Source organism: Pygocentrus nattereri, chromosome 18 (genome assembly GCF_015220715.1).
Source record: "Pygocentrus nattereri isolate fPygNat1 chromosome 18, fPygNat1.pri, whole genome shotgun sequence".
In the NCBI taxonomy this organism is placed as follows: Eukaryota; Metazoa; Chordata; class Actinopteri; order Characiformes; family Serrasalmidae; genus Pygocentrus; species Pygocentrus nattereri.
In genome coordinates, this window is record NC_051228.1 from 6385664 (window position 1) to 6456902 (window position 71239).

A 71239-nucleotide genomic window follows, 5' to 3' on the forward strand; every position below is an offset into this window, starting at 1 on the left:
ATTTTTTCAGAAGGTCTGGAGAATTTAAGCATTAAATAAATGAACAAAATGAGCAAGAGTGGTTTGATGTGAAGTGGTTCGTGGTAGAGAAACCAACTTTGATTTCTATACAGTGGTGATGATAGGAACCAGGGGTCACAACACAAATATAGCCATTTCATTTACTATCCAAAACCACCAGTGAACATCTTCTCAAAACTGTATTAAAATACCAGGCTGAGGATTTCATATGTATTGCTAATGATGGTAAAATACAGCATGATTCAAAAAGAATAATCAGATTTCAAAGTGGTTTATTTCACTTGTAAATAATTACAGAACAATGCAGTAAATTGTAAATGGTTTAAGTGAGCATAACGTTTATTATGTAATTTTACAAGCGCTCAATATGAACCTCCTCCAGCTGCACGGACAACATCAACACCACAGTCAAATTCATCCCTTACTGGATTGAGCACGTCGGGTGTCTCTGTGCACACGGCTGTTTCAATGCGATTTCGGAGATCATGCAGTGTTGTGGAACCAGCAACGAACACTCTGAGCTGTTGGAGGTTCCCTGCAGTTATGATGGTTTCACTCTTATTGAAGTGGAGGACACAGAACGCTTTCTGCTCAGGGGTCCCAAACTTTGGGGAACCATCTTCTGGTGGCAGTCAGAAACTCTATGACCCCCTATTGGATTGTGATTGGTTCCTCGGCACCTCACGGTTGTAAAAATATGGTGCTTTGAAATCGGATGAATCGTTGTGAATTGCCCTGTATGTCATAGATATGAAAAAGTCTAAAAAAAGAATTTTTGGGGGACTATTTTGCCTTGCAGCGCACTGCATGTATCCATTCACCATGAATGAATTTTAAAATGCATTTTAATCTTATCTCAAAGCTATCATAACACAACATCACACCTTTCTGCGAGGGCGCTTTTAGAGACTTCCCAGATGTCTGGTTCCTATCACCACCACTGTGAACAACTCTGAGTCTGTTAGTTTCAGAAACTTGCTGAGACAGAGTTGTTCACAGTGGTGGTGATAGGAACCAGATGTCTAAGGTGTTTATTGCCTCTGAAAGCTCCCTCACATGAAGACACAATGTCTCAGACATCACACCTTTCTGCGAGGGCGCTTTTAGAGACTTCCCAGATGTCTGGTTCCTATCACCACCACTGTGAACAACTCTGAGTCTGTTAGTTTCTTGCATTACATAACTTTAAAAAGTTTCTCAGGTGAAAAGCTCTTTAGGGAACCAAAACCGGTTCTTTTCTACAAAAGAACCCTTTCTGTTTAGAAGTGTTCCAAATGTTCAGGGAAAACTTTCACACATCAGCAGTGCAGAAGGTACTCTCCCTTTTCTGCTTGCAGCGTCTCCTCAAGTTAAGATGAAGCAGATGTTATTAAGGCCGTCTCTCCTGGTAGCTCCTGGGCCCTGGGGCAACCATGACGTGCCTCATCTCAGACAGGTATTGCACAAACCAAGCCCTGGCCGAATGTCTACATTTTAGCGTCAAGGGCACGTTTGTCTTGCATGTTTAACTGTGTGGGCGGCTTGTGGCTCCTGTAAATTGAAGACAGCTTTTCTCATGAATGTTATTGGCTGGTGTGAAAAGATTTATGTACTACAATAGAGTCATTTTAACAGCTTGGTTGAACATATTTGGCCCAATAACTGTGGTTGTAAATTCCATGAAAAATCGTTTATACAACCTGGTAATTTTGTTAGTTTTGTGCTATTTAAGTCCTATTTGCACAGGCATGAAGTGTTCCAAGTATAGAACAAAGCTCTTCTGTAGATCGCTCTGGATAATAGCCTCTGCCAAGTACCGTAAATGTAAATGTACTTCTTACTGGTTTTGCTAGTATACACCTTTCACTGCCTTCTATTCTTTTTGGGAGACTTGCTTTCAGTCTTAGTTCAAGTTCAGTCTTAGAAGTTGGATGCATTTTCTGTTTCTCACTATTTCACACAGTTTTGGGTACCTGACTTTATAGGTTACGCTTAACACAGACGAGGAAATCTCCAGAGTTACTATAGACTTCCCACCCTCAACCGACACACTGGAGCAGCGGACACTACCCCAGGACAGCAGGTCAGGATACGTTACGCTGTTATGCTGTAGAACTAAGGTGGGAAATAATAATATCAGTCAGTTTTTGTCTTTACTTTTTTAAGCTGTTCTAACTAGCCATTTAACATCAACAGCAAAAAATTCACAAATTAAAGGTGCAGTGTGTAAGATTTAGTGGCATCTAGTGGTGAGGTTGGAGATTGCAACCAACTGAATCCCCTACCAATGATGCTTCTTCTTTCTACTTCTTCTAACTATTGCTATAGCACCACCAAATTCAAGCTGAACTTCAACATAAAAACACGAAAGGCACTCTCTAGAGCCAGCATCTGATTTATCTGTTGTGGGCTACTGTAGAAACGTGCCGGTGGAAGAGGACCCACTTGCTACCCAAATATGAGGGGCTCATGCTAGGCTAATGAAAACACATTGATTCACAGCTACAGGTGATTATACACTAATGAAAACATGGTTTTGGAAACAATATTCCACTTCTATGAATAGATCACACTCTTACACATTGCACCTTTAAGCAGGTGCTATTTTTATTTTTCGTTTTTTGATTTGCAGTTTTAATCTTTTTAAATTATTGGAGAAACAAAATTGATTTGGTGGTTTTATTTAAGGGCCCATATGCTGCGTTTTTCTTGTATGTCTTTCCCCTGAGGCCCTAACATTTGCGTTTTCCAACCTTTCCTTATCCCTTAGAAATAACAATTAGAAGTAATGTTTCCCTTAGAAATGATGTTACTGTGTCTTTAACACTGATATATATGAATGAGCTCTGTTCTGATTGTCCTCATTCAGAAAATAGCCTGAAACACTCCGTATAACTTCAGATTGAATGGGTGGTGCTAAACTGCTATAAGCTGAATTGGCAGATATACGTTAATGCATTGATATCGGTGGCATCACAAAAACAATTCAATTTAAAACAGGATGTTTTTGCAAGGTAATTAGAATATATGGACTGTATAGACAAACGGTGTGTTTTGAAACTCGCTTACAAAAACGAGGAAAACTTTATATGGGCCCTTTAATGCAACAGTGACATCTATTCACAGTGATGGAGCTATAGTAGAAGATCATTTGAAATGATTTGTACTCGTGTTTTAACGGCAAAGATGTTTTAAATGGGGTCGTTTTTACCTTTTGCCATCCGAGACAAAGTACCAACGTTACATGCTGACCCTAGAATCTGTACATGACTGGGCTGGTAAGGCTCACGAGACGCAATGTGTGAGAATAGACTGGTTATCTTGCTCTTTTGCAGAAGCCTCCTGGAAACAGATTCAGCCATCACCAGCCACATCCAGTTTGTGTTTGGGGAGAATATGAGTGAGAGGGTTCTGGTAAGTATCACTTTATCCAAGCTGGATCTACGTCTTATGAGCTCTGCTGTAGTTCATTTTGTTGGCATTTGGCGATTGGATCCAAAGTAACTGGGCTTTCTCTCCCAGAGTCCACAGAAGAGTCTGTGCAGTGAGGACATGTCTGATACGGACTGCAGCTCTTCTGACTCAGATTCGTCCAGTTCAGAGGCCTCTAATACGAGTAAGTCATGTAAATAGATTGGGGGCCAATATTAACTTTCCCTGAGATCATCATGGTCTCCTTGTACGTCCAATGCAGATTAAATGTAGATTTCACAGATTGTCTTCTCATTTCTACATGATTAAGTCATTAAGATGTAAACAAAGTCATTCAAAGGGGTTTGACATGAAATGCTACGTTATTCGGAAACTTGCTGAGACAGAGTTCTTCACAGTGGTGGTAATAGGAACCAGATGTCTCAAGTGTTTAATGCTTCTGAAAGCTCCCTCACATGACGTTTTATTACATGAAACAGCTGCAAATACAATGTTTAGAACCCTGTTTTAATACAGTTTTGAGAAGATTTTGGCCTAAAATGCATTTTTCATGGAGGAGGGGTACATGCAAGATGATTTAAGGAAAAATAGTCCCCTCTAAAACCTTTTTTTTAAGATTTACTGCTGTTTTACTATCATCAACATTACATATCAAAACTCAGAAGACACATGTAGGTTCACTGGTGGTTGTCGATAGTAGATAAAATGGCTATATTTGCATTATAGACATTGCGACCCCTGCTTCCTATCACCACCACTGTATAGAAATCAGTGAAAGACTTTGCTCACATCTTAAACACTAATTTATGCAGAAATTTTGAGAAATCTGTGGATAGAACTAGCTACAGTAGCTCTGTTGGGCTTGAGAGGCTGACTGTTTTGTACCTTAAGTAAGCCTGAGTGTTTCTCCATAAAGTCATTCAACTGAATTCCACAGCTTTGTGACCTGCCTGGTGGCTGAATGTGTTAACTGAGGGATTTATCTCAGCTGTGTGATATTTAACTGCAAAAACCGGTCTGTTTGTAGTGACTGTCCGAAGTTCGCTGTGGGAGTCGGCTGCAGCTTACACTGCCGCATGCAAGAGGCGCTGCTTACTCAAGCGAGTCCGGGTCTTCACCGGAGAGGAGAATGAGAGCAACGTTGTCCAGGTCTGAAGAACGCCTTTATACTGTGTTTACATATTACCAGAGGTGGACGGAGTACACAAATCATGTACTTGAGTTAAAGTAGAGACCCCCAAGGTAAAATATCACTCCAGTAAAAGTAGAAGTTCCTCCCTTTAGACCTCCACTTGAGTAAAAGTACTAAAGTATTTTCCTTCAAATGTACTTAAGTATAAAGTAAAAGTACTAAAAGAGGAATTCTGGCTCTGATGTCCTGTTATCATTTTTATAACCAGACTGGCTTCATGAACTCATTTCAGGTGAAAGTCCTCCAGCGTCTCTCTTGGTAAACCAGTCTTTTAATAGAACGTCATTAATTAGTGACGCTGACGTCTATTAAAATGATCAGAAGCACAAAACACTGAAGGTAAACAGTTTCCATCAGGGAGAACCGAGTGGCTCTGAAATCACTTTTTACACACAAGCAAAGTTTCAGTTTCAGATTTATTTACAACTTAGTTCCAAGTTTAAGTTGAATAAAAACTGGCTTTAAACTCAGGATCACAGATGAGCTCCTTTACTATGTTGATCTGTAGGCGTCTGTTCATAAACATAAACCAGCCCAAACTCATTTACTATAAAATGAAATGGTGTTTGTATGAATTCAGAAAAAAAGAAATATGCCAGTCACGACTGCATATGTGTGCATATTTCTATATTGTGCTCTATTTACACAAAGTTAGGTTAGTTCATCATTTAGGTCGACGTATGTGCTCCCAACTTTTTATGCTGCTGCACTGATGTTGAACCGTGTGCTGCACTGGGTCGGTATGATGCTTTGTGCTTCTTTTGTTTTGACATGTTACATTTTATACACACAAAAACCAAAAGGAAAGTCAGATATTTGACTTTGAAATGAAGTGGAGTGACTTAAGTAAAGTACAGATGCACGAAAAAACTACTTAAGTACAGAAATGAAATACATTTACTTAGTTACTGTCCACCACTGCATATTACAACCAAACATATTCATGACACCTACAGATGGTGTTAAACTAGAGGAGAAAACAGTGTGAAGTGTCTTAGAAAGATGTTGGGCCACAACAAACCACCAGAACTGCTTCACGGTACATTAGTATAGACTGTTGGTGTTTTGATGATGGTGGTGGAGAGCACTAATGCAGAAATCTCCCCAAGCTCAGTTAAATTGAGATTTCGGGACTGTAAAACACAAGATTTCAAACCATTCACTGGCTCCTCCGGCCCTGAAGTTGGGGACATTATCTTCCTGGAAGGAACCTGAAAAGTGACTCTTTGTTGGATGTTTTGTTGTATAGCTTTTTAATCACTATTCCTCTTTTTCAGTATCACTAAAGTTAACTGTGACATTTATGATTCTATTTAGTTTTGGGGTTTGTTTACGTTTCTTTTTTCGGCCTTTTTGGTGTTTCGGCCAAAAGGCGATTTTTGGTGCCATTTTTGACTGAGAACTTAAATCTCGTGTACATATTGCAAATTTCTCCTTCTCTTTGTTTTAAATGATGAAAGTGTTTATTCTTTTAAGTGGTTGCAACTGTAACCACTGCAGTTTCCCTCTGGGATCAATAAAGGATTCTGATTCTGATTCTGAATTACATTTTGGTGCATCCTAATTTCTCAGTGTGAGGCTCAACGAAATCTTTTAAAAAATTCGTTTTCAGTTGACACGCTGTATTGTATTGACAAATTCATTGTTGAAAATATGAAATATTTCATTATAAATGGACTCGATTGTGAAAGATTTCTAGGAAATCTTGCTTCTATACGTTTTGCCTGTAGTGGAATGTGTTCTAAACTCCCTGAAAGCCAATATGAAGTGTGTGTTCTGAATGTTGTCTCTCTCTCTCTCTCTCTCTCTCTCGCAGCTGACGTGTAAGCTGTTTGTTTTGGAGAGGGGAACACAGTCGTGGAGTGAGAGGGGGAGAGGGGTGTTACGACTAAATGACTTGGAAACTGGAGCTAAAGGCTGCTTGCAGTCGAGAATGGGTAAGGCAGGAGAGACTCTGGGACCACCAGCCAAAAACTCTGTACTGGGTTCTGCTGTGTCTTGTGCAGTCTTGCCCTTCATATGTTTATCTGATATGATTTTAACTCTTACCACTTATCTGTAGTCTGCATGGTTAAGCCTATGGGCTGACTTTCCAAGAGAAACGTTCTTTGCTTTCAGTCGAAGTTAATGTAAAAATATTTTACTCCAAGCAATTTCAGAGCATTTCTATTGGTCCAATCATCACAACATTTTCACACAAGGTAATGGACAGTAGAAGAACACACTGTGCAGACCAGTCATTGCATGAATCTATTCAATTTCAACAAACCCTGCGCTGCTCGAGGAGGCATTTGGACATATGGTCCTCTGCAACATCTTTGGCAGTCATCCAAATTGCTTAAACCCATTTCTCTCTGCAGTACATGTGTTTTTGCTGGTAAAAACATTATATAACGTTACAGTTTTTGATTTTAAACAAGTTATTAGTATGCTGGTTAAATGATCACCGTTGATGAATTCTCGCTGCTCTCCTGCCATCGGACCGATTTGTCCGTCAGTCCATCCACAGCACCTGATTTTATTTAATGAAAGATTGACGATTTACTACACACTTTAAAAAATATGGTACTTCAAGAGTTCTTTTGTAAAGAAAATGCTTCTATATAGACCCTTGAACACTCAAAGAGCCGTTTCCATGTTGAAAGCTTCTTTCCATCGTGCAGCGGTTTGTCAGATTGATGGACAGTGTGCTATAGATGGTTCCTATAGAACCTTTTTGAAAAGGGTTCTTCTATTGTTACGGTGTCAGGCTACAGCACATTCTCCATCAATCTGAAGAACTTTTTCACGACGCAAAGAACCCCTTTAATCATGCAGAGGGTTCTTTGAGTGTTCATCGTTCTATATAGAAACATTTTCTTTACCTTTTTTTAAGAGTGTAGGTATTGGATGGTAAGTGTAAACACAGAGCTTGGATAGACTGTTTATTTGTGTGTGTTTTTAAGGAATGAACAATTTAGGGCTGTCACTATTCATTATATTTATCAAGCAGTCTAGCAGTTATTTAGATGATTATGAAAAAGATGATTATCTTTTTCTTCTAACACCAAACCATAAAAATAGGCTTAACTGGACCTTCAACACACATTAAAAGATAAACATAATGATAGCATGTTGTTTATTGGTGAATTCTTCAGTAAAGCATAACATAGATGTAGTTTCGTAAAATTTACATAGAAAAAGTCAAATCTTTTACATCATTCATATATATATCTTGTCTCTCCATTTTTGGCATTTTTCAGTTTTTGACATAACTTGAGAGTATCTGTTGCTCTTTACACTGTTTGTAAATTTTATGATGAATGGCCTAAAAGAAATGACCCAAAATGACATGGGAAAAAATTCTGGTTCCATTGACTTCCATTGAAAGTGAAGTATGTTTTTTCCTTCTACTGTAAAGTTACTATTTTGGAGATACAAGGTTTTCTTCCAACAGCAGCTATATATATATATTGTTGTGCTTTTATGAATGCTTAGTAAGATCCTCCTAGTGTGAGTTTCCTCTCTTTCAATGACACACACCAAAGTGATTTGTGCGCTAATGACACCCCCTTCCCTTGTGAGGAGATTTCAGGGTGCAAAGCACGACCATGTTGTTCCTTCAAACCTGAACTAATCACTAAGCTCACTCTTTGAGAATGTAATATTTAAATCAAATGTTTTTTAATTGAATCATCCATTTCAATCAAGTAATTGTGACAGCATTGCAACACTTGCTGCCCAGATTTACAGAACATTTTACAGATTTACAAATCATTTCTCAGACGAGTTAATGTAAGCTATTCTTACATTATTGTGTATTTGTATTGATTCTGTTAGTGTTTTTCCAAGCAAATAAATCCATTATTTAATTGCCTTTGCCCAGGACTGTATATCAAATTATGCAAAAGTTGTTGGTCTTAGCATCATATATTGATATATATATTGATGTAATTCTGTTTCTGTACAGTGATGAGGCACCAGGGAAGTCTGAAAGTGATCCTGAACACCAAGCTGTACCCACACACACACCTGCGGCGGCCGGCGCGGAGGAACCTGCAGGTGACAGCCACGGATTTGGAGAGCCACTCTGTGCGGGTGTTCCTGATCCAGGCCAGCGCGCGAGACATCGCTCGGTTGTACGTGGCCATCCACCACAGACTGGTGGCCCTACGCTGCAGCCCCTCCAGCCTGACCGGGGAGAGCGCGGTGTTCCGGGACAGAGAGGGACACCGCAGCAGTGAGGAGGACGAGGACGAAGATGAAGAGAAGGCTGAGGAGGACACAGACTTTTACACTCACACGATGTCTGGTAATGCTTTATGCGCTATACGTTTAAACAGGGATGCACCGATATGGAGCTGTGGGGCGATACTGATACCAATGTTGATACATAGATATTTGTAGGAGTTGGAACTACAACTTCTGGATTACAAATGCAATAAAGTTAATATAATGCGTATATTTTAACACTCAGCATCAAATGGTTCAATAAGTCCCTCATTAAATATCAATTTGAAACATTGGCCACTTCTAAACAGCCGTCATTGTCCTCGCCTATTTGGAATAAGAGTTTAATGTAGTGTGTAAACATTGTCAAAGCTTCAAAATGTGTCACCCCCCAGTCTATACAGTCCATATATGGAAACTAGACTGGAAAACCAGCCTGGTGTGAATTCATGAAAACCAGTGCATTTACACAAATCCCCCTATTCAGCCTACAGCAGTTTAGCTCCACCCATTCACACTGAAGATATAAGGAGTGTTTCAGCCCAGACTGTTTTTGGAATGAAGACCAATACAGGACAGCCAGTCATTTACAGCTATCAGTCTTAAAGGCATAGGAACCAAAACAGCCTATTTTAATCTCTTATTTAAGTCTGAGATTAAGAGAGATCAGAAAATGTTTATGTAAAAATGAATTACTCATCGCACATGATTGCGATCGCTTAGATCATGGGAAGTGGAAAATGGAACAAGCTTCTCAGGCCCAATCCCATTTCACCCCTCACACCTACCACTTAGGCCTTAGCCCTCTGTTTTGCGCATTCATATCTAGGGGGAAGGGTGTCCCAATTTTAGTTGAGATAGAGGGGTAGGGTGAAATGTTAGGGCTATATGGCCCTCGAAATGGAGTGTCATGAGAAAAAAGAAAAACCGGCACGATGGCTGCACCGGAGAACAAAGAAACCCACAAATGTGAGATTTTTTTCTGTTAAAAAAAATTCCAATAACGATCGTATTGTCTCAGTTTAGTGTCGTTTCAATGTATTATGGTTCTTTTCTTCATAACAAAAAATCACTAGTAGTATTTTGACGTCTCGGTAGGTAGTAGATAGCTAGATAAATTTCCCGTTCCACCTTAAATGGTGCAGCAGTTCTGAGGCCTAAAGTGCCAGAATGTAACTGCTGCTCCATTTAAGGTGGAAAATTCAAAGAAACTAGCGAATATGTAAATGTACCCGAAGCCCAGCAGTGAGGAGCCGAACCCTCCTCTGCTGGCACTGCAGACGGGCAGGGTCGCCTACAGAGCAGCGCTAGTAGCTGTTAATGAAGTGATGCTCTTTTTATTTGAGGGTCCCGTTTCATAGGGAAGATGTCAACCACTACAACATGTAAGTCAGTTCCAAATGACACAATGACACTCGAAAACGAGGGGTAGGGGTAAAAATAGGAAATGGGATTGGGCCTAAGAGTGAACTTTGGAGGTGTGCACTTTATGGTTAAATATGTTTTGTATTTTTTTTTTCCTGACACTGAAAAATGAATAACTTAATGGCTGTTTTGACTGGAAATGTAAATTAAATAAATTAAAGGTGATATCTAACCTTTGCATGTATTGTTACATTTCCAGGAACCCACTTTATGATTACTATTTTTATTATTTATTTGTATTTTTTCTGTTTTCAGGGACTTGTAATTGGAGGCACGGTCATTCCAGGTTCTGTTCATGAACACCCCACCGCCCTGGTGCCTCAGGACGACTCCCATCCTGCCTTTGCTCTCTGCCATTCCAGAGCATCGGTGAACCCTAACCCTCTGTGTTCAGTCACAGAGCTGAAGACCGGCACAGGGACTTAGAACAACACTGAGGCAGCTGTTGGAGAGCAGCCTGTAAAGTGTATCTGCAGTATTAACCCCAAAAATTTGCCAAAGAACAAAATGACTTCATATCATGCTGTGAGAACTTCTCTTTCTCCAGCTGGAGGGACAATAAAGGAGGGGCTTCAAGTGTCTTGAAAGTGATATTTTGTCTGTTGGATCTTAAGCTCACACTATGCTTTCACAATCTAAGAGACCATTTCAGAAAACTGTGAAGATGTTGGGAATATCTGTGTCATGAGATATCTATGCTACTGGGACGATTTTGAGGAATTCATATGGACTTTTTAAATGTTTTGTGTTTTTTTGGAAATACTTTAAGGAAAGGGTTTAATTGCCTACACATTCTTTTCTACAAAGCTGTGGCCTACTACAGTTTGAAAGGCCTACTACAGCTTGAGAGGCCTACTACAGTTTGAAAGGCCTACTACAGCTTGAGAGGCCTACTACAGCTTGAGAGGCCTACTACAGTTTGAAAGGCCTACTACAGCTTGAAAGGCCTACTACAGATTGAAAGGTCTACTACAGCTTGAGAGGCCTACTACAGCTTGAAAGGCCTACTACAGTTTGAAAGGCCTACTACAGCTTGAAAGGTCTACTACAGTTTGAAAGGTCTACTACAGCTTGAGAGGTCTACTACAGTTTGAAAGGCCTACTACAGCTTGAAAGGTCTACTACAGTTTGAAAGGCCTACTACAGCTTGAGAGGCCTACTACAGCTTGAGAGGTCTACTACAGCTTGAAAGGTCTACTACAGTTTGAAAGGCCTACTACAGCTTGAGAGGCCCACTACAGTTTGAAGATTATAGGTAATTTGCTACACCATTTATTTATACCATTACAGTACTTCACTCTTATAACAGTGGATTTCTGCTCTACCTCATGATCGTTATTGTACGATGTCAAGTCATCTGCACTGAATTTTGGTTTCAAGGGTCACAAGAAAAGTAATTGACTGGAATCAGTATTGACTTTTTGTCTTGTATGTCAAAGGAAGGTTGGAGAACGATTGTTTAACAAGTAAGTTCAGCTTGTCAGACCTGTCTCTTGTTTCCTCACATTACTGAGAATATTTTTTGGGGGTATATCTGCTAAAATAAAAAAAAACTGATGTTTGCCGCCAATAACTTTTAAGGGCTAAAACAAAATATTACTATATATTTTTATATCAATATTTTTTCTGAAATGCAATAAATAACTATAATACAAAGACCATGGCTCTTTATTTTTGTCTAAAACCTGCTTGGGTTTTTTTTTTGTTGTTGACCTCACTAGATTTAAACAGACTCTGTACTCTGTATACCATCAGGTGATATTGAGGCAATATTATTTGGACAATTTTAACCTCTAGCCTAATTGTATTTTAAGGCTTATTTCCAAGTACCTACATGGAAAATTATGCTATTTATAACTAATAGGTATGTATGACTCCATTGGCAAAGTTCAGTCATAGACGTTGGTTGCAGTTTCTGCTTCCCACAATCCAAACAATGCCAGATACATTCAGTGGTATTGAGGTCTGGACTCTGGGGTGGTCAGTCCATTATTCAGCTTCTTTGATTGATGTGTCCGTCTCCTTTTCTCAGTGAGGTTCTTCTTAAACAGCTACACATCCTTTCAGACCCACAGCACTGAGTGGTCTTCTCACAGTGGAGGGATGGACAGAAACTCCTGTGGATGTTTTCAGATCTGAAGCAGCTTGATCTTCTCCTCTCTCTCAGAGATGAAAGCTTTAAGTGCTGTTTATCTTATTTAACCTCCAGTTTTGGAAGCTCCCCTTTTCAAGTATTTTTCTTCAACTTTATGGCTTTACACAGTATTTGTCTGTATGAAAGATGACCACACCTACAAAAAAACACTCGCAATTAACCCAGGCTGACCTGAGTGCTGAAAATGAAAACCAAATTTAAAAAGATCTGCTCAAGCTCCAAAGCATGCAGTGGAGAGTTGGATAAATATATCACTAGGCCTTCAGTGGTGGCCTGACTCCTGTCTTGTCTTCCGAAGACTGAATACTTCCAGACTAAATGTATAACCCCTCATCATCTAGCAGCTCAGTGGGTTTGGCCTCCACACTGACTTGGCAACCAAAGAGTTCCTCTGTATGAAAATTCCTGATCTGCCCAATCCATTAACTAATCTGACCCAACAGAACACAGAGGATTCATACAGGCCTGGACCAGCACGAACAGGGAACGGACAGTACCTGGCATCCATTCACGCCAAGGCAGCTGCCATCAGTCCTGCCATAACAATCACTACTTTATATTTCAAATAGTTGTCAAAGCTGGGCTCTAAATACATTTCATTTACATGGGGATTATCATCTGGTTTCCAATGACCTTCAGTTCAAAACTATAGGTATAGGCCTGTTTACTACAGCCTTATTACAGATTTTACATGGTTTGAGTGCAGCCTCAGGAGGTTAGCGAGCAAATACTTTGTTAGTGTGCTGCTCAGCATGTAGCTTGTTTTCTGATGAGCAGGTTCAAAAGGACCGTTTCACTGAATTGGTTCAAACTGTGGTCCCACACTAAAACATTTAACCCTCCTGTTATGCTCAAATATACTGATATCCTTAGGGTCAGTATGAGCCCAGCAGTTTAAATCTCCAGGAAAAAGTCCTGGTGGGAATTCTGTAACCCCCTCACCCCACCACCCCCACCCCATGACCACACACACCCCACCCCCATGTGGCATCAACTCCTACTGTTCCTCGTACTACTACAGGTGTGGTTACATTAGCTCAGGGCCCTAAAGCAGAGCGAGGTCTTTCGGAGATTTTATAATTATAACATTATAGCAATCTGTGTCATTCAAAACAACCAAAACTAATGTGTGTAAAATGTTGATATTTCTTCTGTTTCACACAGCTAAAACTGGCTGAACACCGAAGTGTACAAAATGTGCACAGGATGTTGAAAACATACCATCATGTCCAGTCTATGTTTGCCCACTTGCCCCCATTAAATTAGTAAAACTCACTAAATATGAAGCAAAAATGAAAAGTCACGTGTGCCAGTCAGTTATTTAGAGACGTTAAACATTGAATGGGGTCAAATTAACCCCAAATATAACAGGAGGGTTTAAAAAGCAATGAAGTAACCTTAGACCTTAGATACTTACAAGGAATGTTTTATGATCTGTTTGAACCCAAGACTCTGATAGAGATAGTAGTAAAGCTAAATATATGCAAAATCATTTTTTAGGGTACTTTCTGTACAAAGGTGTCTGATTTTTTTTTCTTTTTTAAGGCGCCAGGTGGAAAGCAATGGCCATGCCTTCGTTACATTTTAAGATTATTTCATTCTGACAGCATTTCATCGTTAGAATGCCAATCCTAATATATTTAGAGGTGAAGCGATGTGAAAACAGTGTAACACAGGCTTTTGTTTTTCATTTCCCATGCCACTATGGAAAAGTACCATCATGTGTGGACTGCATTTCATGTTTTTCCACTGTTTTCAGTTTGGCTAACCATATACAAATGCTCTCCATACACACACAAAGCTGTGACTGCAGTGTTGGCCTCTTTCATGGGTCATTACATCAGCGTTTCTCAGCTCTGGTCCTGCACATTTCAGTGCTTCTCCTCAATAATGGGCTGTTATTTAGCTGAATACACTGTAAAAACGACGATTCTTTAAAGGTTCTTTAGTGAAGGGAATGGTTCTGCTTAGGACCATAAGTTCTATCTGCTTTGCATACTTTTTATAACCCCACAAACAGGGAAATTCCATCTCATTTAACCCATCCGTGAAACACCACATACACACTAATGAACACACACACACTAGGGGGCAGTGAGCACACTTGCCCAGAGCAGTGGGCAGCCCTATCCACAGCACCCGGGGAGCAGTTGGGGGTTAGGTGTTTTGCTCAAGGACACCTCAGTCATGGTCATGGACTGTCGGCACTGGGGATCGAACCGGCAACCTTCCGGTCACAAGGCCAGTTCCCTAACCTCCAGCCCATGACTGCCCCAGCTTGATGGAGAGTGTGTTGTATATGATTCTGTATAGAACCTTTCTGAAAATGGTACTATATAGCACCAAAAAGGGTTCTGCTATTGTTCCAATGTGAAGCTTGTGACAGTAAAAGTACCCTTTTTGGTGATATATGGAACCATTTGCAACACGTTCTCCATTAATGAATTATTAAGGATTATTTTACACATACAAATGGTTCTTTGAGCATTCATGGTTCTATATAGAACTACTACATACCCCTGAAGAACTGTATTCTTTAGGTGTGCACTGTTACAAACTTGTCACTGTAATGCTATATAGAACCATTTTCAAAAAGGTTCTAAATAGAACCATATGCAACACATTCTCCACCAACCTGAAGATTCATTTCACCATGCAAAGAACAATTTAGCAGTGTTCTTTGAGTGTTCTTGGTTCTATATAGAACTGTTTTTTTCTGAGTGTGTATAGAACCATTTCATGCTTAAATGGTTCTCTGTATGGTGAAATGAAGGACAATGTGTTGTATATGGTTCCATGTAGCACCAAAAAGGGTTCTTCTATTCTTATAAGCTGGACCTCTTATGCCAGCTTTTCAGAAAGGTTCCATCGAGAAACATACACAACACATTTGCCACCATTTAACCATGCCAAGAACCATTTAAGCATGAAATGGTTCTATATGGAGCCCATGGTTCTAAATAGAACCACTGTTTTTACTGAAGATGCCTTAAAGAATCATCGTTTTTGAGTGTGTATTGTTACAAGCATGACATCGTAACATTGGTGCCATATAGAACCTCCAAAGTCTCCATCGATCTGAAGATCCATGCTAAGAACCTTTTAAGCATGTGTTTATGGTTCTATATAGACCTATTGTCTTTGGTAAAGAGCCCTTGAAGAACCATTTTAAGAGTGTATATAGTACCATTTCGCATTTAAATGGTTCTTTACATGGTGAAATGGTTCTTCTGAATGATGGAAAACGTGCCATATATGGTTCTGGATAGCACCAAAAAAGGGTTCTTCTGTTGTTACATGCTTGACATCTTTTGACAAAGGTTCTATATAGGCTCTACATAGAACACATTGTTCGCCATTGTTTCACCGTGCAAAGAACCATGTAGGCATGAAATGGTTGTATATAGAACGTGTGGTCCTAAATAAAACCATTCCTTTTACTAAAAAACCCTGGAAGAACCACCTTGTGAAAGAGTGTATACAGAACCATTTCATGCCTAAATGGTTTTCTGATCATAGTATGAAGAAATGCTGTATACGGTTCTATGTAGCACCAAAAACGGGTTCTTCTACTCTTACAAGTTTGACATCTTATGACAGCTTTCCAGAAAGGTTCTATATAGGTTCTCTATACAACACATTCTCCATTGTCACCATGCAAAGAATCAATTCAGCATGAAATTGTTCTATTAAATTCATGGTTCTGAATCGAATATTTTCCTGTACTAAAGAACCCTTGAAGAACCATCATTTTAAGAGTGTAGAGCCTTATCCAGCACATTCTCGATCAATCCGCAGAACCATTTAACTATGCAAAGAACCATTCTCTTTACTAAAGAACCCTTGAAGAACCTTCTTTAAGATTGCAGAGCCATCTACGACACATTCTCCGTCAATCTGAAGAACCACTTCACCATGCAAAGAACCATTCAAGCATGAACTGGTTCTATATGGAAGTCAAGGCTCTAAAGCCCTTGAAGGTCCATCTACAGGACTGTAGCTGGACCAGAGCGGGGAACAGTGGACAGCGCAGGACGCACTGGGCCTCCATGACCAAGGCTGAGAAACAAGTGACCTTCAGTGAGACGTGCGCGCCCTCTAGCGGTCGCGTCTCGCCACCACAGCCAAGAACAAGTTTGTAACTTCCGTGTGGGTCAAAATCCGAGTCCCTGCGTGAACTGGACCACGGAGTCCACCTGGAGACCCTGACAGCGCGTGACTGTAGGCGCCCTCTCGCCCCCAGACATGGCAGATCTGGCCGTTTCTGTCGCCGTCCTGGCCGGAGTCGTGCTGCTCTGCGAGGCGGCGAGGAGGTCAGTGAAAGCCGTGTTCTCCAGAGGGGATTACAGCCTGTACCTGACCGAGGTCCTGTCCACTCTCCAGCTCTGCGCATGCTCGCAGGAGCTGAAGCTGCTGGGGGAAAGTGGGCGCATTCAGCCGCAGACCGGACTGACCCTCGTTTACCTGATCACCGTCGTCCACGTCTCAACTTTCCACGGCGCGCTCTGTAACCCCTCGGGCGCCCTCGAGCTGCTGTACCGGGGGTCTCTGCGCCCCTCAGCCTCCTCGGCGTTGATTGCGTGCCAGCTGAGCGCGGCGTGGCTCTCGCGCTACGCTGCGTCGTACCTTTGGTCGTTCGGACTGTCCGACCTCCACCTCGCTCACAAAGCGCAGGGATATCAGTGTTTCGACCCCATCAGCGCCGCCCTGCCCGCTGCTGCGGCCGTGGAGATGACCTGTGCGTTCGTCCTGCAAGCTGCGGTCATGAACATCGGCGCTTTCAGCGAGAACTTACGAGTCCACGTCATAGCTGCTGTGATTACGAGCCTGGCCTACGCAGGTATGAAGGAAGTTCTCCTCCTTCTGTTTGCCCTCACTGTCCACTTTACCAGCTCCACTGACCACACAGGAGCACTTTGTAGTTCAGCAGTTACAGGCTGTAGTCCATCTGTGGTTACCCTGTTCTTCAGTAGTCAGGACCCCCACAGAGCAGGTATTATTAGGGTGGTGGGTCATTTTCAGCGACACTGAGGTGTTTCAAAACGCCAGCAGTACTGCTGTGTCTGATCCACTCGCACCAGCACAACACACACTAACACCACCACCACCACATTAGTGCTACTGCAGTGCTGAGAGTGATCCACCCAAGAGTGGCGCCACACCTCTAAAAGTAACTAGTACCTCGGTACTTCTACTCAGTTACATGTATTTCACTAAAGTACTCGTGGATTTTTACTCTACTGAGTATTTTCAGATATTCCTCTTCTACTAAAGTGAGTAAAGGAGTCTTTTTCCAGTTTTTCGTGTACTGTTTGTTTTCTTGGTGGCAGTATTTGTACTGCTTGCTTACGTCTCTACGGACCCCTGCTGGTGACATCCCGTATGAATAAATAATGCGTGGCCACAACTTAGTAAGGCGTGGGAATGAGATGGCCGAGTCGTGCCCAGGAGTAGGAACGAGATCAAGGCTTACTAAGTCGTGGCCACGCATTAGGATCTCATTCCCACACTTTACTAAGTCGTGGCCATGACTTCAATTAAACATCTCATTCCCACGCCTTACTAAGTCGTGGCCACACGTTATTTTTATCTATACAGGATTTGTAGTTTAGACCAAAAAAAATCCCACAAAGAGAACAACAGAGTCGCACGATCGTTCACTATATGTATTCACTATTAACTCTACTGCATGAATTATTACTGGCACATGATCATTTTGGATTTATTTGGGAAATTCTTGCCAATGCACAATCATACCTTAGCACCATAAAACCTAAAAAAATAGAAACAGAACACCATAAAATGTCATTTTTCTCTGAGAACATCATTTTATTGAAACCAAGACCAAACAAATCCGGCTTATACTTAGTGGGTTCACTGCCCCCTAGTGTGTATGTGGTGTTTCACTGCACGAATGGGTTAAAATGCAGAGGTGAAATTTCCCCATTGTGGGACTAATAAGGGTCACTTCCTTTTTTAAGCATGAAATGGTACTATATGGAACTAATGGTTCTATTCTTTACTAAAGAACCCTTGAAGAACCTTCTGTAGGACTGTAGAGCCATCTACTACACATTCTCCGTCAGTCTGAAGAACCATTTCACCATGCAAAGAACCACTGAAGCATGAAATGGTACTATATGGAACTTATGGTTCTATTCTTTAATAAAGAACCCATGAAGAATCTTCTTTAGGACTGTAGAGCCATCTACAACACATTCTCTGTCAATCTGAAGAACCATTTCACCATGCAAAGAACCACTGAAGCATGAAATGGTACTATATGGAACTTATGGTTCTATTCTTTGCTAAAGAACCCTTGAAGAACCTTCCTTAGGATTATAGAGCCATCTACAACACATTCTCTGTCAATCTGAAGAACCATTTCACCATGCAAAGAACCACTGAAGCATGAAATGGTACTATATGGAACTTATGGTTCTATTCTTTGCTAAAGAACCCTTGAAGAACCTTCCTTAGGATTATAGAGCCATCTACAACACATTCTCCGTCAGTCTGAAGAACCATTTCACCATGCAAAGAACCATTCAAGCATGAAATGGTACTATATGGAACTTAAGGTTCTATTCTTTACTAAAGAACCCATGAAGAACCTTCTTTAGGACTGTAGAGCCATCTACAACACATTTTCTGTCAATCTGAAGAACCATTTCACCATGCAAAGAACCATTCAAGCATGAAATGGTACTATATGGAACTTACGGTTCTATTCTTTACTAAAGAACCCTTGAAGAACCTTCTTTAGGATTGTAGAGCCATCTATAACACATTCTCCGTCAGTCTGAAGAACCATTTCACCATGCAAAGAACCATTCAAGCTTACTTAGTGAAATGACCCAATATTAAGAAATACTGGAAATGAATACAATTTCAATTGGTATTTGGAACGTATGGCCATAACAATATAATAAGAATTCCTGGTCATGTGATGTCTTAAAGTATTTGTCCTTTCAAAGTAAAAGACCCTTTTCCACAAATGAGAAAGCTCAGATTATATTAGTGATTTTTAGTAAAATTGAGGTAAAGTAATTGTTGCCATAGGACCAACACTATGCAGTCGAGGGTGAGTTCCACTGCAGCGCTCAGTATTGAAGTAAATCTTCCACATGCTTCTTTTGTATTTCTATTTCTACTCACTTGTTATGGGGAAGATACTTTTCCTTGTGTAAGTATTTTATGCAAGTATAATTTTTCACTTGAGTATTGATTTAGGCTCCTCTACTCACCTCTGTCAGGATCATGAACCGTGTCAATGTCAGTTTTGCTGCTGCAGCCTCAGAAGGCAGTGTTTGTTAGTTAAGTTAAGTGATACTTTTTTGATCCCACAACCGGGGAAATTCCACCTCTGCATTTAACCCATCCATGAAGTGAAACACCATATACACACTAGTGAACACACACACTAGGGGGTAGTGAGCACACTTGCCCAGAGCGGTGGGCAGCCCTATCCACGGCGCCCGGGGAGCAGTTGGGGGTTAGGTGTCTTGCTCAAGGACACTTCAGTCATGAACTGTCGGCCCTGGGGATTGAACCGGCAACCTTCCGGTCACAGGGCCAGATCCCTAACCTCCAGCCCACGACTGCCCCAAAAGTGTCTCTGAAGAACAGCGGGCTGTTTTCATACCCAGTTCCACACGGCAGATTTATTTATGACGCTGTACCTCTTTTGTTTGGCTCGGATGGTGGACAGCAAAGACTAAAGTGGTCTAAATTACACACGTGGGTGTTTATTGGTCAGACATTTTTCGGGGATGCCAGCGCTGTGTTGCTCTCACATTCAACACCATGAAAACAGAAAACAGAGACGCTTATCATCTTTAAAAATTAAGGCCAAAAATATCCTCCATGGGCCAAAAATTAAAAAATGAAGTGACCCTTATTAGTCCCACAATGGGGAAATTTCACCTCTGCATTTTAACCCATTCGTGCAGTGAAACACCACATACACACCACTAGGGGGCAGTGAACACACTTGCCAGGAGTGGTGGGAAGCTCTATTTGCAGCAGGGTTAGGTGCCTTGCTCAGTCATGTGCTGTAGGCTCAGGGGATCGAACTGGTGAACTTCCGGTTACAAGGCTGGTTCCCTACCCTCCAGCCCATGACTGCCCCAAGGAGAGGGCTTCCCCGATGGGGAATTGAACCTGTGCTGTGGCGTGCCAAATCCTAACCACATATCAAAACCAAACTAAAGGAAAAGTTTCACAGGTCTGCACCAACCAAGGCGGCTCTGAAAGCACCTCCCAGCTGAAATGGAGCTTCTGGTTGGCTCAGTTTTACTGTCTCTTTGTGCTGGTCAGTGCTTCATGATGTTTAGGGAAAGCGGAAGTTTTCTTGTGCGTGTCCTGAACACAAAAAGTGGCGGGATGTCACCCCAGTATTTTGAAATATGGTCAAATGCCCACCCGCCACCGTGGTTCCGGCAGCTCTGGATCCTCTACCCAAATAAGACCTGCTCTGTCGGGGTCCTGACCACTGAAGAACAGGGTAAAAGGGGGTTACAAAGTATCAGAGAAACAGATGGACCACAGTCTGTAAGTGTAGAACTACAAAGTGCAGCTATACAGTAAGTGGAGCTGATAAAGAGGGCAGACACAGAGGTTTACTTAATGAAGTGGCTGGTTGGTGTATATAGGAAAGTGCATTGAGGCTTAGCTTGTTCTCTCTTCTTTTTTCCAGGTGGTAGCATTACTGGGGCAGTTATGAACCCAGCTCTGGCATTTTCACTACAGTTTCCCTGCTCTGGGCACAGTTTCCTGGAGTATGCATTTGTCTTCTGGATGGGGCCCATTTTAGGTAAGACCGTGTTACTTTGTTTCCAATCCAGTATATTGGATTAATGAATTAGGCCAGTGCTGTTTTGCTATTAAAGGGCCCATATGACAGAAAAACAAACATTCCTTGCTTCTTTTTTTTTTAAATAAAAGTCTTTGATATACTACATAAAGTTTCAAAACATGCCATTCACTCCCCAATCCATACAGTCCATTTATGAAAAGCTGTCTGTTTTGAATTCAGTGTATTTTTTGACTGATGTCACAGAAACCACAATAAATATATTCATTTATTTGGGCTACAGCAGTTCAGCGATGGCCAGTCGTGCTTACGTTATAAGGATTGATTCAGCCTGGACTGCTTTTTGAATAAAGCACAATACAGGGCAGCCAATCAAAACAGAGCTCATTTACATACATCACTCTTAAAGACACAGTAACAAATCAGCCTTTTTAATTCTACAGAATAAAGAGAAGTTGGAAAATGGCCATGTAAAAATGAATTATGACTCTTTTTGGTACATAAAGCCACTGAAACATGGATGCCATGAAAAATGTAAGATATGAACCTTTTAAGGTGAAATGTTTCCTAGGATTTAACACCATATTTGTTGATTTTTTTTTTTGTAAATGTATGCTCATTTCAGATTTGAACAACACATTCCAAAAAAGTTTGGATATAAACATGTTTTACATTCCCTTTCCATTTAGCAGCACTTGATAATTGTTTGAGGACTGACAACACAAACTGATTGAGTTTTGAAAGCGTAATTATTTGCTATTGTTGCATCTTCAACTGCACAGCTGTACGGGTGCTTCACTGTTGTATTTTGCACTGTATAATGCACCAGGTTTTCAGTGAGAGACAGGTCTGAACTGCAGGCAGGTCGTTTAACACCTGCACCCTCTGATTACACCTGTTAATACGTGGAGAATTTTTCTTGGTCCTTGAAAAAGATGTTGTCTAAAGGCAGGATGTCTTTTAGCATTAATGGTGCCTTTACAAAAGTGCAAGTGCCCACTAATGCACCCTCATACCATGACAGACTCTGGCTCTTCAACAACTTGGACGGTCCTTTTCTTCTTTGGTCGGAGAACATGACATCCATTGCTTTCATAAACAACCTGAGAGTGGACACACATATCCACTGTGCATCAGTTCATTTCAGATTAGCTTGAGCCCAAAGAAGTCGGCAGCGTTTCTGGACATATGGCTTCTGCTCTGCATAGTACAGTCTTAACATGCATTTGTGGATGCAGTGACGGATGGTGTTCACTGATAACTTTTTTTTTTGGTAGTATTTTGGAACCCATGGGGTGATATCCATCACAGTAGCAGCTGACTTCTTGAACCAGTACTGTCTGAGAGATTGAAAGTCATCGACGTTCAGTTGTAGGTTTTGGTAGAGATGGACTGATCAGTGTTTTTGGAGCTGATGCCGACTGCCTTTCAGCACAATCGGCTGATAGGGTGTAGCTTAAATGCCTTTATAGGGGAAGAAGCAAAACAAATACACCACTGCCTTCAGTGCTCCTTCAGAAGCTCAGCCCCTGAAATCTGAAATTCACTGAAGCTCTTTACCAAATGCTGCACCTTTAATCCAGCAAAGAAAACCTTGTATCTCCAATATGTAACTTTACAGGAGAAGGAAAAAACATACTTTACTTTTAATGTACGTCAATGGAACCAGACGTTTTTCCCAAGTCATTCTGTTTCTTTTGGTCCATTCTTCATGAAATTTACACACAATGTAAAGTGCAACAAGTATTTTCAAATTATGCCAATAACTGAAAAATGATAAAATAGAGAGAGACGTTTTTTTCCGACGGCCGCACATACTGGCGTCTCAGGCAGGAGTAACCGTTGAAATAAGCGCCCGGCACAGCTAACAGGACAAAATGGTCCTTCTGTGTCACAAATGGGTTTTTAAATGTACTGAAAAGGCCAAAAGGGCTGAAATATGATCACTTTTGTTAGTTCTGTGTCCTATTTTCATTTTTAGTCTGTACCAAAGCCTTAGGTCGTGAAGCCAGTGCGGTGTAAGCTAAGCTTAGATTAGCGCTCGGATGCTAACATGCTAATAGAAGCAAATCTTCGTCAAATTACGGCTCTACACATTCATACAGCGAGTTTACAGTGACCAATGAGCCAAATACGGAATATTCTTCAGGAAAAATGTTTTTCATCTGTGAAAAAGACGACGAGGCTGATGTTTGCTTCCTATTCACCAGCTTGTGTTCCGATTCAAGCGGCAGTTCCACTCTGGTACCTCAAAACCAGCAATATGGCTGATGTGTTTCAGATCAATGATAAGTGATTGGCTCTGGGTAGAGAAATACTGACCGATGGCACATTTGGGCTGAAAATCAGCCGATACTGACACACAGACGATCAGTCTTTCCATCTCTAGCTTTCAGCTTTGCCTTTTACGTATAGAGATGTGTCCAGATTAGCCGAATCGTTCGACTCTACAGGGTGAAATCCCTAAAATAATTTGCAATAATTATCTAGTTTTTCCAGAAACGTTCTTAGGATGTTGTATCATATTGCCAGCCCAAAGTGGTCTTGACCCATCCTTGCTTGCAAAGAACTCTCCTGGATTCTGCTTTTATTGCATCACCTGTTTAAAATGTTTTTAGGAATTCAACTGATCTTCTATTAAACTGCCTTTTATGGATTATGTTGCAGATATCAGTGTTAGAATAAGTGTATATTAACCAAAAAAAGAACTTGGTAAATATGAAACATCTTTTCAGAATTGAGGCTTAAATTATTACCATGTGGTCATTGAGGCACGGGCACACGTTTCTGTCCATCAAAGTCACTAATATCCCCATATGCAGTTGCCAGTGGGTGACTTTTTTTGCAATGTTCAAAACGTGTACTGCACTAGTTTTATATCTCTGCACTTCAGTTGTGCATAACATATCAACCCATGTTTGTATGTTCCCCTCTAGGTACAGCCAGTGCAGTAGCAGTCTTTGAGAAGTTAATTCCTTCACTATTGAAGGGACGTACTAACGGGAAGAAAGTCAAGTAAAGAAGGGGCTAAGAAGAAAAGCCAGGAACTTCTACCTCGGTGTTGAAATGCATCCTCAGTCATTTTGTCTTAATCTGCGCACAAATATTTTAATCGATCATTCAGCCACAGGTTCATTTCCAGGGTTCTTGTTCTACATAATGTGAAGCAGCATTTAAAACTGCCTAATTTTTTAACACTAATCTGTTGTGGGTGTCTGTGCATGAGAGACACTGGATATCTACAGTGGACTGAAGTATTAAGATTAATATACTTTTATTTTAATAACTGTTGCATCATCTTGAGGTTTTAGGCTGCCTGTTGAAAGCCTGGAGCAATGCTTGAGTGGGGAAGCCTCTTCCCCAAAATCATTACTGGGCCTTAATGTAATATCGTTAATTCTGTCTGACATTAAAGTGAATGATGGTGTAAGTAGGGCTGGGCAGTGTAGCCAAAATATATCACAATACTTGAGGTAATTTTCATGATACAATTAGTAACATGACTTCTGTTTCAGATTTCAGAGCCTTTTTACGTCTTCAGAGAGGGCCTAATGGTTTCTGTGAAATAAATGAATTCTGTCATTTTCAATTTTTATTATTTAATATAATTATCATGTTTGTTTAATCCCTGAAAGTATTGCAGCACTACTCATTTCATTGATGTCTGGTTGGAAACAGATGGGTTAAATTCTTAAAACGCGCAACTGAAAACTGTCCAATCAGGATTTGTTTCTCTGGGGTATCTAAGTAGATACAGCCAAACGAGCTCTCCCATTGGTTAGGACTTCAGGAGCTGAACCGAAAGCCTAAGTAAGAGTTAGGAAGAAAGAGTGGAATCACCCAATCACATTTTGTTGTCAGATGGGTGGGATTCATTTTGGGAGGAACAAAACTTCACTCTAGGCCTTTTTGAAGTTCTAGATATGTAACCATCAGTGGTACCTGTGGTAGCCTGAACAATGTGTTTGTCGGTTATTAATGCAAACAGCAGCTCTTTGTCAGGAGTCTTTACTGAAAAAACTGCAGCTTGCTAGGTGAAATATATTAATAAGTTTGTTACAAGCTTCATATAAAACACAGAATGTGCACATATAGTCTAGAACCAGAAAAGGTTTGTGAATTGCCCGTAGCTTAACACCAACATACTAAGAAGAGTCCCATAGGTGTGCTAGCAGAAATAAGCATTATTGTAGAGGTGTTTTTTTCTCGTTTTTGACCACAATTTGATATTTGTGGATCAAACTGATAGCCCAGTTCTAATACTTAGGGTTTGCCACTGGTAGTGCCAAAAAAAAACCATGTACAATGATTTTTGCACATATTATGCCAAAGTGAACCAATTAAACTGATCTAATTATGATCACTTTATAGTGAAGCACAACAAAACATATTTCCCACTCCTAAGTTTAAGTTCAACTCATAAAATTGGTCAGTTTTGAAACGTGAGAGACAGAAAACCCGCCAGCCTGTGTGCTAAGAACGAGAATTAATACCAAGCAAAATAACTACGTTTGGTCCAAGTGTGATCTGAAGAAAGGACAACGCAGGATCCTTCAAATGAATTTGGAAAAAACCTGGTTAAAGTCTGAATGATGAACTCTGGAGTGCATCTTCCATCTCCCTTTAAAACGACCATAACTGTCTGAAAAACCTTTGTACAGGATTTCACAACATTCATCTGCTTGCATTTAAAATTATTAGTGGACCAATAAATAAGAAATTACAAGATGCTGCCCAAGACTCTGTCTTTTCATCTAGTTTTCTAAAGTCAGAAGACTTAGGATTCACTTCTAACAATTAAAATGCTGAACTATGCTGCAAAACTTGGCATAACTTTGGTAAAAAGTAAAATAAAACAGCAGACGCCGTCACAAAGAAATAACAGATTTGTCCGTTGCACAGGAAGGAGTGTTCCAGCCACAGCTCTCAGCAGTTTCACCCTATAATTATTCCAGACATCTCGGGGGGGAAAGTTGAGTTGGGTTTCCTGGGCAGGCTGACATCAGTGGTTTAAGATTTTATCCTTCAAATCATGCAGTGGAAAAACACCACAGACTCTCTCCACCCTTGGACTGCTGGGTTTCAAGTCAACTTAGGCATTCGGCTGAAGAAAGTATCTGTAAATATTTAAGATATTGTGCTATTAAACAAAAGATGTTTGACTCGCCTGAGCGAAGTTGACCACCTTCCAGGAAGAGGGATGCTGAAGATGGGTTTAGCCGTTTTAGATACAGTACAGTCAGAAGCTACATTCATTTATTTAATTTCCAGTCAACACTGTCATTAAGTATAAATGATACATGTTTCAGAAGATTAGATAATCCACTTCTGTACTGAAGGCACAGGAATTTCCAAAACTGGAGTCAAGAAAATGATTAAAGGCTACAGAGAAAAATATGATTCCTAACAACCACCTGGAATACCTGGTTGACACCAATACTGTGAGTGGCAAGTTGGGCCCACGAGGTGCTTCATGTCTAAAAATAAGAAACCCAGCAAATCAAACCAAGGAGCTGCTGGTGTTCTCAGAACAATGGATTGACCACCCCAGAGTCTAGACCTCAATATCACTGAATGTGTTTAGGATTATTTGGATTGTGAGAAGCAAAAAATGCCAAACCAACTTCTAGGACTGAACTGTGGAGGTTTGGACAAATATCCCTGCAGATGCTTTGAAACTGAAAGTGAGTCTCCTGAAAAGAACAGAAGCTGTAAAAAAGGTAGAGTGACACACTGAACACTGGACAATGTGATGTTCTACACTCTAACAAAACATGGTTCTTCAAAGGTTCTTTTGTACGGAAAATGGTCCTGTATAGAACCATGAACATTCAAAAAGCATGATTAAAGGGTTCTTTGCATCATCAATTTATTCTTTAGATTGATGGAGAATGTTCTGTAGATTGTTCTGAACAGAAAGGGTTCTATATAGCACCAAAAATGGTTCTTCTGTTGCCACAATATTGCACCTGTAACAATAGAAGAACCATTTTGGTGCTATATAGAAACTTTTCAAAAAGGTTCTACATAGAACCATTTTCTTTACACATTTCCACCAGAGAGGCCTCCAAATCCCCAATCCTGCATGGTGTAAATACGGTACTGGGCGGTGTCTGACTGCAATTTATGGTCAAGCACTTAATAGAAATGATTGTATTAATAGGCTATTATCTGATCACTTATTCAAAAAGATGTGGGCAGGTTCAAGCACAATGATACTAGCGCTGCGTCCCAATTTGTACTTCATACTAACACTAACTAGTGTTTGAGTATGTAGCATGTAGTATAGTCACAAGTGTCAAAGTAGAGTATACTCAAAAATCCACAGTGCTTACTTGGAACCAGTCGATCTTCGATTATAGTAATGATGGACACTACTGTCCCACAGTCCAATGGGAAACAGAAAAGGAGGAACTTCTCGTGTCTGGAAAACTCTGAAAAAAAAGGGAACAGCGACGCGAGAGCAGCTGCGGTGGTAGCGGGACCAGAAACGGTGTTTAAATGTAGTTCATCCCAAATTTGTAAAATAGTCTGTAAAAAAACCGAATGTGTTTTACTTACTAATGTTTTCTTTTGTAAGCCTTTCTGTAAGAAATTTGTGAACGCACATTCGTTAGCTAGCCTTCAAAGTCTAGCTTGCTATGATGCGCGTTGTCATAGCAACAGGTCACGATTACCTTTTAGTAAGAATGGCGTAGTATGTTAATATTTTGTGTACTAACCAGTCGAGCTCATACTATTAAGATCACTACACAGTCTATACTGTATAGGATTAGTGTGTAGTACACAATTGGGACGCAGCCTAGTTATCTCTACCTCAATCTCCTGTGAAATGACAGCCCCCATCCTCCCCACAATACCAACAGGAAGCAGCAAGAGACAAAGCAGGGCTTCTTTTCCAGCGCTGGCTAGGGGGGGGGGGGGGGGGGGGGGGCTGATGAGTTCAGCTGTCCGGAAGAGGGCATGACAGTACCTGATCACTGGCACAACACGGACTGGGTAAAAACTAGGACACTTCTCTGTGTGACACTGGCACCAGCACCACCAACGCTATTCAAAAAACACACAGACAAGCCCAAAAAAGATATTCCCTCTCCCAAATAACAGAAGCAGCACATATATACATTTTATTTATTACATTATCAAAACGCACAAATTAGTCAGAACTGATCTTTGTCAGTAGAAAAGAAGTCAATACAAAAGTTACATATAAATCACAATATGACCGCCTCATCACTTCTGCCGGGGGGCATGGGGTGAGGGGGGGATAGGGGATGGGGGGGGGGATAGGGAATGGGGGGGCGGCGGTTAGCCATCAAGTGTGCAACAGTTTAGTCTAGTGACATTCACAGGACCCAGTGCTTTGGCTTCTGTTAAAATTCAGCATGTCCCCCGCTACCCCGTTCCAGCTCCTTTTCAAGTGTTTCTGGCGAGAGAAAACAAGGGGCTCTCTGTTCCATCTGTAGAAGAGGGACAGAGCCCCCACAGCTGATTAGAAACTGGCCTCATGAAGGCTGTGGCATCGCTGACGGCATGCTCATTCGGAATGACCATAATTGTACAATTTGGTAAGGAAACGGTGAATTTTTGTCGTTTGGGCTCTCCACTCTGGCCCACTGGATTCGGAATGAGAGTGAATGAGGGTAAAGTGTAAGATATGAACTTAAATTTGAGCAGAAATCATGTAGGAATCACATCCTTTCTTATACCCCCCCCCCCACCCCACCCCCCACCCCCGGGGACCATTACGAAAATTAAAGGGTTAATAGACTTATACACACACCGACCGGCCACCTGTTTCTCTGCATACTTAGCCACGTTTCACCCTGGTCTTCAGTGGTCAGGACCCAAACAGGACCCCCACAGAACCATTACAGAGCAGGTAATATTTGGGTGGTGGATCATTCTCAGCAGTGACACTGATGTGGTGGCGGTGTGTTGTGCTGGTATAAGTGGATCAGACACAGCAGTGCTGCACACCTCAGTATCACTGCTGGACTGAGAATAGTCCACCAACCAAAAATATCCAGCCAACAGCGTCCTGTGACCACTGATGAAGGACTTGAGGATGACCAACACAAACTGTGCAGCAGCAGATGAGCTGTCGTCTCTGACTTTACACCTACCATGTATAAAATCGACCATTAACCAGAAGCCGATGTTGGCTTCTATATCTTTTTCGTTCCCCCTTAAACCAGACAGAAGTTGTTCATGTGCCAGAAGGCAACTGCAGCACCTTTGAAGGTGAAACAGAAAATTTGAAGCTGCCGGATAAGAAGCCAATCTCAGCTTCATCCACTCTTAAAGCTCTATAAAAAAATATTTCTTATTTTTCATTTTTGTTTTCTTTCCTTGTTCTGTTGTAACACTGGTTGAATTAACTGTAAACCAAACAATGAATAATCACTCAGATTCCAAATCAATCAGGAGTAACAAACAAAAAAAAAAAAACTGTCCAGTTACTTTTGGTCCCTTGAAATGGGAGAACTTGCTCAATATTTACATAAATAAATATCCCCAAATTAAAAATGTGGTTCTTCACTTTAACCTCAGTCTTAACCGCAGTCCAATTAAATGGTGTGCACAAGACACTCCAGACAAATGCTAAAGCTTACCAATGGTCAACATCAGCATCATCAAATTGCCCAGAAATTCCAAGAGCCTCTGAATTGGTCTTCAACTCATCTGTGAAAGGAAAATGTTAAAGAGGCTCATGAATAAAATGGAAAAGAAGGACTTTAAACAATTTTCAATAATACTGTGGTACAGATGATCACATTCAGCAATCTTTATTACTGTGCAAAAGTCAGAGACCCTGCTTCATTCATCTCATACATTCCAGTTAAAATGGCCTTTAAGCACACGTTTCAATTGTTAGGAGATCAGATACAAGATAATAAGTAAGGAGAAAGTCGAGGGAAAATAAGTGTCTAACACTGGAGGGTCAAAATATTGTACTCAAAAGCTACAGACAAAACGGGACTCCTAACAACCACCTGAAACACCTGGTAGACACCAAAACTGCCCCCTTCAGATAAACAGCACTTCAAGCTTTCATCTGTGAGACAGAGGAGAAAAATCAAGCTGCTTCAGATCTGAAAACATCCACAGGTGTTTCTGTCCATCCTTCCACTGTGAGAAGACCACTCACCGCTACGGGTCTGAAAGGACGTGTTCAAGAAGCTCTAACTGAGAAAAGGAGAGACACACCAAACAAAGAGGCTGCTGAAGTTCTCAGAACATTGGACTGACCACCTAACAACTGTTATCTTTCCCAGTCGTATGTTTACGTCACAACAAACAATGTTAGTTGGGTGCATTTCCATTGGTTGGTTGGAGGCAAATGCATGTAAATTAAAGAAGGCAGAAAAAGCATTAACTGAAACATGTCAGGTCTTTTATGAAAACAACAGAGGTTTTAACTTCAGACTTGCTTTCGTAAAGCCTTTAGAGGGCAGCTGTGGGCAATGTTTGTTTATTTGAGCCCGAGCCGTTTCTGTCGTCAGTTGGAAGCTTCTAAATATTGACAGCTAAGAAAAAAAAGATAGATCATCAGCCAGTTTAGTCACTTTATATGCATATTTAAATAGCTGAATACAATGAATAACAAAAGCCAAATTGTTAATTGAAATTATTTATATGGCAATTTCTTGTGAGCTAAAATTTAATAATTGTGACAGGCCTAACCACTAAGACTACGGCGTGGAACAATATCCCTGCAGATTTCTTTGAAGAACTGAAAGCACGTCTCCTAAAAAATGGAAGGTGTAATAAAGATAAAGCGTGGACACACTAAATACTGAAAAAATGAGCTGTAGGGGCTTTTGTACACACACACACACACACACACACACACACACACACACACACTTTCTAAGCTGCTTCCTCCTCAGGGCAGCGGGCGGGTGCTGGAGCCTATACCAGCGGTCATCGGGCGGAAGGCAGGAAACACCCTGGAGAGGTTGCCAGTGCAATGCAGGGCAGACAGACATACACACAATCACACACACTCTGACACCAGTGTAGCATCTCCAATTGGCCTAACCACACGTTTTCGGACTATGGGAGGAAACCCACGCCGACACAGGGAGAACATGCGAACTCCACACAGAGAGGAACCTAGTCGCCCAGCCGGGGAATCAAACCCAGGCCCTCCTTGCTGTGAGGTGACAGATATGACAGATATGGATATGAAATATATGAATGGGGGTCTCTGACTTTTGCACAACACTAAACAATAAAAAACAAAATATCTTGACAGCAATGCAACTGAAGCCAAAGACTCTAAGAATCCAAATATGGCCAACACTCAGCTAAATAGTATGACACACACCAAATCTGAGACTAATCGCTGGGCGGGTGTAAGAACACTGACGCTGCCATGTGATCTGCCCGATCAGACGGAAACATCAATTACACAAACGTGCATGGCTCCCTTCTGTAAACACATACTGAACACTTCTTACCATTTATTGCAGCTGCCGTGTCCTCGGTCCTGACTCCAGCCATGCAGTGCTGAGGGCCTGCGGACTGAGCCAGCATCCCCTCCAGCCTCTCCAGTGTAGCTTGGCCCTCCACGGTCAGCTGGGACATGCCCTCCTCAAAGGAGTAATACGTGGGCAGATCGATCTGGCCTTGCTCTATGGGCCAGAAGCGTGACAGCAAGATCGGACACATTTATGTTAGGTTTTTCCCTCATTGGTCACTGAAAGATGAGCATCTTTACACTCATCACTCAAAGCCTTACCTGCCTCCTCCACATCATACTCATCCCCGTCAAAATCAGAGTCGGAGTCATCGGGATCAGGATGAAGAGCTTGACATTCAGACATGGCTGTAAACATCGTCTCCACTGCAGCGCAGATAAAAACCAAGCACATTTCAGACCTTTCATTTACAGCATCTTACAAACTTCAGTTTCTTAAAAAGTTGGTACGGTATGAGAAATGCCAATAAAAACAGTGACCTTTAAATAAATTTTGATATTTAAATATCTGCTCATTCTGAAACGGATGCCTACAAAGTTGGGGCAGGGGTCATTTTAGACTATGAATTTTAGACTTTGAACTGTGAAATGTTCAAAAACATCTTAGGTAAGGCAATCATGCTTGGATATGAAAGGAGCATTCAGGAAAGGAAGAGTCCTTTATGAGCAAGGATGGGTTGAGATACACCACTTTGCCAGAAAACACATCATCAAATAGTCCAACTGAAGAGCATTTCTCCAAATTTTAGATATTTCACCAACAAGGCATAATATCAGAAAAAGATTCAGAGAACCCACACAAATCTCTGTGCATATAGGGCAAGGCTGAAGACCACAACTGAATCCCCAAGACCTTTGACTCTTTGGACGGTACCACATTAAAAACTGACATGCTTCTGGGACGGATATTATTACATGGGCTCAGGAACTTTCACGAACTTTCACTGTCAATATACACTGCATCCAAAAATGCAAGACTTGACTATGGGTGGAAGTCATAGAAACAATCCAGAAACACCGCCGACTTCTCTGGGCCGAAGCTCATCTGGAATGGAAGTATTGTGGTGTGATGGGTCAACATTTCAGATTGTTTACGGAAATAACTGACAACAAAAAAGGACCATCCAGATTGTTACCTGTGTAAAGTTCAAAGGCCAGTGTGTGGGGGTGCATTAGTGCCAGTGGCATGGGTAACTTCCCCACTATTAACACTGAAATATATACATACACATTTTGGTGCAACATTTGCTTCTACAGGAACGTCCATCCTTATTCCAACAGGACAACGACAAGCCAAATTATGCAACAACATGGCTGCGAAATCAGAGTACACGTGCTAGACTGGCCTGCTTGTCTCCCATTGAAAAGGTGGTGCACTACAAACCCCAAAAATACAGCAAAGAAGGCCCTGCACGGTTTCACAGCTGAAGACTTGTATTAAATTCTACTTTCAAAGCTGGATTAGTTTGTGTCCTCAGTACCCAAACGATTCATATTAGCTGATAAAAGGGAGGTGATGTAACACAACGGTCAACAACCTATCCAAACTTTTTGGAACATCTGCAGGCATCACGTTCAGAATAAGCACGTATTTACCCAAAAACAGAAAGTTCATAAGGTGAAACGTCAAACATTGTGTGTTGTACTGTTTTCAGTTTCTCCACATACGTTTTTAGAACTAAGGTTTGTAAAAAAAGTACTTGATGTGAAGTCGACAGAACACTCACAAGAGCCTTTATCATTTGGAACAAATCGGATCTCTGAGACAAGGCCCACGGATTCGTCATCGTCGTCGTCATCATCATCATCATCATCACTACTACTGCTGTCGTCATCCTCGACCTTTTGCCCCTCATTCCTGGAATCTTCTTAAAACAAAACAGATCAAGTCATGCTCATAAACCTCTACCTTTCATTAACATTTGACACACAGCGAAGGATGGATACTCCATGGATTAGATTTCTAGAGCTCAAACGCCTGGACAGAGATTAAACCCAGCCTTTGACTAAACCTCTCGGTAAATGAGACCTTCTACTTCAAACCCTTTCATTCAATAACTAGGCATAATCCTAGATATTACCAACCAACTCATAACATTTTACTCTCAGAGGGGAATAAAGGAAAAAGTTCTTTTTAGCTCTACATTTTCTCAGGAACACCAAAGCACTCCAACTCAATGGAAAGGAAATGCTTAGATCCCTGTCGCCTTTGAGGTGGGTGAACCATGCCAAACGGTCTGTTGCCAAAGCACGGCCTACTTAAGAAAGGCTAGGCTTTTCAAATGCCACTCCCCAAAAGAGAGGCAAGACAAGCATCTGGGCACAAAACACTGTTTTCCCACGCGACAGCTGGCTTTGTCTATTAGAACACAGGAAAGGCCGAAATCTTCTACTAAATCTGTCAGATTAAAGAGTGAAGCGTGGGGAAGGAAAGCTGCCTTCAACAATACCGCACACCAAGCCTGGCAGTGTGTTTCTGAAAGGACGCCAACCTATTATCCTTTCATGCTCTCGTTTCAAAATTAAAGGGGGGATTCCACTCATTTTTTTAACTTTTGCATAATTTAGTCTCGGAGATCAAAGTCAGTGAGTGTGTTTAGATCTTAAGCGGTTCACTGCAGAGAAACCATGTCCGATTTCTTTACAGTGGTGTTGATGTGAAAATAATATATATTTTATAGCAAAACTTTATCTTAAAACTATCGGGAAAAGATGTTTTATGCATCAGGCAACACATTTCATGTGAAAAACTGTCTGTGAGGAGATAAATCTTTCAGATGTCTGGTTCCTATCAGCACAATCCCAGATCGGTAAATTTCACTAGAGCAGAGCACTGCACATCAAACCGCTCCGAAAGACCTGGCTGACATCTAAATGATTTAATAACGCATAGAAATTTGAAACACAGGTGGAGCTGCCCTTTAAGAAGAGCGTGTGAATAGATAAGGTTGCCAAAAATAGAAGGAAAGCACTTCAGTAAAGCAATTTTCCCTCTTTACACACAAGTTACAGGCAAAGTCTATCTTTTATTCCTCCATGTAATACATGTTCACACTCCACATAACCTGCGCGCCGTACCTTTATGCTTAGAATTGACCATGACGTACAGGTGTTCCTCGGGGTAGGTGCTCAGGTCGCGGGAGATGGCGTGGAGACTGATGGATGGATAATCCAAAGAAAATCCTACTCCGGACCCATCAAACCAAGACACACGGCTGCCACAAGGGAAGAAAATGTTGCACAAATGGAAACCTGGCAACCCAGATACAGCAACACAACTGCAGAGCTGGACGCTGCACAGTTTAACAGTGAATCCCATTGATTTTTCAAAAAATTCAAAAAATGAAATGGCTGAGATGTAAACAGTAATTCAGAGTGGTCTGGTGTGAAATGGCTCATTGGTGAGAAACTTAGACTTGGTTTCTTTACAGTGGTGGTGATAGGAACCATCTACAACCCAAATATAGCCTTTTTATTTACTTATTTACCATCCAAAACCACCAGTGAACCTGCAGGTGTCTTCTGAGTGTTATATGCGATGTTGTAGATGGTAAAATAGGGGGCAAATCTGAAAAAAATAAGGTTTCTTTAGGGACTATTTTGTCTCCACGTACCCCTCCGCCAGGATTGAGCTCAAAGAAATTAATTTAAATATATTTCAAGCCAAACCTCTAAGACAAAACTATCATTAAACAGTGTGTCAGACATCAGGCAGCGCATATCCAACCATTTCACGTGGTAACGTTTTGTGAGGGAAATGTTTAGAGGCGGACGTCTGGTTCCCATCACCGCCACTGTGAAGGAAGTTCCTCAATGACTGAGCGTTTCACACCAAACCACTTTGTTTACATCTTAGCCCCTGATGTATGGAAAAGTTTCTGGGAAAATTGGTGGAGTTTCCCTTAAAGCTGGTGCTCAGCCCATTTGCCCACATTCAGCCCTGCTGTACTTACGACTCTGCTACACAAAGAGTTCCAGAACCGAGACCTTTCCCGTCCAGAACCGCGGTGATATCAGCCTGTTCGTGTCTCACTCCTTCGCTCGGGGGCGACACGTTGTGCAGCACCACCATCCTTCAAACTACGAGCGTCAAATTCTCCCCGAAAAGCTAGAAAAGCTGGAAAAGCTCCGCCGGGTTGCCGTGTGGTGGACAGACAGCGGGCTTCTGTCCGAAAACACGCAAATGGAGTTTTAGGCGGTTTAAAGTTGGACCATTGTTGAAGTTCGTGAAGCCGAGGATGAGGATGAGGAAGATGTCTACAGCGTGAGCTCTCGTGGCGTTTCGGGGGGCGGGGCAGCTCAACAGACCACCGAAGCGGCCTACTTTGAGGACAGACTTCAGTCCTTTGTGGTCATTTTCAGGCAGCAAATGTGTCCTCCCTGTTCTTAAAGGGCACTTTCGCTGATTTGAGGTGTAAACAAAGTCATTCATAACGGTTTACAGTGGTGGTGAATGGAACCAGACGTCTGGAGGGTTTAAAGGGGAACTCCACCAATTTTTCAAAAGTTCCACATAATCAAATGGTTAAGATGTGAAGTAATTCAGGGGGGTTGGTGTGAAACGTGCAGTACAGAAACGTAGGCAGTCGGAATTGTTCACAGTGGTGGTGATAGGAACCAGACGTCCACCTCTAAAAGCTCCGTCACAGAGAGTTATTACATGAAATGGTTAGATATGCGCTGCCTGATGTCTGACACATCGCTTTATGATAGTTTTGTGATAAATGCAATCTTAGCCATTTATTTCTTTTAATCTATTCATGGTTGTGCGGTGCACGCAGGGCGGTCGTGAGGCAAAATAGTCCCCGAAGAAAATTTATTTTCTACTTTACATTTTGTAGCGTTACATATTAAAACTCAAGGTTCACTGGTGGTTTTGGATAGTAAACAAAATAGCTATATGTGTGCTGTTGGCATGGCGACCCCTGGCTCCCATCACCACCAATGTAAAGAAAGGTACGTTTCTGTACAATAAACCATGTCACATCAAACCACTCTGAATGACTTTATCTACCTTTCAAGGACTGAATTATTCCAAAAATTCACATTTTCAAAAATTGGTGGAATTCCCCTTTAAAATGTATAATTAAATCCAGCCCCGCCCACGTCGCCTCTTATTGGCTGACACATGAGCGCTTCAGAGTAGGATCCCTCAAAAGTTCCAACTCTCATTAACTTTGTAAAAACGAGATTTGAGATTTTATTCATTTAGTAAAGAACTTAATTAGGATAACAGCGTTTACAGCAATCAAACATAAAAGCTGTCAAATATAGTAAAAAAACAATATTTGTCAGGGTGATCACACACACACACACACACACACAATAATACATTTTAGAACATTTTTATGTTGTATATTTTTTTTCTAAAAATTTAGTTCAGTTATAAATAAGGGGAAACATTTTTTTATATTTCTAATTTTGTATTTATGAATGACATTATGCTCCAAAAAAATAGTGATTTATTACATAAACCGTGCACATTTGTTTCCACATTAAAATCATTCACTTTAACACACAGCGGTTGTCACACATTAGTACCTGTAGTCGTTCAAATAAATAGCAAGTCCTGCGCTTTTCACAGATGCAGGGTGCAGAAGTCCTGGACACGGCCTAACTTAGAAACTGCAGTCCTATCAAAATAAGAGTCCTATGTAATTCCATTGTTCAAGAGTTATCACTGATGGTGTGTCCAGGTTGCACCAAGTTGATGTTGCATGATGTTACAAGCTTGTTGTTACTATTACGAGTAGTCGCTTGTGGCGATAGAAGAATTACTAATAAACATTGACTACAATGCACTTAAATGTTATGTTTATGTAGTTAAGATTCATCCATGGAAGAAATTATGGGACATTGAGTTTTTCCTCTGCATTAATTCAACTAACCTACCTCGGAAAACAACACATGGCTTTCGGCCCCAGGCAATGTGAGTCTGAGACCCCTCTGCTTTAAAATGAGCAGGGCAGTGGGTCTCCATGACCAACTGGGAAACAAAGTGTTAGACCAGTGGTCACCAACCCTCCTTCTGGAGATCTACTAACCTGGATCCAACCTGCCCTTACCCAATACTAATGCATCCGATCCAGCCAATCAGGAGCTTCTGAAGAGGTTAATTAGCCGGAGTGTGTGTGGCAGGCTGTTGGAACCAGACAGGTTGGTGACCAGTGCGCTGCGATCATTGCAAGCTGGTCCTCAAGGCCAGGGTCTATAATTTTGCAGTGTATGTGGTGCAAGTTGGGTTAAAAATGAGCAGATAAATCACAACACTCTTTTGTAGGCCCTGCAAGGTTAAGTCTCCCACCATGCACTGCAATAATGATAATAATAATGATGATAATGCCTAATTATAACAATGATTTTATTCATAATCCACCTTTTTTCCAAGGTTGCTTTACAACAGATTACAAACAAAACAAGCATACATACTGTGAGGTAGAGCACAGCAGTGCTGACGGGCCTAGGATATCATTGTGCTAAATTGTTAATGCAGCCCTAAAAATAACACGTCCAGACCTGAAACTACGCTATTCGTGGCCTCCAACCAGCCTTCCTTCGAAGAGAAAGAACATTGTTTGTTAGTATCGTCTTCTTGACCTGAGTGGCTCCAAGATCAAATAATCTCTTAGCAGTCTGGACACGACAATGAGGTTCATGACCAGTCGCTTTGAAAACAGTCACAAATATAGGTGCAGTACCCTTTTATTATGACAAATGTACAAGATTGTATTTATATGAAAGAAATTACAAGTACAGTTAACAAAAAGACATCGGAAAGAAGAGCAAAGACAGAGGACACCTCTAGAACCTAATGCCCGAACCAGACTCCATCGGCGCACACGCGCTCAGCCCGACCCATCAAAAACAGCTGGATTTATTGGCACTGACTTTCCTTTAACATGAACCCGATCCGCAAGATTTGAGACCACCTCAATTTCGGCTCACGCCGATTCATCTGAACACGTCTCCGATTCATCTGAGTCATATTAAGACGTGAAGGGAAATGATGAACACAAGCTTTTGTGGGATTTCATTAGTATCAAAATGCTGTTCAGCAAGATCACAGACGCCGAGGTCACGACCTTGCTTGGGGAACGTCTGAACCGAATCGTGATGCTAATTTCTAATAAGGAAAAAAAAACAACAAATAATTCTTTAAAAAAATAATAATAATAATAATAATAAAAAAGAGACATTTGATTAGGACAGATGTGCATGCCAAGCTTAGACATTATTTTACAAGACATTTTACAAAGCTCACTCAGCGCTGTCACAACCACATCACTCTGCTGAGCTCAGCTGGTAAGGCTCAGGTCGCTCAACACACAGTTCCCTCCAAGAACAGGTTTCATATGTACAAAGTTCCAGCAAACCGCCAAACGTGCTGCACCAGTGGTGGAAAATCCTCACCAGCGGTATAGACCACAAAACTCATGGATTATCAAAGTAACTCCTCCTGAACAGGAATCCCACTGACTTTTGGCATAATTAGAGTGGTTTGACGTGAAAAGCTCTTTGCGGGAACGTTTTCCGTTCCTCAAGGTACAAACAATGTAAATGCCCCCTCAAAGGGTACAACCGTGGTTTGAAGGTCCAGCTGTGAACCTTAAATAAGTTTCACCCGAGTGAGAAGTACATATTCGTACCTTTTCATGACCGAATATCTTAAAACAGAACAGGTTTGGGGACGAGACAGCGTGTGGAGTCAATACAGCTTAAAAATACTGTTTACCATGGATTTTGGTAGTTAATTAATTAGGCATTAACTAAAGGTACGGAGACGTGGAGCCCGAATCGAGTGTTGGTGACAGGAACCCTCAATGTTATCACATGAAATGGCTATGAATGCACCACCTGATGCGTGAAACAGTTTTCAGACGGTTTTAAGATCAGACTGTGGCCTTTTTTAAACAGTCAAGGCAGGACGGTACACAAAAAGTACCCCAAAATGTTCATTTCTGCAGATTTGATCACTTCCATCATTAATAATACATATAAAAAGACATGACTGGTGGTTTTGGGCAATAAATAAAGCTTGGACATCTGGATCCCCGGATTCCCACCACCACTGTGAAATATGGGATACGTTTCTCTACAACAGAGCATTTCAGCAACCCACTCTGAACATACTGACCATTTGTGTGGAAATTTTGAAAAACTGGTGGAATTCCCCTTCAAACTGAGCTACTACACCAACGAACAGCGGATTCAGTTCAAAGCTTTAAAACTGAGCCCCGCTTCGCAGCACACGTCCCCAGAAAACGCATCTAATCTCCACAAAAATTCGGACACAACAAACATGCCATGACTCACTTTGGACACTTCAGAATTGTACAAAAGTTGTGCGAGTGCCACAACCTACTACAAAAAGAAAAGGGAAAAAAAAAAAAGAAATATAAACAGTTGCAATCATAAAGGACTGCTAAATATATATAGTTTGACCGATTTAAAAATGCTTCTAACTATGTTACAGCAAAAACTACAGATATAGTACACGCAAGGATAAATTCAGTATTTTATGCTTCACCCCTCCCAGCTTGCCATCGACTCCCACAGTGCAGGCCCGCGTCTCAGCCCACCCGTACTGTAAACGCTCCTCCCAAACACAGCGTCCGACATTGACGTGTTTGTGTCCTGCGCCGAAAACAAGGAAGGCTTTAATTGCAAGGTGGTCAACATAGTGTTGGACATGTTTAATACCACAGCGAGGGGAACTTCCAAAACAACTCAAACATCTGGCAATGGTGGACATCCGTATATTCTGCTAACAAGAAAAATATTGCTCAGATATGAAAGGAAAATAGTCTGTGTATTAGAGAAAAACAAAAGAGGTTATAATGTGAAGATATAATGCAGGAAAAATAGAAAAGAATTGTAGCATGATGGGTCTTGTGAAGAAAAGAAAAAAAAAAAAAAACAAGTGAAAAATCCCTTTTATTAAATATTCGTATTAAACTGAGATGAAATGACTTGAAATCCACAGATAATAATATATGTGACACAAGGCTCCCCCCCAACACCGGGACAAAGCTCCACTATCCTTCAGATAAACTACAACAACAAAAACAAAAAATTAAACACTAGTGTGTGACGTGTTCATCCTAAACAAATAAATGCTGAAGTTTTACACATGTACATGATCACATACAGTAACATCACAAATGACACCTTTTCAGTTTGGCCTCTGACGCACTCACGAGCTGCCGCGGTAATAGTGTTTGATTTTGGACATCGATTTGACTAAAATGCAGCCAAAACATGCAGTTTTGACATCTACGGAGTCAAAAGGGTCAAAAGCAGGCTATAAAATAGCACGGGGCATTATAAAAAGGGTTTAAAGGGCCCATATCCTACATTTCTCTTGCTTTTTTTTTTTTTTTGAGTTGTACCAAAAACAATCCAAATTCATCTTCAGCCAATCCCTTAGATTTAAAACGGGTGCCTTTAAGACTGACATATTCAAATAACGGAAAAACGTCTGTTCTGATTGGCTGCCCTGTGTTGTGCCTCATTAATGAAGCAGTGAACTGGACTTCAGCTCGGGCGGGGCTGAACTGCTGTAGGCTGAATAAGAGAATGTACACAAAAGCTCTTGTTTTTGTGACATCACAAAAACTACAAAGTCATCAATTTCCTCATATGGATCGTATAGACTGGGGGGGGGGGTAATGTTTACATACTGTATCATGCTATTATTAAAAAGAAGCATGGAAACAGTCATTTGATGATCATTCTAACACTTTCATTAAGGGAGTACTTACTTAAAAAACGTGGCTATTTCTACACAAGACCCATTTGGTAGCAACTTCCGTGTACCTTCCCATATTTACTACTCTGGAATTCCAACCTGTGGCTCTCATGAAGGAAGTATGTGAATGATTGGAGCTGCAATTAGTTCAAAATTACAATTTCAAGAATAAATAGTTTAACAAAACCAAGCTTATGTTCTCATTAGAATACAGACGTGGTCTTCAACTAAATGCAACTCAGTTTCAAACCCATCAGTGTTAAAGACATTCAAGAGCATATCCCACACCAACTGGGGGAAGAACTGAAATGGGGGGAATCTCATTTAGAGCCTTACTACAAAAGGGATTCCTTGGAAAACAAAATAATAATAATAATAATAATAATAAAAAAACAACAACAACAACAACAACAACAACATGTTTTAGACAAGCAGGTAACGATGTCCAGACCTTGGCAGGAATGCATTTCCGACCCTCTATGCCGTTGCCACCGTCCTTATTTTCTCCGATTTCCCAGCGAAAATAAAAGTGAACAATCATGTAGCTTCTAATTCAACAAATAATGAAAATATTCCACAATGACTCACGAGGTTTCCAATTTGCTGAAAAAGGAATGGCTACTTGACTAGTGTAAAAGAGAGGTGGGGAGGTTGTTTCTACGTTTTGCCAGAGGCTTGGTGTCGTATATTTCACTCGCAGTTTTAAAAATAAAAACATCTTGGGGAGTCGCTTAATGGCGCCCCAACCAACTACACCTTCGTCCGGTGAATGTATTTACATCGTTTGTTCAGGTGCTGTTCTCCTGCTGGGGGCTGACTCATGCAAAGCTGGTTCCCACCAGCCGCTGCCAAGCTGATGACCTTCACACAGTCAATGTGGACCATCTCAAGCAGAAGGGTAAACTTTTTTGCTCCATCCCCACAACTATTTTCAGTTCTTCCTGCTGGCACACAGAACACAGAACCGTGCCGGCCCAAACATCCAAACGATACTGTGACATGGCAATGACCGAAAACAAAATACAATACGCGTGAAAAAAACTAAACGTGAAGGAGTGCTGGATGAGACAGAAGACTTTGAAAAACTGTAAAAACAAAAAGGAAAACATACGCCGAGTCTTACAACTGTTCACTGTTGCAGACATAGTCTACAAGGTCTGTGACCCCCAAAAGGTCATCCTCATCTTCGTCCTGTGGCGCCATCTCCTGGGGAACCAGGCCGTTGGCAGCCATGGCCCCAGGAAGCGGCGCACTGCTGTTTTTCAGGCTGGCGAGAGCGGGGTTGCCCACGCCCACAGCGGGCCGTGGGATCAACCCCTCCAGGCCTTTCATGGGGCTCTGTCCATTGGTGGGAGGAAGCTCCACCAAGCTGTAGTCAAGAGAGCCAACCCCCTTTTCCAGGACGTCCTCAGACTCCTTCTCCGTAGTCGTCTTCTTCTTATCATCCTCCTCCTCCTCTTCATCCTCAGTATCATCGGAATCGATGCGGTTCACCCGCTTGCGTATGGGCCGGTCTTCCTCCGACTCGTCCGAATCGTCATCGTCCTCCGACTCCTTCCTGCGCTTCAGGGACAGACGGTGGCGCCGTTTGCGGGACTCCTCTTCCGACGAGTCGACCCTCCGCTTCTTAGTTTTCCGGTCTTCCTCTTCAGAATCCGCAGACTGGAAACTTTCTGCAGAACACCACCACAAAAAAAAAAAAGAAAAAGTGTTATTTTTAATACAAATGCAAACCAAAACCTACCACAACCGAGAACGGTGCTAATTTTCACGAACATGACAACCGATACCCAACCTGAAAAAATAAAAATGACAGTTTTCTTTTTATGGATAAAGACATTATTTCATTACCACAGCTCACAGACAGCCTTTCAGGTTTTTTCTTTGCCACAAAACTTTGTTCTTTTGGTTCATTTCATTAAGGATTCAGCAGAGAAAAGTAACACATGCTTTCTATTTAGAAAAAAAGGAACAGAATGAAATATTTATTATCAGTAATGAATATGGGCACAAAAAAAAAGCCAATCAACTTCATAATGGAAATGTTTTTAAACGCTGTTGCATGACAACGACCCACTCAAGCGTCTGTGTGTAAGTTGGTTTGAGGTTTCGAAAAGCAAAAGGAAGGTGAATCTGACCATCGCTCTCGGAGCTGGACAAACGCCTGTGGCTCTTCTTCTTGTCCTTGTTGGTGCTTGCCTGGGAGCCTTCTGAGTCAGATGTTTCTCGGTAGTTGACCTGCTTTTTCCGGCTCCGGTGGGAACGGCGTCTGCGCATGTCCAGATCGCTGTCACTGAATTCACTGGACCCCTCGGTCGCTACACAAACACACAAAGTATTACCACAAACCAGAAACCCAAACAAAAGTCAACTACAAGCAAAATGTTTATACTATATGTACAATGTAAATATGACCATTTTGTTTACTCTCATATTTAAATGTTTTAATCCACTAATTCCACTTTTAATGACTTAGCAATTTCATACATCAAAGCATCGGACAGATTCACGTTCCAAATTGCACTTTAAAGTCCAAGTGGTAGCTTACCGAATATTTCCTAGACTTCCAGCAGTAAAGAGGCCTTTTAATTTTGAGCTCGAAAGATTTGGCAGAGCTCAAAACCCTCTACATTTTAGCATCCAACTACTCTTATTTAACATGTATATAAATAAAATAATAAGTAATAAGTGCTTTTTGTGTGTGTGATTGTGTTACACACACACACACACACACACACACACACACACACACACACACCCTACAATAAGTAACTATTTTGTATTATTAACACAAAAATTGTGTTTATACAAAGCAAATTAAAATCTGATGGTACAAAAATGTTTCATATTGTCTTGTTCTATTCAAAGGGGTCCCTTACCAATTTCTGACTCCTCCTCCTCTTCATCAGACTCCAGCTCTTCATCGTCAGAGTAGCCTTTTGGCCTGCGTCGCCTGCGAGGACGTGTGTTCCGCCGTCGCACAGCTGTCCGCCTGGACGAAAAACGCTTGGCCGGGCCGCAGCCGTCACTGCCGAAATCGCTGTCGTCTAAGGACTGGGCCTCGGCTTCACTCTCCGCCTCGTTATCGGACGCTACAAACTCCTCCTCCTCACTACTGCAAGGTTACGTTCAGAAAAAACGTCTCTTATAAAACAAGCACTGTGAGTAGAGTAGTACAGCCGTAATCTGCTGGATAAGTACATCACTGCCCACCGTACCTGTCACTGAGGCGGAACTCTTCCTCGCTCTCTTCTTCGTCCACAGTGCTGTCACTGTCCAGATCATTAAGGCGCCGCCGTTTTTTCCTCCTCTGACCTGCGCTGGGCCGCTGGGGCCGCCCGTTTTCTTTTCCCTCTTCCTGTAAGATGGTGGATATGTCTTTCCCTCGGTGGCCTGTAATATTGGCCATGTCCTTTCCTCGTCCTGCTCCTGCAGGCAGACGACCAAATTTTCATCTTTCATCCACCACCACCCCCAATTTCACACTATTAACCTGTCAGCCTTAAAGTCAGCGCTATCCAACACAGTTGTACGCAAAGCTTTTGGTTGAAAGAAACGTTTCGGGTGATTTTCAGTGAAAATAAGTGAAAACATCCCTAACAGAGAACACACTTCTGCTCATTTCACTGCACAATTAAGGCTGAATTTAACATGTCAGGGGAAAAAAGTTCACAGTAACCAAAAGTTGGCACATTTTACATTAACCCCCCTCCATGTTAATCTCAGCAAATAAACAGAAATTGAAGTGTCTTCTCTGTAGAGAATTGAACTTATTTTGATCTAGAAATTCAAAGCAGCATGTAATTCAAACTTCTGCATGTGGCCGTACTTCACAACCATGTCAGAACAGGAAAACATCAGAACACTGTTTTACCTCCTCCTTCAGCTTCTTTGATATCCTCTTCAATTGCTTCATCAATAGCTTCATCAAACTCATCAAATCTAACACAAACGGAGCAAAAAAATGAGCATGAACGGCTTCCCAGCACAAAAGAAGCAAATAAAGCTGCAACCACACTGGAAATGTGCAGTTCGAGCTACAGAGTAAGACTAGTACCACACACTGATGTGCAGTGAAAACATAGATAACCAGTGTGGTTAAAGGTAGTGGGGTGCAGCTGTAGTTAGTCAAGGAGATAACATCACAGTTAGCAAGCAGGCTGATTAATCGCCCTGTAGCCTGCGTTGTGTAATCGCTCACCGCAGTTCATTAAAACTGAACAGAATTTTGCTCATGACTTTGAATGTGAACTCTAGTGTAAGTGGGCCTTAAAGGGGAATTCCACCACTGATGCTTAACTGCATCATTGAGACATTCAGCGTAGTTTGATGTAAAACAGCTCACTGTAGAGAAACTCTGGCTCTGTTTTCTTTACAGAGGTGGTGAAGGGAACCAGGGGTCACAATGACCACAACACAAATATAGGAATTTTATTTACTATGCAAAACCACCACTGAACCTGCATGCGTCTTCTCAGCTGAATTCTGCTGGTGACGGTAAAATAGTCATAAATCTGAAAAATATGTTTTCTCTGAGAACCATTTTGGCTCACAATGTCCTGCATGCATCACTTTGCCATTCATTTTAAAGCTAAAGTCTTCCCAACCCATCATAAAAATAACGCCTCTGTATATTCAGAACCATTCCATGTGATGATGTTCTGAGAGGGAGCTTGTAGAGAGGCATAAAACTCTGACATCTGGTTCCCATCACAACCACTGTAAACTGTAATTCTGACTCTGCAGGTTCTCTAGAACAGAGCATTTCACAGTCGGAGTGGTTTGGGATCTAAACCATTTAAATATGTAGAAATTTAGCAAAAATGCTGAAAACTGGAACTGGCCTTTAACCAATCATGAGCTAATTATAATATACCTGTAGCTTATAAATTTCTTTGCTCTTGTTGATCTTCTGCCCCAGCTCTTGTTTTTCTTGACCTCCTTCTTCTCTTTCGCCACCACCTCCACCTCCGCTTTTTCTTCTTCTACCTCAACCTTCACCAAAAAAAAAAAAAAAAAAAAAGTTGCTTTGATTATTTCAGGATATCGCACTAACAAAAATATCTATGAATGATCTAAATAATGCGCAGTAAAACATTCAACGCTTACAGAAGGCGTGATTATATTCTCAACACTGATCCCGACATAAACCAGGCGCTCTTTCCTGAGGAACAAAATAAAAATTACTATTAAAGTTAAAACCACTTCAGAAACATCTCAGCAATGTGGATGCAAGGGATTCCATTAATGAAAGGCAAATATGACTATATTACAACTGCATCTGATATTTTCCTCAAGTTATTTCCATAAGTAGACGTACGTTACCTTCGCTCGGCACGTTCCTTCTTTTTAAGTGCTGCATCTAGATTCTGTAACTGCTCCTCCAGCTTGTCACAAAGCAATTTCTGAAAGAAGACCTTTGCATTTAGTCGCAACTCCCAAAGCAGTCATTCAATTTCATCAACGGGATAAATCTAGCATATTACGTACGTGCTGGCAAGGTGGGCAGAACCATTCGCCGTCTGGGATGATCATAAGAGGAGGCCGGAGACAAGCAGTATGATAGCCACTGTCACACGAGTCACACAGTAGAATCTGACAAATGGACAGTTAAGATTAGCTGCTTGACAGTATAAGAGTCTATACGTTAAATTCCCAAAGAACATACAGGTTTCAACACATACCAGCTCGGGATGGTTGGGTAGGCCACAGTGTTTGCAGGGGTCATCGTTTGGAAGGTCATCATCTGAACACGAGGTAGACGAATCAGAGCTGTTCCTCGCTCTATTGCAGTTCCTCCTCCTCTTCCTGGTTTTCTCCACCTTATAATCCTCATCACTGTCATCTTCCTCAGTCTCCTCTTCCTCACTTGAACTCTCATCGTCCTCCTCCTCCGAGCCTTTCTTTTTACGCCGCGTTCGGGTGCTGGACCAACGTGTCCGCCTTCGGCGCCTCCCCTGTTTCACAATGAAAATGACAAGTTTCAGATTTAACAAGAACATCATCGTATCCTGCAGTGCTACAGATACCACATCAGTACCATCAGCAATACTGGCAGTTAAATGCAGCATCAGTAATAGAGAATGACTGTAATATTTGCTGAACTCAACCAACACTTGACATAAGCACGAGTGTATAAGACACACATACTAATCAATACCTCATATTACACATGAATTAAATCAATACTTTACATCCAACTTCATTAAAACTACTTGGTTTCTACCCTCACTGGCCACTTTATCAGCTCCACTTACTGTATAGCTGCTCTTTGTAGTTCTACAGTTACAGACTGTAGTCCATCTGTTTCTCTGATACTCTGTTACCCTGTTCTTCAGTGGTCAGGACCCCCATGGACCCTCACAGAGCAGGTATTATTTGGGTGGTGGGTCATTCTCAGCACTGCAGTAATGCTGACGTGGTGGTGGTGTGTTAGTGTGTGCTGCACTGGTGCAAGTGGATCAGACACAGCAGTGCTGCTGGAGTTTTTAAACACCTCCGTGTCGCTGCTGGACTGAGAACAGTCCACCAACCAAACATATCCAGCCAACAGCGTCCTGTGGCCACTGATGAAGGACTAGAGGATGACCAACACAAACTGCAGCAGCAGATGAGCTGTCGTCTCTGACTTTACATCTACAAGGTGGACTGACAGAGTAGGAGTGTCTAGTCAAGTGGACAGTGTGTGGACAGTCTGATCCACTCAGACCAGCGCAGCACACACTAACACACCACCACATCAGTGTCACTGCAGTGCTGAGAATGATCCACCACCCAAATAGCACCTGCTCTGTGAGGGTCCACAGGGGTCCTGACCACTGAAGAACAGGGTAACAGAGTATCAGAGAAGCAGATGGACTACAGTCTGTAACTGTAGAACTACAGAGTGCAGCTATACAGTAGGTGGAGCTGATGAAGTGGAGAATGAGCGCAGAAACAAGGCGGTGGTTTAATCAAATGGCTGGTCAATATGCAACAAGAAGAAAACGTTAATGATCAGTTGTGTGCAAAAGTTTGAACATCCTCAGTCAAATTGCATAAGTCTCTCTCTCTCTCTCTCTCACTCACTCTCATATATACATACATATATACATATATATATATATATATATATACATATATACATATATATATATATATATATATATATATATATATATATATATATATATATATATATATATATATATATATATAAAGTGCCATAACTTTTGCACAGGCCACATTTAATGTTTTTTTTTTTCCCCCCCTAATATGTTTTTTTTTCCACTGTTTAGGAGCGTTCTCTCTAGAGGATGTGTTCTTATTTTATAATTAGAAATTCAACACGTATACATTTCCCACTGCCATGAAGTAGTTGGGTTAGATAGAATTAGTATCAATATCAGTACTTAATATTAGCAGATACTTTAGGATCAGGTATCAGTACTGAAAGGAAAGCAGTGGCATCTCGGCTATTCTGGCAGTATTTCCTCATATGTTATACTTCGGCATCAAAGCATTTCATTTTTACGCTGTCATTTTCTACAAACATCATGGTCACTGGCCAAACTTAAGCCTTACAATCTTACTCCAACGCAGAAACAAAAATATCAGTTTATTAGAGACGTGTATTTTGATCACTTTAGAAGGCGTTCTTGGAGTTAATGAAGTTATTTGCGTCTTCGTTTTCAATGATTTTAACCCCTTTTGACAGTAATGGTGGTGTTAGTTGTAGGCAGACTAATAACAGAACCAACCAGACTAAGTTTTTCCTGTCAGTCATAAACAATTTGATTCACTCCTTTTCCTCTGGCACAGCACATAAAAATGGCTGTGGTTTACTGTCTAAACAAGAACTTCTGACCAGCTGCAGAGTGAACTACTAGAGTCAAGAGGCAACAGAAACACATCTAAATCATCAGCCTTGAGCTGAGCTGTACACTAGATGACAGTGCAGCAGACAGTAGGTCAAACCATCTGATTTATACACACACATACACACTTATTTTTGAATTTATATATACACTATATTGCCAAAAGTATTTGCTTGTCTGTCTTCACATGCATATAAACTTGATTGACATCCCATTCTTAATCCATAGGGTTTAATATGATGTCGGCCCACCCTTTGCAGCTATAGCAGCTTCAACTCTTCTGGGAAGACTTAGGGGTTAGGAGTGTGTTTATGGGAATTTTTGAGCATATCGTATTTTGTATATGGTTTTGGTGGCATGACTCTAGGCATACTAGGCACACACTTAAATGATACGCCCTGATGTTTAGGTGGCTAGTTTAAACGCAGGAACATGGGAACTTGCAGAGGTTTTCATTTCCCACCTTCAAGTAGTTCCAGACTACAGACATCTGGACCAATCCGTTACCTTCGGAAAATGCTCCTCACTGCTACAGGTTGCAGGATAGGCTACCTTCACATTACCAGGCTGAAGTGGCACAAATCCCATCTCTTGCCCTAATGTGACTCAGATCTGATGTCTTCAGAGCTGTGTGAACACAAATCTGATCTTTTCAGATCAGACCTGAGCCACTTTCATATGTGGTCCTAGATCAGACACGTAAACGATTTGTGGCCATGTGACCTTAATGTGATGCTCAGATCGGAACTGATGTGCTATTTCACCACCATTCAGCGTCACCATGGCAGCAGCGATGAACAGAAGTTAAAGCCTGTAAATGGTGGAAAAGCAACACCTCATCTTTTCCGTCTTCATCTTGCTCTAATAATGAAGCCGAGAGCTGATTAGAGTTAATGATCTCAGCGAAGCTCGTTCTGCTCGTTAGTTTGTGCTGATGATGCAGTGATTCAGTCACATGACGTTACAGAGTAGGATGGGTGCATGTGGGTCATTTCAGGACGCTGGTTCGTTCACATTAATGAGAGTTTTGAATCACTTACCTACACAAGTGTGAACAATTGTCAGAGAGATTGGATTTGAGGAAAGAAAAAAAAAAAACATTTGAGCACTGAGGCTTGTAAGGTGAACGTAGCCATACTGTCCATTTGTGGCAGCTCTATGATAACAGAAGAAACGGAGTGAAGAAACGAAATGTGAAAACAGAAGCAAAGGATTGGAGCTGGATGGGGCTTATTGTCATACCCGATCCTTTAAAAATGTGCCAGAATTCCACCAGATTTAAAACCTCTAAAAAACAAGACATTTTCCGACATTTTAGTAACATAAAACTTTCATATCTACTTTATAAGACTTAAGAATCCACAGGAACCCTGTGTTAGAGACTGACTGATCATCTGACGTCACAACACTTCAATAAACGGATCAACAGAAACATACCTTCGGTTTCGTTTGAGCCTCTGGGTCGACCTTCCTCTCCCTCGGTTTCTTCTGTACGATATTTTCCTCTTCCTCTTTCTCTCCGTTTTCATCTTTGTCCTTCTCCGTCGGGGGTGTGCCCTGTTTCTTGTCCACCTTTCGGTCCTGGATCTCCACTATTTTGGCTGTGGGTCTGCAGATCCTCGGTGACCTCCTCAGGCACCTTCCCTCACCGGTTTCCGACTCAGAGTCTCCCTTGCCCTCTTCTCTCTGCAGCTCTGCCTTCCGCCTGTGAGCCGGAACCTTGATTTTCAGACGTAAGCTTTCCTGCGGGACCTTTTCATCCTCTCGATCTTCCTTATTTGTCTTCACCTCATTCTTCTCCTCTTCTTGGATCTGCTCCGTCTTTTTCGCTTTGAAAGCTTCTCTAGTGATTCTCGCCTCTTTAGAAGCACCTCTCTGTCTAGCCCTTTCTTTCTTTTCCTCTCGTGGACCACTGTCTGGTTTCGGTTTATCTGTGGAAGCCTTGCTTTCCTCTATAGGCTTGTCTACATCAGCATCCTGCTTCTCTGAAGCCTCTGTCTGAGGCCCTGCATCACAGCCCACGGAAGCGGCATCAGATGAAGGATCTTTTCCTGTCTTTCGTTCCACTCCCTCCTTGCTAGCTGGGGATACTTCATTAACCTTGGTGTCATTTGAGCTAACTTCCATATCCTCAGTCTTATTTTCTTCTTTATGGATCTCTGTTTGGGATTCGTTAGGTGAGGGAGAAGCCTCTTTCTGGTCATCTTGTGCTTCTGATTCTTTCCCAGCAGTTGTTGAACCACTTTCTTTGGAGTCTTTATCAGTTTCTGGTGGGACAGCCTTGTCAGTTATCCCATCAATATCTGATTCCAAAGGTTTACTGATTGTGGATTCATTTGTCTCAACACTAACCGTTGTCTTTTCAGAGGATACAGATGTGAATTTTTCTTTCGGTGAAGGTGGTTTCTCCTTCTCCTCAGACACATCTACATCTTCAGGGAATGCATTTTTCTCTTCTGTTAAATTACCAGATTTTTCATTCTCCTTAACGGCTGGGAGTTCATTCTCTTCAGGAAGCTGCTGTTTCTCAGTCTGTTTAGGAGAGTCTGATCTAGTTTCTTTGACATCCTCCACTGAAGCACCATCTCCTGCAGTGCCGTCAACAGGCTTATGGTCTGTTTTGGTTTCCTCACAGGCAGACAGCTCACTTCTCTCTTCGACAGCGAGCTTTTTCTCTGTCTCATTACTGACAACAGATTTTTCATTCTCTTCATGAGCAGAGTCCCCCTGTTTTGTAGACGCCTTGGACTTTTCCAATGAAGTCGATGCCTCAGTCTCCTTAGGAGCACGTGAGCTGATCGCCTCTTCAGAAGCCTTTTCTTTCAACACTATAGCATTTTTTTCATTTGCATGGTCCGACAGATCTTTCATTTCTTGGACTTTAGTGTCTGTTTTTTCTTTAGAACATGGGACGCTCTCACTTAACTTTAATGGCTTGTTCTTTTCCAGTTCAGACTGGTCTGTGGTCTCCATGGCACTAGATTCCTCAGGTTGTATCTTGGCAGGAGGGTCTGCAACAACGTCTATACTAGACGACTTAGTCTTTTCCATATCTGTTGACGACTTCAGCTCTTCAGGTTCCGAGGAATTTTCAGTCGACTTAGAAGATGCTTCTTGCTTTGGTGATATGTCTTGACCCTTTTTCACGACTGTACTTTCCTTGTGCGAACTGGATTCCTCAGGTTTGTCCACTTCCATGGATTCTTCCACACTAGTTTGGGTCTTATCCTTCTCCTTCGCCTCTTTTTCCCGTTGCTTTTCTCTGTCGTTGTCTTGTTCCTCTGTTTTCCTTGTATCCGAAGACTGATTTTTTACTTTGGTATCTGCTTCTTGATCTTCAGAAAGAGTCTGCGGTGTTTCTTTTTGCATCTCTGGGCTTTTTTGTGTTTTACTTTTCACGACTGTAGCAGATGAGACCTCCCCATTCAGCTCATCACCATGTACCCCATTTTCCTCACTCGCTGCCTGCTTTTCTTTTACTGTAGTACCAGCTGGATTACGGACAATGATGCTGCTGCCACTGCTCCCACAATTGGTTTCAAAATCCTCACTCAGTTTCATCTCTCGTTTTTTCAAAGGGATTTTAGCTTGTTGGTCATTTTTAATTGCCCTCTGTACTTCATCTGAAGACTTCTTCTGCAACTCCTCTGTTTGTTCTGAAGACAGCGGACCACAGGTTTCTGGTGGTGAGTCAGACGAGCTTTTGTGCGCTTCGCCTTCCCCCATGGGCTCCTCTTTGATTGCTTGGATAATGGTTCCATCAACTCCCGTTGGCTTGTCACAACGACTGTTGACCTCCTCTTTCTCATCTTTATTTTTCAATGTGTCATTTTCCTCTGTAGTTTCTTGCTTCAGGTTATCCGTTTTGGACAATATGCCATCCTTTTCACTTTTGGTAGAGACAGAAGATGCATCTTTTGATTTATCTTCATCCAAATCATTTTGTTTCTTGATGTCTCCTAAAAGACAACAGTATAATTATCTAGACAAGCTAAAAATCTTTCTTAGGCAAATCTAAAAATATTGCAATCAGATCATGTTTAAGCAGTTCAAACCAGTAGCATCTCTTGAATGTCATTATAAGGGGGGCCTCATTACAGTTCGGGGAGCTGGATGGAAAGCATTAAGGCCCAGAGACACTGGTATAATGACAATGACCACAAATTGGTCTTTGTTTTAGCTAAAACCAAAAATGACCCACTTATAATCATAAACATTTTTGTACATCACAGATAAGATCTGATTGTTTATCTGACATTTAACTGGCTAATGTTAGTTACTACTACAATTAACAGCATTTCACAACAGGCAAAGAGTAACTAACCAGAGTCCTATATTTTGTAGCACTAGGCGTTCATGCCTAGAGTAAATGGTTGACAATCGCTCTCGTCATTTGTTGACAGCATTTTACTTTTTACGTCTTTTTTATGTCTTATTTACCGCGGTCTGGTACTATTACTTGCTAACCAGGTATGCAGCCTATGGGAACTTGGCAAGGCCAAGATCCCCCAGGTCCCTCATTAGCTGCAGTCTTCAAACTACAGCACACAGCATGATTTATAACTGACAGTACATTACAAGACCAGGTTAAGTCCTAGCTTTAGTAGACAATACCATCATCTTTCTTTTTGTTCTCTTCATCCTCTGGGCTTGGGCTGTTACTAGATGACCCTTCCTCCTGATCTTTCTTGACCAACAGCGCAGGATCAATCTGAGTCTTCAGCAGTCCAAGGATCTGAGCCAAATCATCTCGATTTCTGCATAAACAAATGAGAGATTACAGTCCAAAATTTACATTATGGGCTCATTTTCACCACCCGTTACAGATTTAAGGAACCAAACAGAAACTTCCATTTTTTTACTCAGTTATATTCCACGCACCAACACTAAACATGGCTTTCCTGCATATTATTTTTCCAAAATTACCTGAAATATTGAAAACTTTCAGAGAAAAATGGCTGTAAACATGAACATCTTTTGTTCAGCGCAAAGTCACACTTACTTAACAATGCATTTCCAGGAGGAACCATCTAGATCATCCTGCTCCTCCACATACACCCTCACGTTGTGATCCTGGTCAAGCTGGAACCAATACATGAGGCCATCTTTGTCTCTGCCGATGGGCTGCAGGCGCATTTTATCCGGGTCTTCTTCATTGATGGCTGTCTTGAACTTGACATTGTCATCAAACTGGCATTCACATAAATACTGGACAAATAAAATGAAATATTGTTACAGCTTATCCAAACCATTTAGAGTACACTGTAATGCATGTACTTCTAACTGTCTACCAACTGGCATATGGACTGATAACACAAGCTGCAAAGCTGTAATGTACAAAGTACAATGAAATATTACAGGATCCATCTGACTATGTAGACAATGTGGATTATAAACATGAGTTTATAGTCCTCCAGTAACTGATGCTGCGCTAATCAAATATTCTTGAGCTTGTATAAGACAAGATTTTATTGTTCCTACTGTTTAAAATCACACTACAGTTTTCTGAGTATATCATATATCAAGCACTGTCGGTAATCCTGAAACAACTGACAACTGCATGCATCACAGACTTGCAACAGTTACAGAGAACCTGCAAACTGCCAGCGTAGAGCACCTGCACTGTAATAAGCATCTATCCAGTTATGCATTGTGGCTTTACGTCTTTTATTTTTCCCAATTGACACTTCCTTTCTGAGAAGCAATTTCCTTAGTGGAAAGAGCAGAAATTAGCACTAATGCAGCTGGATTAACCAACATTATTCTACTTTACATATGTTTTCTACATTATTGCTCACTACCCAACAAAATATGAGGCTTGCGCATATTCATGAATATTACATTTTGGTTTTCTAACTAAAACGAACACACCGCCTACAGAGAACAAGTTTCTTCACTGTATAAAAAAAATGAATGAATAAAATAAAATTAAAATATGGTCTATTAAAAAATATATAATAATAAAAAAATAGTGCACATTTTATATCTGATTTTTTTCAAGTGCAGGTTAACATTAGGCTGTGTGACGTCTGTTATCGTGTGACACCAACACCACAAAATAGCCATTCGTGCCACCCAGCTTGGACGAAACCTTAGCATGTAACTGGAAAGCTTGTTTGCTTCATAGCACTCAGTTTTTAGTCCAAAGTAAAATTCCCAATTCATTTTCATATGTAAACATGCACTGAATGCAGATCCCAAGTCCTGCGAAGATCCAAACATTAACCACAGTGTGATATCGCACTGATGCACAGCAGTCTCCTCATCCCTGTCACTGGGTGACTTGGAGGCAGAAGATAACGCTGAATCTTTAAGTACTGCAATATTACATTTTTGCCATACTGCCCACCCTTAATATACAGTACAGACGAACAGGTATTGATTACAAATGGTATAATTTACAGCAGCTCAGGTCATCAGCTCAGACATTATGGCACTCTGCAATATCAGAGCTTCAGTTCACCTTGAGAATTCCTGTCTTGCACTCCACCGTCAACTCCCGATAGCCCTTCTTCTCCAGCTCCCATGCCCATGTGGTGTTGAACTCCTGACATATCTGTTCATAACGCCAATTAGTCATTAATAATTATTAAATGAAACTGACTGGGATAAAGCAATTTTCAAACAAGCAGATTACCAATGCAACATGACTGATTTTGAAACTAGTTTCCAGTTAGTTCTGGATTTCTTATTACACTGGGTGGCCAATCAGTTACATTAACAGGTCACTCATCAACCAGTGGTTACAAAAATACAGAATGGAAACCGCATTAAAAAGGTCTAAACATTTCTTCAGAAGAACACAAAAACATGAAACTACCATTATAAGCCAGCTTACCTTTACAAGATACTTCTCCCATCTCTCTGCAGAAACAGACTTGCCTATTTTCCTCAACAACTTGACATGTAGATCTACCAGCAGCTTAGGAACTGCAATGGAAAAAAGATGAAAGAATAAATGGGATGAATACTGATCAATATCAACAGCCCCCTCAGTAATGCTCCAAACGTCTTACAACTGGGGGTGGGAGGGTGGGGGGGTAGCAGTAGATGCTTTACGATACGGCCCCCTCCACCTTGAGTATCGGCTGTTATGGATACCGGCCTGACATTTCTTCTCTTGAGCTTTAAATGAGCGGCTTTTAATTGAAGCACATCACTCAAAGTGGAACTACAGTTTCTGCCTAATTCAATCATTGAGACGGAAACAAAATGATTCAAAGTGGTTTGATGTGAACAGATTTACTGTAGAGAAACAACCTGCCTCAGATTTCTTTACAGTGGCCATGACTGGAACCAGAGGTAAACAGAGCTTTTTTCATTTACAATCCATTGCGTGTAACGATGACAATAGTAAATGCTGAAAATCAAATCACTCTCAGACAACAGGCAGTACATTTGTAATCATGTCACGTGATAACTTTCTATGACGGAGCTTGAAGAGCCGTTAAACTCCTCAGACGTCTGGTTCCCTTCACCACCACTGTGAACAATTCGGACTCGGTAAGACTCTGTAAAACTGAGCAGATCACATTGAAGCACTCTGAATGACTGTCTTAAACGCTCAATTATGCCGAAATGTGGAAAAATTCCGCGGAATTCCCCTTTAAATAAGCATCTAAAAGTAGATCATCAAGCTGTAACTACTCAAACACGACCAGTCCGCAGGAACGAAGAGACAACATGACATCACACACTGTGAATGTGAGCTATTCCAGGCTAGATCTGTTACAGGACTGGATCTCATCCGTGCTCTCTCCCTCCAAATAGCCAGCATGTTCTGCTGTTAGACTCCGCACATTAGCTCTGTCCACAGCAGGGCTGGGCGATTAATCGAGATTCGAGACTTTCGCTCGATTATGAGAATAAGCTAACGGAGAGAAAATGATGATTATAACCCATTCTGGTTTGCAAGGAAGCTGTAGTTTGGTCGTCTTATAAATTCAGCATAACCATTTCCTTTTTTGGTACTCAACGAAATAATTCATAGAACTGTAGTGAAAAAGTACTGAATTTCAACACGCGGCAGGGCCAGCCTTTAACTTCCTTAGTCTGAGTTACTGACTGGAATATGCTGAATACAACAAAAACATTGACCATTTTATATATTAATATACTCAATAGTAATAATAATAATAATAATAATAATTTTGTTTTCATTAGATTGTGGAAGTGCACTGCAACAGTTTATCTTTACTTTAATTTTTAGATTTTTTTATATATATATTCCAATGCACACATGCTCATATTGATATTTATTATATTTAGTCATTAATTTCCATAGTCTGAGTTACTGACTGGAATATGCTGAATAGAGTCAACATTTTTGTTAAACTATCTTAATTAATATACTTAATACTAATAATATTTTCATTAGGTTGTGGAAGTGCACTACAACAATTGACCATTTTATATATATATATATATATATATATATATATATATATATATATATATATATATATATATATATATATGTGTGTGTGTTCTTATATCGTTATTTTTTACATTTACTATTTTTTCCTTTATTTTTCAGATGAATTATATTTAAGGTTCAAGTAAATCCACTGCTTTTATGCCACTTTTGACAGACGCTCTTATCCTGCCAAGACATTTTTTAAGTTCTACAAATGCCTGACGTTTCCAAAGCCAACGATTAATCGCGTTACATACCCGCGATCTGTTTACTTAACAAAATAATCGCGATTATGATTTGCGCCGCAATCGAGCAGCGCTAGCCTGACTAGTCCAGTGTTTATAACACGAGGGAGCACGAAGTTGCTCAGCCAAGTCGTTCTCTGGCGGAGATGTGGGAAGCCTGTGTCAGCTCTGCGAGTGGAAAAGACTCGTCATTGCATAATTTAACCAAACCGCGGTGACTAAAACGCCAGAAAAGTCACAATTAACGCCATTTGTGACCGGGATCACCACACTAGCCGCTTAGCCGCCGAGCTACAAAAGCGCTCCAGCAGGAAAGTTTACACGCACTGCGCATGCGCGGCGCTGTTAGCGACCCACTCCACTGCCAAATTATTATTCAACTGAAAATAAGCTGTGCGTGCTTTATTTTTTCGAGGGCACTTGAGGCTCCGTTTTAGCTACAAACGACGGCGTTCCGTGGCTTAAAGCGGCGGTCAGCCTCCCGCACGTCTCAGACGAGTCTAGCAGAAGCCAGCCCCTTTTTTCCCCTTTTTTTCTGGCGAAGAGCGAATTTAGTAGCTACGAGGCTGAAGTCAGCTTCTCGTTCGAATTCTCCCGTTCCACCTTAAACGGTGCAGCAGTTACGTTCGCGCGCACGGGGCTCCGGAACGTAGCTGCTGCACCGTTTAAGGTGGAACGGGAGAATTCGAACGAGAAGCTGGCGAACGAGACGCCGACTTCAATTTAGAAAGCCAGCCACGATGATAAACCCTCGCCGTTACACAAAGCACGACCCGTGCGCGAACAGACGACGCCTGGAAGCGAAAAGGAAAGTTGGCGAGCGTCGAAAAGTGCAGGTTTTCGCGTTTAAAACGCCCCGGGACGCCAGCAGACGAGCGCCTGTGTCGAGCTGAGGCGTCCCGAAGCACACAATAACACAACAGCAGCAGCAGCAGCACTCAGAAAGGCGATGGAGGTGCAGGGAGCTTTCCCTCCCACCATCGCAGCTCTTCTGCCGGGAAAAACTCGAACCTGCGGCCGTTTCCTCCAGATATCGCTCCAGCTGTGGAAACGTAAGCTCCGGTAGATCCAGCAGAGCCCCGTAGCGCTCTAAAAAGGAGCAGATGACGGCGAAGCTGGGGCACAACGCGGGGGAAGAAGCCGCCGCTGCCGCCGAGGCAGCCATTTCTACGATGGACGGGTGGAGGACCAATGACTCCCCACAATCCACAGCGCCGAAATGAGCCTAGTGGCCCAGAGGTCTTTGCGGCGCTAATCGCTAATGTAAACAAACGCCGAGCCGGAGAGGAGCTTTAATATTCATATTTATCTCCGAAAACAAGACGCTTTACATGATAACTCTGCACACTTTCGCACCCCCAGCTCTTCATAATCCTCCTGCTTGTGTAAACGGTTGGATTAAAACTCGAAGAGTGAACTAATTTTGTTTTTTTTTTCCAGTATTTTTTACCCAAGTTGTGGATTCACTCACTCAAGCCGCGTCAGATGCAGTTAGGTTAGCCAGCTACACGGTTAAAAAGGTGGTTCTTTAGTAAAGACGGTGGTTCTGTATAGAACCATGAACGCATTTGCATGCTTAAATGGCTCCCTGCATGGTAAAAGGGTTCTTCAGGTTGATGGAGAACGTGTTGTATGTGGTTCTGTATAGAACCTTTTAGGAAATGTTCCTGTGTCGCACCAAAAGGGTTCAGCTGTTTTTACCGTGTCAGACTTGTAACAGTAGAAAACCCCTTTTTGGTGCTGTATAGAACCGTATATATAAAACACATTCTCCATCAATCTAAGGAACCATTTAAGGATGCATATGGTTCTTTAAGTGTTCATAGTTCTATAGAGGACAGTTGTCTTTACTAAAGAGCCTTTAAAGAACCATCTTTTTTAAGGGTGTACATCTTAAGCTGCTTCAGTGAGTAAATCCATTACTTGGGGGGGAAAAATACAGATGACAAACCCAAATCTGTTCACTCTTCGAGTTTTACTCCAACCTTTATGTCAGTGATAGTATATCAGTTTGCCAAGAAATGTGCTCTAATCCTCTGGCTTGGAATTGAATTATGTTTATCAATTGTTGACGTACTTTTTGACGTACCCCATTGCCTGCTGGGAAAGGCTCCAGTACCTCCCGCGACCCAGAAGGATTTAGAAAGTGTGTGTGTGTGCACGTGTAAAGACCAAAAATCATGAATAAGGAATTTAGTAGAAACAGATTCACAAAAGGTGTGAAAGAAAACAAGTGGACTATTTACATTTACATTTATATTTCATAAAAACTTGAATTTATAGTATATCATTTTGCCACCCAGTGCACACTTTCACACCAATAGCTCATCCTACTCCTCTCAGGCATGGAAATTGTTGAATTACACACACACACATTTTCTAAGCCTCTTCTCCTCCAGGGTCGTGGGGGGTTGCTGGAGCCTATCCCAGTAGTCATCAGGCGGAAGGCAGGATACATCCTGGACAGGTCGCCAGTCCATCGCGATCACACACATTCACACCTAGGGGCAATGTAGCATGTCCAATTGGCCTGACCGCATGTCTTTGGACTGTGGGAGGAAACCAGAGAAACTGGAGGAAACCCACACAGACACAGGGAGAACATGCAAACTCCACACAGAGAGGACCCCGGTCACCCGGCCGGGGACTCGAACCCAGGCCCTCCTCGATGTGAGGCGACAGCGCTTGTTGAACTACATTTATTCGTTATTTATGTAAACACAAACAGTTGTGAATTGAATGAAAATGAGCTGGAGATCAATGTCAACATTTATATTTCTTTGCAGAAGAAGATCTTTGTAGTCCTTCCTCTGATGGAAACGGCTGGATTAAACTTCGAAGACTGAACTGATTTTTTTTTTTTTGGAATGGATTCACTAATTGAAGCAACTTAAGATTTACCTTTACATCAGTGACAGGCCAGAAATTTGCAAACAAACATCCAGTTTCACATCAGTAGTTCTCCCTAAGCCTCCCTGGCATGGAAACTGGTGAATTACATCTACTTACTTACCATGAATAAGGAATCTAGTGCAACTTCACAGGTTAAATGTTACTGTTTAGTATATGATTTTTCCAACAATGGGCACTTTCACACCAATGGTTCTTCCAAACCCTCTTGTTCATGGCCATTATTGAGTTACATTTATGTATTACTAATGTAAAGATTGACAGGAATGAATAAAGAATGAAAATGAGTTGGAGTTCAACTTTACATTCACATTTCTCCCAAAAGAAATATTGATTATTTTTACATTCTTTCACACCTGTGGCTCTTTATAGCCTTGATATCGATGGAAATAGTGGAATCAAACACATCTGTTCTCCCAGGCAGGATATAATGTAGGACAATCTAGTGGAAGCAAGTTCACAGTGGAAATGAATATTGAACTTTATATGAACATTTAAAAAAAAAAACAAGAATTTTTGGATAGAAATTTGTGTCAGTCAGTTTTCCTACATACCAATTAAGTTTATTTCATATATAATGAAGCTACATCGGGGGGGAGAGCCTTCTCGTACAAAGCCCCCCCAGCTTTGGAATAATCTTCCTGTTAAGTGATACTTTATTAATCCCACAAATGGGGAAATTCTACCTCCGCATTTGACCTGTCCGTGAAATGAAACACCCCACACACACGCATGCGCACGCATGCCCAGAGCGGTGGGCAGCCCTATCCACGGCACCCGGGGAGCAGTTGGGAGTTAGGTGTCTTGCTCAAGGGCACTTCAGTCATGGACTGTCGGTGCTGGGGATCAAACTGGCAACCTTCCAATCACAGGGCCAGTTCCCTAACCTCCAGCCCACGACTGCCCCCCAAATGTTTATGTTCGGCACTCAGACACAGCCTCAGTCTTTCAGTCTAGGCTAAAAACTTACCTGTATTGGTAATTAGTCTTCCCTGCCGGAGTCTCTGCTGCTCTATTAACACTGTAATCTGTGATCAGTCACTCATTACAGAACTGACTCTGTGTTTATCTTTACAATCTTTGCTGAGTTGATCAGCTGCCCATCCTGTGTGTCTGATGCTGCTGCCTCTTCTGCCTTGATCAGGTGCCACTGCTCGCCAGCCTTCTGGACTGGCTTGACCACCAGTGAGCTTCTTGCTGTACAACGCTGTGCAAGCCTCACCCTCAGATGCTGCTGCTAATCATAAACTAATCAAATTAACCAGTGCCCACCTGTTTTTCCCACTTTGTACTCTAATACTTTATACTAATAATGTTTTCCATCCGGTGTCGACCAGAGGAGGATGGGTTCCCTTTCTGACTCTTGGTACTTCTCAAGATTTCTTCCTCCTGCTCTTAGGGAGTTTTTCCTTGCCACTGTCACCACTGGCTTGCTCATGGGGGCTTGGACCCAGATTTTCTCTTTTCTTTTTCTTTTCTGTCATACTGATTGTTCTGTAAAGCTGCTTTGTGTGTAAAAAGCACAATATAAATAAACTTTGCTTGCTTGCTTGTTTCAGGGATGCTCCAGTTTGTAAATTGGTTGGTTGGTATAGTGGTTAACACCTCTGCCTTCTACGCTGCCTAGACAAGCATCCTACACTATACCAACAAGAGACCTTGGGCAAGACTCCTAACACCACCTTCACCTACCTGATGTAACAGTGATCAAATTGTAAGTCACTCTGGATAAGAGCGTCAGCTAAATGCCGTAAATGTAAATTCAGGGCCAATTTGCTGTTTATGGCTGAAAAATGTATGAAGTGCCAAAACATGAACATTTCTAAAAATGTAGAAATCAAACTAAATCAGCCCGACAGAGAAAAGAGAAATGTAATATTTATTTCTGAAGCGTTACAAAAGCAGGGAAATGAATGAAAAACACAGTAACCGAGTAATAACCACAGTACCTAACCCTAACCGTCTTTTAAGCATCCTGCTCTGCCAGAGAGCAATGGATACACCACGAGATATCACTTCGATGTACCAGTCATATCTAATCACCTGTCTCATGCCAATCATTTTTATTGAATTATTTTTACATATGATTCAGACAACCAGTGTGTACATCAGCAATACTACACACGCCCTGATCCTCTTAGGCATGGAAAGGGTTGAATTACGTTTACTCCTAGCTAATGTGAAAAAACCGATGTGAGTCAATTAATCAGCTAGAGATCATCTGGGCATTAATATAGAAATGATTAATATTGCTTATGCTTTCATGTCCATGGCTTAAAAGTCCTCCTAGACATGATTATTTATTTATTTAGTTAGTCAGATTGGCTAATTAGGCTTAAAATGAACATGTGCTGCACTAAGTGCACCTATAGGCCTACATCCATCAATCCATCCATCCATCCATCCATCTATTTTCTAAGGCTTCTACCTCAGGGTCGCGGGGGGGGGGTGCTGGAGCCCATCCCAGCGGTCATCCGGCGGAAGGTCCTATAGGCCTACAGTACATTATAATATCTGAACTGAAATGAATAGACTCTTCTTTAAAGCAGGTCACTGTAGACATAAGAACAGGACCTCCCACAGTCCTCAGTCTCCGTGAGGTAGGGATGAGCCAATCCATACCAATGCATCCCTGTAACAGTTGGGAGCGAGGAGGCGGACGCATACGCTGAGATAAGCAACTTTTATTGTGGGCAAATCCAAAATCAAGGTCATAACGGTCCAAAGTCAGACGGCCAATGCAGAGAGATCTAAAGTCAGACATGAGAAAATGCACAGAAATCCAGGGCAAAACACAGGGCTTAAATAACAGGGTAAACGAGGGACAGGCGGGGAACAGGTGGAGACAATCAGGGGTGGAGTCATGAAACCTGGGGGCTGGACTAAAAACCAAAACAAAAACACATGGGCCAAACCAAAACAAACACACATGGACCGGACTGGGAGGGGCCAATCGTGACAATCCCCTCCTAAAGTTTACTTATGGGAAGTGATCCTCACACAAACGTCTAAACACCCAGTTTCTTTTTCTAGCATTCATTTAAATGATCCTTTTCTAAAATATTGGAATTTGTTTTGATGCCTGAAATGGGTAACTACATAAAAGTCATTTCAAGTCATAAGAATTCACACATTTCACTGTAGAAATCACACGGATTTCCTCTTTTTTATTTAGAAGAATCAATCTCAGTATCAGGATGATTTTTACTTGATATTGGATTGAAAAGGAAATCCATGGTATCGCCCATTCTACAGTGAACCTAGCGGCCCAGAGGTCGATGCTCATGACTGATGTGAAAATATGACTAAGGATAAAATCAAGCTGGTGCATACTTTCACACCCACAGCTCTTAATAATCCTCCTTTTAGTCCTCACTGAAACGTCTGCCACACAGGCAACAAGTTCACAACCTACTTTTCAAAATTGGCCATAAGTTCAGCTACAGATGGAGAACAGCCTGACCTGCTGTTGGACCTTGTATCTCCATTTTTGAGGTTTTTCAGTTTTTGGCGTAATTTGAAAGTGCCTGCTGCCCTTTACTTTATCTGTAAATTTCATGTCGAATGAACCAAAAGAAATGACCTAAAATGACTTTGGAAAGACGTCTGGTTCCATTGACTTACATAAAAGTAGAGTATGTTTTTTTCCTTCTCCTGTAAAGTTACCATTTTGGAGATACAAGGTTTTGTCCCGACAGCAGAGATGTAATGAGTAGGCAGATATGTGATACATGCTACCTGCAATAAATAGGCAAATGCAGGCCTCCATACAGAAAAAACATGCTTTTAGGTTAGGCCTAGAAGTAGCAACCTGCCATTATTACTAAGTGCAGATAGTTCCTATCAAACATTTGCATATTTTATTCCTGTGTGGTCATACTTCAGATTACTAGGTGAACAGAGTTGCTTTACAGCCCTATAATTCACCCAGCTCAGACCTGTGCAGTGCAGGTGGGCTGGGAAACACTCCACCAAAGAATAACAGTCTACATCCCCCATGTCCAGCAGGGGGCAGTATCAATTAGGCCACTGATTGCCTGCCCACATGTGATGCAGGCAGCAATACATTACGAACAGCTCTGTAAGCAGCACTACAGCTACTTTCAATCAGAAAGCCTTGGTGCTGAGGTACCTGCCGATACGTGGTTTTCTACAGTGGGGGAGTTACTGTACTTCATTACTGTAGGTTAGTGTTATTCTGGAAGATCTACAATTTATTCAAATGTTATTGAAATTCAATACTTTTCCAAAAAAAAAAAACATACTTGATTTTTAAAATTAAAACCTTTAAAAATGCTCATATTAAATATAACAATCTTTATAATGATTATTATTAAATATGATGGATTATTGTTGTTTTTCCTACCAGAATTCCAACTTATTTGTCTGTTTGTTTGTTTGTTTGTTTGTTTGTTTGTTTGTTTGTTTGTTTGTTTGTTTGTTTAATGGCAACATCTGAACACATTCGCACCACTGTAAAATAAAACAGCGCAGAACGATGCTCGTTTGTCTTGGTGTAAGGTACCATTCATTCATTCTGTCTGTTAACGCTTTTCTAATTCATTGCTTGTAAACACAGTCGGGCGCAAAGGTTTATGGTCAAATGACGTGATTTGTTGATTTACTGAGCAGAAATACCAGAAACCAAAGCCAGTGTGGAAACTTGTTCTGCTACTTTTAATACACAATTTCTGTTTATTTTCAACATTTTGGAAAAAAAACTAAGAAAAGGGTTCTGTATAGCACCCAAATGGGTTCTTCTATTGCTACACTCATGACATTGTAACAGTAGAAGAACCCTTTTCCAAAATGTTCTATATAGAAGCGTCCACAGTAGATTCTCCATCAGCCTGAAGGACCATTACAAGATGCAAAGAACCCTGTAATCATGCTTAGGGTTCTTTGAGTGTTCATGGTGCTATATAGAACCATTGTTTTACCGAAGAAACCTTGAAGAACCACCTTTTGTAAGAGCGTAGGTGGCTGTATGTAAATGTGGTGGCTTTTTGTTGACATCACAAAAACACTGAATTCAAAACAGGCCGTTCAGTTTCCTCATATGGGCTGAATGGACTGAGGAGTGAACGGTACACTGTTAACTATATAGTACCAAATAATGGTTCTTTGGCTTGTAACAATAGTGAAGCCCTTTTTGGTGCGATATAGAACCCTTGTCAAAAAGGCTCTGTATAGAGCCATCTACAGCACATTCTCCATCAATCTGAATAATGCTTTATCAATACAAAAATCCTTTCAATCATGCAAAGGGTTCTCAAAATGTGCTCAAAGGCTCTACACAGAACCATTCTCTTTACTAAAGAGCCCTTGAAGAACCATCATTTTTAAGAGCGTACATTTCGAAACTTTATAAAGTGAGGAAGATTGATTTTTTTCATGGTATGGGCCCTTTAATTATGTTGTGGCTTCATCAGACCAAACCTTATTTAGAGCTGCGTATAAAAGCAGAAGACTCTGAGCCTGCAGGCGTCAATATGACAGGAACTGAGCGCTGCGGCGGCTGCGGCTGGAGCGTAGAGAACGCCTGCTGTCATTATCTTAGCTTGACCCACTTCAGCTCAGCAGCTGGCTGTTCTAGAAAGCAGTGACTTTTAACTGTAACCAGTTACATGATTACATGTTACAGCATAAAGGAGCCAGCACACCAACATAAAGGAACATTGGCAGCAAAGCTAGGCCTACTTAAAGCACTGCACCCTGCCAAAATAACACTAAAGGAAACACGAACACGCACAGATGTTGACGTCTTAAAGGGGAACGCCACTGATTTTTCCAAACTACTGCATAATTAAATCATTAAGAGGGAGGCAAAGTCATTCAGAGTGATTTAAAATCAATCGCTCCGTTCTAGAGTCACTTATATAGACAGACTTGTTCACAGTGGTGGTGATAGGAACCAGACGTCTAAAGTGTTGCCCCTAACAGCGCCTTCATATAAAGTGTAATGGTTACAAATATACCCCTTGATGCCTGATCAGTCGTTTCACAACAGTTTCAGAAAAAGCATTTGGCCTCTCCACCATTCATGGTGGAGAGGTCGCATGCAGGGTGTGGCGAGGCAAAATAGTCCCCGAAGGACACTTACGTTCTCTGATCTACCACTTTTTTAAACCATGATCAACATTATGTAAAGCTCAGAAGACACGTGTGGGTTCACTAGTCATTTTGTAGGGTAAATAAAATGACTATATTCGCGCTGTAGATATTGTGACGTCTGGTTCCTATCACCACCACTGTAAAGAAGAAATCAAAGTCCGGAAGTTACTCTACAATGAACCAGTTCACATCAAAGCGCTCTGAATGTGTCCATCTCAGCATTGAAATTTAGAGATATCGGTGGAACTCTCCTTTCAGGACGCTCTTGAAAAAGATGGTGCTGCAAGGGTTCTTTAGTAAAGAAAATGTTACAGAGCCTTGAACATTTAAAGAACCCTTTACATGATTAAAGGGTTCTTGGCATCCTGAAATGGTTCTTCAGATTGACTTCTTTTGGAAATGGTTCTATATAGCACCCAAAAGGGTTCTTGTATTGTTATGGTGTCAAGCTTGCAACAGTAGACGAACCCTTTTGGGTGCTATCTAGAACCCTATTCAAAAAGGTTCTGTATAGATCTGTCTATAGCACATTCTCCATCAATCTGAAGAACGCTTTCAGAGTGCAACGAACCCTTTAATCATGAAAAGGGGTTGTTTGAGTGTTTATGGTTCTACGTAGAACCAGGAGAACCCTTGAAAAAACATCTTTTTTAAGGGTGTAGGTGTGGGAGGAATGTGTTTTTGTCTCAGTGAAGGGTATTTGTACATTGTGCAGTAAAGAACGCGGCAGAGTACTTAAACATGCCACGCCTGATGCGTAGCTGATTTGTTTTTAACCACAGCTGATATTCAGGTTTCTCTTGTTAGAACAATCATTTGACTACACAGGATGTTCTTTCCACTCTGTCCTTCACATGTGGTATCAGTCAGTATGCCATACATTCTCTAAGCGAGAGAAACAAAAGGTATGTTGTGTTTTAAGCAAGTGACTTCACTGTTGGGTAATACAGCTTGGTTTTGTGGTGTCAGCTAAAAACTGTAGCTGTTGATATTCAAGTTCATTCAGGATGCCAAAATGCTCCTTAAGGTATTGATTATGTCATAACCTTTACACCAGTAACCCACAAATAATCACCAGGGGCAGTGACTGGGCCTGTAACGATCCAGGGTCAAGATCCAAAGTCAAATTACTGCGGAATTGTTAGGAGGTCGTCCCCTCAAATTCCTTTAAATGACCTCCCTGCTGAAAAGGACCTTAAGAAACAATTAGGGTTAAAATGTAATTGTTTCCCTTTCTAATGCGAATTGGCCTATTACTTAACCTTTGTGTGGTGTTGGGCTCTGTGGTACTCATTTTCAAAGTGTACCAAAAGGAAAATGATGTGATTTATTATTATATCAGCCTCATTTTCTGTGAAGAACATATAAAATAACATGCTAGTGTGTGTGTGAGGGTAGACAACATGGACAGGCTGCTGACTGGCTACAGCTGCTAAAGGAGAACCCTACACTGGACACTTATGATATTTTAAACATCTGGTATTTTCACATAAATTGTTTTGTAATTGTTTTGTTGCTGTATTGATAAAAAAACAACAACAACAACAATGTGGTGGGTCCACCAGACCGAGTAACAAACACATCAACACCACACAAGGTTTAAACCATTAAGATCCTTCACATTGTGATATCAACCTATTTAAAAAGCCAAAGCACATTAAAAACATCAGGAAGCAACAGAAACATGTATTGGTTTCTATGTTTTTTTTTTCAGAAGGCCTGTAAAATGTGCAGTTAGGACTTCTTTAGATAATGTGGTTTTATCTTTTACATCAACAAAATGTGCAGAGATGGGCAATGTGACAGTACTTAGCGTTATCGTGGTAAATGACATCACAACCCGTCATACTAAGTGTTTCCAAGTATATCATGGATATTGTCAGTACTTAAAAACACTTATCAGCTGCATGACATTTGATGATGTTGATCCAATTCTGTATCAAGGGAGTGAACATTAGAGAGACAAACAGAAAGGACAGCCTGTCTCTTGAGGCTAGCTGTAAGCATGAACACCAGCTCTCGTACCGTGTTTCTGTTTCGTCTTGCACCGCCTGCTGCACTGCCTCATTTGGTCAACTGCTGCTGTCTTGAGGCCCAGTCCCAAGTCCCATGACTGGGGCAGTCATGGGCTGGAGGTTGGGAAACCAGTCTTGTGACCAGAAGGTTGCTGGTTCAATCCCCTGGGCCAACAATATGTGACTAAAGTGCCCTTGCGCAAGGCACCTAACCCCCAACTGCTCCCCTGGTGCTGTGGAAAGGGGGCTCACTGCCCCCTAGTGTGTGTGCATTTGCTAGTGTGTATGTGGTGTTCCACTGCATGGATGGGTGGTGGGACTAATAAGGGCTTAAGCTCATAACCTCCTGCTGGGGAGGCAGCTTAGTCCACTACACAACTCAGGAACACAAGAAGCAACTCAGGTTTTGTGTCTACAAATGTTTAATATTTGCTGTTTTAACTTTAAAGCATGGCGTCGTCTCATGTGGTACAACTGTCTAACAAATCATCCCAACGTCAGGAGACTGTAAGTTTGAATCCCAAGAGGACAATATGCCAGTTGGGACTGTGTGATAGAAGAAGTGCCAGCTAGTGGGAAAATAGAGTAAATAACACAAATTCAGTTTTGTTCATCTAACAGACGCAGACCTAGAAACAACAGCTGGGAGAAATTTGCACAAGACGTTTGAGCTGTGTGAACTCTGGTGTCCTCAAGTTAAGTCAACTCAAGAAAAGCCATGTAATCAGTTACTATATCATTTTAACTTGAGCAGACTTCCCATTTTTAGCAGTGGCAGGATTATGTATATATTGCTTGGTTCTGTTTTTACTATTTTGCATAATACAAATATTTAAGATTGACTTCAGTCATTAAATACGGCTCTTGAAGCAAAGGAACATCCCAGAACAATCAGCCACTGTTAACCTTCAAATAGGTCTTCTTAAGCATCTAAAAAGGTTGTATATGTTAAGTGATACTTTTTTAAGCCCACAACTGGGGAAATTCCACCTCTGCATTTAACCCATCCGGGAAGTGAAACACCACATACACACTAGTGAATACACACACACACACACACACACACACACACACACACTAGGGGGCAGTGAGCACACTTGCCCGGAGCAGTGGGCAGCCCTATCCACGGCGCTCGGGGAGCAACTGGGGGGTAGGTGTCTTGCTGAAGGGTACCTCAGTCATGGACTGTCAGTGCTGGGGATTGAACCAGCAACCTTCCAGTCTCAGGGCCAGTTCCCTAACCTCCAGCCCATGACTGCCCCCAAAACATACTGAAATATATGTATACAAGTTCGCTACACCAGGGGTTCTCAACCTTTCCCACCAAGCACCTTTTTATCACTACCTACACTTGCAACATGTGATGTGTGTCAGTGAACATGAAACATCAGCAGAATATTGGTGCAAGTGGACTGTAAGGTCAGGTATGTCTAGAGGCAAAGGGCAAAAAAACTGACCACACTGCCTTTGCGCACTGTTATCGAGTGGGTCGTATTAACGTTGTTAAATGTCTGAAAACATTTATTGTTTAGTCAATTATGTTTTATACTGACATTTATGATAAAGTGCCCTCACAAGCCCACTATGGACCACTGGCCCCCCTCTCAGTATAGGCCCACAGACCGCCAAGGGGTGCTTTCCTGCCCACTTGTGGTCCCTGGTCCAGTGGTTGAGAAACCCTGTGTTATTCTGTGATACACAGTCATATGAACATGTTTTTTTTTTTCCCAAACATGATACCTTGAATCTAAAATAGCTGAAAACGAACTGTACATGTATTATGCAGCCTTTAAATGTGAAGACCCTACTTTATTATCCTCTAGTAAACCCAGCCTGAAAGGCAACAGTGACTCGGCTTTTTTTTAAATGAACCATGGACAGAGGCATATTCTGCTTGTCTGTTTGGTAAGTGAGCTCGGCGGCTTTGGAGAACAGCTGCCACAGCAACATCGCCCTTTCTGCTGAGTCAAAGCTGAGCCTAAGGGGGAAGTAAGCCCTGCCTCCATTCAGAACAGCTCTGAGAAAAACAAGTGTAGGCATCCTCTTCTGGTTTTGGGTTGCACGGAAAGTTTAAATGAGATCTAAAAAAATAAATATTAATTCTGTGCATATATATCCATTACATGACCTAGTTGTTCTATCATTAAGATGAAGAGTTCCTTCTAGATTGCAAAAAGTGAACGTCCCATTGTTATTCTGGTCATAAGAAGACTAATGAAAT

General features: G+C 41.5%; 4 protein-coding genes and 1 long non-coding RNA gene across 8 annotated transcripts in view; 3 read left to right on the forward strand and 2 right to left on the reverse strand.

The window, feature by feature from the left end:
• LOC108433280 (ran-binding protein 3-like) overlaps positions 1-10835 on the forward strand; it is a 28975-nt gene extending 18140 nt beyond the window's left edge. The window contains exons 7-14 of the mRNA XM_017707741.2: positions 1359-1456; positions 1986-2083; positions 3336-3414; positions 3523-3616; positions 4460-4581; positions 6441-6561; positions 8574-8915; positions 10514-10835. Of these exons, the coding sequence (XP_017563230.1) occupies positions 1359-1456; positions 1986-2083; positions 3336-3414; positions 3523-3616; positions 4460-4581; positions 6441-6561; positions 8574-8915; positions 10514-10557 (998 nt within the window). The 3' untranslated portion in view covers positions 10558-10835. The remainder of the gene's footprint in view (positions 1-1358; positions 1457-1985; positions 2084-3335; positions 3415-3522; positions 3617-4459; positions 4582-6440; positions 6562-8573; positions 8916-10513) is intronic.
• A 5715-nt stretch (positions 10836-16550) lies between these two features.
• LOC108433253 (aquaporin-11-like) lies at positions 16551-25961 on the forward strand. The gene is made up of 3 exons (XM_017707698.2): positions 16551-17253; positions 21112-21228; positions 24165-25961. The coding sequence occupies exons 1-3, from the start codon at positions 16659-16661 to the stop codon at positions 24245-24247; spliced, it is 795 nt and encodes a 264-aa protein (XP_017563187.1). The 5' UTR covers positions 16551-16658; the 3' UTR covers positions 24248-25961.
• Positions 25962-28342: 2381 nt separating this feature from the next.
• On the reverse strand, positions 28343-36075 carry LOC108433254 (methylosome subunit pICln-like). 3 transcript variants are annotated; one of them, XM_017707700.2, is made up of 7 exons: positions 35668-35786; positions 34793-34929; positions 33442-33582; positions 31976-32080; positions 31695-31868; positions 29844-29913; positions 28343-28688 (listed from the first exon to the last, which is right to left on the reverse strand). In XM_017707700.2, coding segments are annotated over exons 1-7 (747 nt in total). In that variant the 3' UTR covers positions 28343-28687. The 3 variants fall into 3 exon arrangements, with proteins under 3 accessions (XP_017563189.1, XP_017563188.1, XP_017563190.1); XM_017707699.2 differs by lacking the exon at positions 28343-28688 and having other exon boundaries at positions 29840-29913; positions 35668-36075; XM_017707701.2 differs by lacking the exon at positions 28343-28688 and having other exon boundaries at positions 29840-29913; positions 33442-33579; positions 35668-36073.
• A 2325-nt stretch (positions 36076-38400) lies between these two features.
• rsf1b.1 (remodeling and spacing factor 1b, tandem duplicate 1) lies at positions 38401-59251 on the reverse strand. 2 transcript variants are annotated; one of them, XM_037547261.1, is made up of 16 exons: positions 58991-59251; positions 56157-56248; positions 55782-55874; positions 54321-54526; positions 53933-54075; positions 50756-53277; positions 47147-47419; positions 46953-47057; positions 46788-46867; positions 46572-46626; positions 46339-46457; positions 45337-45404; positions 44681-44891; positions 44342-44574; positions 43601-43780; positions 38401-43135 (listed from the first exon to the last, which is right to left on the reverse strand). In XM_037547261.1, the coding sequence occupies exons 1-16, from the start codon at positions 59142-59144 to the stop codon at positions 42582-42584; spliced, it is 5088 nt and encodes a 1695-aa protein (XP_037403158.1). In that variant the 5' UTR covers positions 59145-59251; the 3' UTR covers positions 38401-42581. The 2 variants fall into 2 exon arrangements, with proteins under 2 accessions (XP_037403158.1, XP_037403157.1); XM_037547260.1 differs by having other exon boundaries at positions 44342-44577; positions 58991-59250.
• Positions 59252-64691: 5440 nt separating this feature from the next.
• LOC108433255 overlaps positions 64692-71239 on the forward strand; it is a 17193-nt gene continuing 10645 nt past the window's right edge. The window contains exons 1-2 of the long non-coding RNA XR_001858281.2: positions 64692-65075; positions 65379-65410. This is a non-coding gene — a long non-coding RNA (uncharacterized LOC108433255). The remainder of the gene's footprint in view (positions 65076-65378; positions 65411-71239) is intronic.

Bases quoted from the DNA above. Each gene is read 5' to 3' on its own strand.
- LOC108433253 (XM_017707698.2), top strand. From the start codon at position 16,659: ATGGCAGATCTGGCCGTTTCTGTCGCCGTCCTGGCCGGAGTCGTGCTG. The intron at 17,254-21,111 runs GTATGAAGGAAG...TCTTTTTTCCAG, and splicing joins TACGAGCCTGGCCTACGCAG to GTGGTAGCATTACTGGGGCA. The intron at 21,229-24,164 runs GTAAGACCGTGT...GTTCCCCTCTAG, and splicing joins CTGGATGGGGCCCATTTTAG to GTACAGCCAGTGCAGTAGCA.
- LOC108433254 (XM_017707699.2), bottom strand. From the start codon at position 35,786: ATGGTGGTGCTGCACAACGTGTCGCCCCCGAGCGAAGGAGTGAGACAC. The intron at 33,583-34,792 runs GTACGGCGCGCA...TTTTGTTTTAAG, and splicing joins GGTCAATTCTAAGCATAAAG to AAGATTCCAGGAATGAGGGG. The intron at 29,914-31,694 runs GTAAGAAGTGTT...TTCCTTTCACAG, and splicing joins CACGGCAGCTGCAATAAATG to ATGAGTTGAAGACCAATTCA.
- rsf1b.1 (XM_037547260.1), bottom strand. From the start codon at position 59,144: ATGGCTGCCTCGGCGGCAGCGGCGGCTTCTTCCCCCGCGTTGTGCCCC. The intron at 56,249-58,990 runs GTTCGAGTTTTT...TTTCCATTGCAG, and splicing joins TCTGGAGGAAACGGCCGCAG to TTCCTAAGCTGCTGGTAGAT. The intron at 46,458-46,571 runs GTAAGCGTTGAA...TTTTTGGTGAAG, and splicing joins AGAATATAATCACGCCTTCT to GTTGAGGTAGAAGAAGAAAA.